The following is a 69,514-nucleotide window of genomic DNA, read 5'->3' as shown; positions in this document are numbered from 1 at the left end:
TTTGAGATGACTCCGTATTGGTCTATATAGTTCTTGCTTATTCTTTTTCCTGTCTGTATATTCCATCGTGTGACTACACTTTAATCATTTTTTGTTGGTAGACATTTAGGTTGTTTCCAGTTCTTACCCATATATGGTACACTAAACATCTTGTACAGGTCTGATGACCTATGTACTGAGTAGAACCACCTCAGATGGAAAACGGGCATTGTTTTTAGCTGCTAAACAGTTCATAGCTGGGCATGAAAAGAAACATTTTCATCCAATTATCACTGACCCCCTCAACTCCAGGATTCAGAGACTCGTGCTTAGTTCCCTGAACTTTTCATGGAAATGTAGTTATTGTCATATGTTCAATGAGAAACTGTCCTCCTTTTTCCTGGAATATAATTGGACTGTGCATTGGGGATGTCATACTTGGGGATGATTCTCATTTAATCAGGTGTGATGAGCCACTTTATAGACAGAATCAATGTCACAAAGCCCATCCCAGCCTCACAGGTGGTGAGGAAGGTCGCTCCCTGCAGTTCAGGAGCATTCCCCAATCGGAGGAGTTTTGAGAAAAGAGGAAATATTTCCAATCATCCAGTGGCAACAGTTCCTTGGGGTCTGTTTCCCAGCAAATAATAGAGGCTTTGAAAAACCCAGCCTGGATCATATTCCAATATGATCCAGCAATATAGCCAGACAAAACTGTAATTCAAAAAGATACATACACCACTATGTTCATAGCAGCACTATTCACAATAGCCAAGACATGGAAGCATCCTAAATGTCCATCGACAGATGAATGGATAAAGAAGATGTGGTCTATATATACAATAGAATATTACTCAGCCATAAAAAAATGCCATAATGCAATTTGTAAGAATATGGATGGACCTAGAGATTATCATACTAAGCGAAGTAAGTCAGACAGAGAAAGACAAATACCATGTGATATCATGTATACGTTGAAACTAAAATATGACACAAATGAACTTATCTACGAAACAGAAAGAGACTCACAAACATAGAGAACAGACTTGTGGTTGCCAAGGTGGAGGGGGGTGGGGGAGGGATGGGGAGTTTGGGATTAGCAGGTGCAAACTATTAGATATAGAATGTAGAATGGATAAACAATAAGGTCCTACTGTATAGCACAGGGAACTATATTTAATATCCTGTGATAAACTATAATGGAAAATAATATAAAAAAGCAAGTATATGTATGTATAACTGAATCACTTTGCTGTACAACAGAAATTAACACAACATTGGAAATCCACTATACTTCAATAAAAAAAAAATCCAGGCTGAGACTCATTATGAAAACTTCCCACAGAGGCTAATTCCAGCGCCTTGGCAGTTACTCAATGGCTCACAGCAAATTTAAGGAGGCCCGTAAATTAATGAACATTCTTACTGCATCTAAGTAAATAATCAGGCCAGACCTAATGAGACCGTAGTTTTGTGACCAAGAGGAATCGGGGGTGAAGATTATGGCCCTAAAAATTGTGAGAAACTTTACTGCGCAGAAAAAAAAAAAATTACTGAGTGTCCCTTCACGGCATTCTGGGTGTCACCCAGGGAGAGGGTTGTCTGATTGTAAGAGGTGTGTGCCTGCAACCAACCTGGGGTTGCCGTTCTGGGGAGACTGAGTTAGTTCACGCAGGACTGACAGAATACATGTGATTCCTGGTCACAGGGCACATGAATTTTGTCCAGGAGAGACCGTGAATCTCTGTGAATCTAGTGCCCATCGAAACTACCTTGTAGCATCTCCCTGGTTCCTCATTAATTGATTACATAAAATGTGTTGCTTTTTTATTTGTATGATATGTATGTATATATGTATGTATGATTTTACTTTTTTAAAAATATTCTTTAATACTTCTTAGCTCATGCAACAACCCAGCGAATTAAGTGTTGTCACCAGTGTTTCGCAGAAAACAATCTGAGGCCCAAGGCAATGTCCCACCATCAAGGCCACATGCTTGGAGCCCAGAGGCAGGCTGCAAACTGGCCCATCACCAGCTTCCGGGGGCCTGAATGCAACCCAAACATCTGCCCTCTCATTGCCCGGGGCCCCTGCCCCTTTGGGAACCACCCTTTCCTTTGCTCCCAAGTGGAATGGCCCTCTGTCCTTTCCTACATATTTTGAACATTTCAGACCCTGCCCCACCGTCTCCTAGGAACTCTTCGGGGCTGAGGGCTGGGGGGAGATGGTGCCTTTCTCCACATTCTGCTCTAGGGACTTCCTGCTCCTTGATTTCCTCAAAGCAGATTTGACGCATAAAAGGTTTAGGATCGAAGGTGGGATTTTTCAGCCCAGCACACAATTAGAAACAACCTGAATATTAGTCTTCAGTGTCCTACAGACTTAAGGGTTCACTGCCAGGGATGTTCTGGCCTCTGGGTCCTTGGGCCTGGCTTCCCCCCATTCTCAGGCCCCTTTCCCTCCAGACTCCTCCTCCCCCTCTCTTTCCACCCTTCCCCCCCTCTCCTCCCCCACAGGCAGAGGGAAGGTATTCAATACTTCCTTCTGCAAAACAATTCACCTCTTTGTATCCTCCCATCCAGGCCATGATTGGGGAAGGAATCATAATTAGAACCAAAAAAACCAAACGTGATCTAAAGACATTATTTTTCCAACAAATGACCTTTTTCCTCATTTAAAGGAATTTTTTGCTTCCTCTCAGTTTAATCCATTCCAACTTCAAACTGTAGACAACATTTCTGATAGAAATTGCTTTCTTCTTATTACACAAAAAAAGGAATTCCCCGACAGAAGAGGATAATCTTCCAGCACAGAAAGCTTCCACACACAGCTGCCCTGGCCTGAAGATGCTCCCAGAGAAATCCTAGAACATGCTGAACAACCGTAGTCTTTTGTTGAAATAAGGACACATACACCAAACACACTATTTTTTATTTTTTTATTCAAACAGAAAGTCACAAAAATTATAATCATTCTCATCAGTTCACTCAGTCCCATGTAATTAATTTTTTTTTCGTCTTGATCTTTTATGAGTTCATCAGTTTTCCATTAGAGTTCTGAAAATGCTTATTCATTCAGTTCAGCAGTATAGTCAGTTACCAGAAACCTGTACTTTTCGGAGTCTTTTCCATCAAACACACTATTTTGAAAGATAAATGTTCATTTGGATAAACTGTTGGCTGAAAACATTATGGACACACATCTTAAAATGCAATTCTTGCCTTAGGATCTCATGGGCTTTCAAGAAATGCTTGTGAACAAAATAGAGAAAGAGTAGCAGCTGGCAGGACGATGGGGGTCGGGAGGGGGTGTCTAACTGGGGAAACCGGTGTTCCAGAGGAGACCATCTGAGGAGAGTGGGGCTCTGCAGGGGGGGCTGGTGGTGTAGGGTTCAGCAATTTTATCACAACCTCCTGACTTAAACATGGGGAAGCTGGGTTCAAGGCCTCTACGCGGACTGGGGGAGGTCCCCTGAGGGCTCTGAACAGATTGGGACTTGCTCCTGTCCTTCGGTCTGTCCACCACCCTCAGAGCCAGGCATTGCCTGCTTTAGGACACAGGCTGACACGGACGGAAGTCAGCATGGCGGGATCGAAGCCCACCGAGGGCCGACACGTCTCAGCCATGGTGACCAATGTTGAAACAGGAGGGAAGGGAACAGGGCACAACCTTTAAAAGCATGGCACAGCCTGTGGACATGACATATAGGCTGATTAGAACCAAATAGGTCCAAGATGGCGGACGAGTCGACTTCCAGTAGCCCTTGAGCCTCATTATACGCTCATTGTCATACATTAGCTAAATGACACACCCACAGGTGCCGTGACAGTTCCAAGGCTGACCATAAAGGTCAAAAAGTGGGAGGTGGCCCAACTTCTGGAAATCCCCACCCCTTCCCCAAAATAGCTGGAATACTCCTCCCACTCATTAGCCTGTAAAATTACTCACCCCTATGAAAACTGACATACCCTGGTGCCTTTCTCACCTTCTGAGATGGCCCACACTCTGTCTGTGGAGCGTGTATCTCTCTAAATAAATCCACTTCTTACCTATCACTTTGTCTCTCACTGAATTCTTTCTGCTATGAGACATCAAGAACCTGAGCTTCATTAAGTCCTGAGACCAGCTGTGTGATCTCAGTTGGAAGACCGTGGGTTTAAGTCCCAATCTGAGTTGCACGGTTACAGCACCACCAGGGGAAATGTGGCCAAGAGAATCGCCAGTCTGCCCTGGAGTGTTAAAAACTGCAGATCAAAACAGGAAAACAGGCAAAAATGAAACAGGTGACCAGGCTGTGGTGATAGGAGTGTGACTCATGTATTCCAGTTTTACTAAACAATGCCCTGTGGCTTCTGCAACAGGCAGAAGTGGGAGTCGCTTTGGCAGGGACCGTGCAGAGTGTGGAGGAGCCCCCCCCACCCCCCACCCCCCCTGGACCTCGAGCGGGAGCCAGGGCGGAGGAGCGGGCAGCTCCGTCCCTACACGCAGCGCAAGCACCAAGCACCCCTGACGGACAGACGGACAGGGCGTGGCGGAGAGGCGGAGAAGGCAGCCAGCACCTAGGGCTGGGCACGCGGGTCCTACAGGGAGCGGGGTCAGCGGAGGGGAGCGCATCCCTGCAGGGCGCTGGGCCACAGCGGGGCACAGGAAAGTCACAGCCGGAGAGGTCAGGCAGCTCGGCTGTGTTCCAGGGACAGTAGATTCAAGGCAGGGAGTGGAAGAAGATGGGGTAGAGAGACGGTCAGGATGGGGGCTTTAAACAAGAGAGCGATTTCATCAGAAATGAGTTTCTGGGGCTTCCCTGGAGGTCCAGTGGTCAGGACTCTGCGCGTCCACTGCAGGGGGCATGGGTTCAAGCCCTGGTCCGGGAAGATCCCACGTGCCGCGGAGCGACTAAGCCCGTGCGCCACAGCTACTGAAGCCCGAGCACCAGAGAGCCCGTGCTCCGCAGTAAGAGAAGCCACAGCAATGAGAAGCCCGCGCACCGCAGCAAAGAGGAGCCCCCACTCGCCGCAACTAGAGAAAGCCCGCGCGCAGCAATGAAGACCAACGCAGCCAAAAAATAATAAAAAAATTAAAAATAAAAATAAATAAATAAATAAAATGGGTCCTTGAAATAATGAGACTTACCACTATAATCAATAAACTGATTTTAAAAAGGAAGGAAGGGAGGGAGGGAGGGAGGGAAGAAAGAAAGGAAAGAAAGAAATGAGTTTCTGAAAAATTGCCCTGGCAGCCCTGGTCCACTCCAGGCATTGACTAGAGGGAGACACCACAGACAGGCCAGGACACTGTCACATTCCTGCGGGAAGCGGTGACAGGCCTGACCTGGGAGGAGGGGGGGAGGGGGAGGAAAAACGATGTAGAGCTCTTTAAGAGGCCGGTCAGAGGACTTGGTGACAAACACCAGAGCACGGAACAACCAGGACCCTTCTGGTAACAGACACCCCACCAACGTGACGGGCTTGTTTCATTCCAGGCAAGGAAGGAGGCAAGGGCCCTGCTCTTTTTTTTTTTTTTCCGGTTGGCCGAGTCGCACGGCCTGCAGGATCCTAATTCCCAACCAGGGATGGAGTCCAGTGAGGGCGCCAAGTCCTAACCACTGGACCACCAGGGAATTCCCAGGGCCCTTGTCTTAAGAAGGCTTTGACTCTGGGGGGAGAGGATGCCCTCCCTCATCTCGTTGGCCAGGATTGTGTGGAAAGGTCACCCATAGCTGCAAGGAAGTCTGAGTGATTTCAGTGGAGTTGATTGGCACCCTGGACAAACTCAGAGTTCAGTTAGGGAGGAGAGGCAGGTGAGTATCGGGGGAGCACGAAGTGGCGTCAGGGGGATGCCCCGCATTTGCCAAGCCCATCTTAGAGGTGCCATGGCCATCGGGGAAGATGGGCACTTAGACACCTCCACCCGAAGCTTGGGTGAGGACACTGGCCTGAAGCCATGGGTTCAGGGTTGCCAGCTCATAATGAAGGATGACCTTCTACAAACTTCCCAGCCCATTCTGTGCCTCTGCCCCATAGACCTCCCAAAGTAAGAATGGGGCGTCGTATCAGGCTTCCAAAGGAGGAATCCCACTGCCTCCACGCTGGGACAGTCCCTATGTGCGAACCTTGGCCCACCACGAGCTCATCGCCTCCCTGGGGGAAGATCTGGGCCTCCTTCCTGGTCACCCCGGCAGTTCACACAAGGCAGGGCACTCTGGGGATGTGAGACGAGCCGCTGCCCACCCTGGGATTCCAAGACGTGGTGTCCATCTCTGCCCACTGTGCGTTGACCTTGGCGGGCTGGGAGGCCAGGGAGGTCTCTTCCCCCCTCCCCCATCAGCAGTCGGGATGCCCATCTGTAATCAGGGGCTGTCAGGAAGGCAGCTTCCTGCCTCATTGTTAGTTATCCTTCTTCATTATACTGAGAAGGGTCTTCCCCAGTGATTTGCTCATCCGCACAACCAGAGCCGGGCCTGGAACGTCATGGGCAGTGGACTGCCCATGTTCTCTGGCCGGCCCACGGCAGCCTCTCCCCGGAGCCCCGGGGACCCAAGAGCAGCCCAGGCAAGGCTATCTTGACTGCCCTTCACGTCCTCTCTGGCCTCATCAGCCACAGTGGCTTCTGGACCAGGGAACTCTTCTTAAAGGAAGGCATTTCGCAACTCCGTAGGGTTCTGTGCCCGCAAAACCTCTTCTTCCTCCCTCCTCTGGATGCTGTGGTCAGGCCGCACCCCCAGGGCCCTCCCCCTCCCAGGTGCCCTCGTTTCTCCCCCGGGCCATCTCCACCTCGCTGCCCCTCAGCCCAGACCTCTCTCCTGAGCTCCAGGCCCCCTGCGAGAGCCCGAGCCCTCACAGGCCCCTCCAACTCCACTGACCTCGCCCCCAGGCTCACCTACGCTTCCGCCTGTTTCTCTCTGCCTGAGATGGGCCTCCCGGACGTCAGCTCCTGGGGACCCCCGTTAACTCTAAAGGCTCAGCGGAGACACCCCCTCCCGTGTGAAGCCAGGTGGTGGCGCCTTTCGGTCTCCAGAACCTTGGACTCACCACCACGACAGCACCTGTTCTGGTCTTAACTGTTCCCGTCTGCTTTTCCCCAGACTGTGAGCACAGCGGGGTAGGAGCTGCACTGAATGATCTCTGTAATCTCCTGTGGGGGATGTGAGGAACGAATCAATGAACGGATGAACAGTGAATGAACGGTCAGGAGACTGGATCTATGCAGACACAGGCGCAACCCCAGCCACGTCTCCAAGCGGCTGGGGAAGGTCACAGTCTACACGGTCTCCAGTGGGGGGACAGGTCCTATCTCCAGCGGGAGAGGGGGAACGGTCGGTGAACATTACTCCTGGAACATGGAGGAACAGCCCTGCATGCGTCCTGTTCACCGGTCACACATGGACCTCGAGGTCGGCCCGAGATAGATCGGATGTGGTGAATAAAGCCAGGGTCTCCCAAGTGTCACACACACACACACTCACACAGATACTTATGGTCTCCATCAGGCACGTTCCCTGGCCTCTCGGCCCTTTCTGGAAGCCACCGTGGTGTGCACAGTCACTGGTTCCAGCTCCTAGAACCCATCCCTCTTCTCCTTGGAAGCTATATCCAAATTTTTGTCCAGGTGTCCTCTCCCCCCAGCCCAACCCTGCCTCCATCTCAAGGCCTTGTAAGTTTGGGGCCAATCCTGAGGTCCCACCCCTGGCCACACGGCTGATTCAGCATTGGGGACCTGACCCAGCTCAGGCCAATGAGACAAAGGAGCTTTGCTGGGGGACTTCTGGGAAGGAAGTTCCCTGCCGCTCTGGGTGGGGTGTGCAGACATCAAACCTGAAACCGTCGAGGACGCAGCCCAAAGATGAAGCTGACACTCAGGGCACAGGGGAGCAGGGGCCTCTCGGAGGGCCTGGGCTGCAGCCCGACTGCCAACCCACCTCAGGCACTGAAGACAACCAGCTGAGGTTTGCTGAGCCAACAAACCCAATGTTCAGTCACAGAGTCCCTGCATAGAGCCTGGTGTTTGGGGTGGTGAGGCTAGAGGTGTGAATACTTGAATTCCCAGAGGCAGAGCCGAGGGTCTGCAGGCCAGTGGAACCAGGAGGAGCAATGCCAGCCTGGTTACCAAATCCAACCGAGGCATAGGAGCGGGAGGCCAGCCGGCAGGCTGGACGATGTCCGAGTCACTGCGGAAGGCCTCCTGGGGAGCTGGCCGGAAGGAGGGGAGGCCAGGGGAGTCCATGAGATGGGCCAGGGGCGGCTGTGGCCTCGAGGATGGGGAGGGCAGGCCGACAAGGTGTGAGCTGCCTGGCTCTGAGCTCTCTTGGACTGACACACACCTGGACGTGTCCCAGCTCCCAGACACTCGCGCAGCTCAGGCCTCGAGCTAGCTACTTATTCACTTGGGCGGAAGCACCACACAGGTCCTACGGCTGGAGCTGTCCCTGCAGGGCCGGCTCCCTCCCCACTCCCACAAGGAGCTCCCTGCAGGCCCCACCCGACACAAAGCAGGGCTCTTCCTGCCAAAGCACCCCAGCTGCAAGGGGCAGGACCCCCTTGAGGCTCAGCCACCAGCTGATACATCTCTGAATCTCACCTTGTGAGAAACCTAACGCAAATACTTTCTCCTGAATAATGTCTTTAAATTTCTCATTGCGAAATAAAAGTGAAGCCTCTCGTGTTGGCACCGTGGCTGCAGACCTCCACACATCCCAGGGCACACACACCCCAGGGCACACACACCCCAGGGCACACACACCCCAGGGCACACACACCCCAGGTTTGGAAGCTCAGTGGAGCTCGCCTGGTCTGGGCTTCAAGCTTGGCTCCACCAACAATGAGCTGAGTGGCCTTGGGAAAGAGAATTAACCTGTCAACCTGGAAGGGAGGGAGGGAGGAAGGGAGGGAGGGAAGGAGAAGGAAAAGGGCGGAAATGCTAAAGCTTTCGAAGCAGGGGCAATAGAAATCAGCTTCCTGTGCCCCACTCTCATAATTTCCTTGCTCATAGAAACTTTGGTTGACAGAGCAGACCCTGTCAGCCACAGGACAAGGCAGAACCACGGCAGTGACAATCCTGCCACCTGAAACAAAGCTCAGGACTTGCATCCAAAAGTAAAGCTAAGACTCCAATGTCCATCCCTTTCACCTGCTTTTTCTGCAGAAGAGATTTAATCCCTGCCACCTGGAAGTCCAGGCTGGTCCCTGCGCCCAAGTGCACAACTCCAGCGGCCCCCAGGAAGGACCCAGGCCACTGCTGCATGTGCCACATGCCACTCAGAGCAGCCCATGTCTACTGATGGAGCTGGAGACCCGAGCTGCGTGTAGTGGGGGCCTTGATGCCGGAAACAGAGGCAGGTGGGGAGCGGGGCGGAGCCGGCCCATCAGGCCTTCCCGCGCCCAGGGGCCAACTGCCCCGGTTCAGCCCCTGCCCCTACTCCCGCCCCTGTCCCAGCACTCACCAGCAAACCCCCCAAATCCCTTGAGCCTGACTCTTCATCTGTGCAATGCAGCCCTGGTACCGCCCCCGAGTTCTCACTCGCACTAAATAAGAGTCACTGAGGGCGGCACCCAGCAGACTCCTGGGCACAGAGCTGGCTCTTCGAGCCCCTTGTCTGCCCTTCCCGTCACCTGGCCCCCATCTCCTGCATCCCCACCAACAGCCAGTAAAAACATCACGGGACAGGGCTGAAGCCCCTGCCGGGTCCGGGCCCAGATGAGCCCCAGAGGACGTGCAGGTCACGCACGGGCAGGGGTGCTGGCCAGGGCAGAGGGCCTGCAGGGTGGGCTGTCTCAGGACAAAAGCACAGATAATCGCGGCTGCACTGCATAGCAGACAGAAATGGAGGGACACACACACACACACTTTGAGTACTTTTGTCATTTTTGTTTGTTTCACTTTGTTTTGAACACTAAGATTTATTTTCAAACAGCACACAGACGTCTGCGGGGCAGGGCCAGGCCAGGCTGGTGTCTGGGCCCGAGGTCTCAGGGGACGCTGGACGCCACCCGCGGCAGCTGCCAGGAAAGGAGGGCCCCGACCCGGGCGGCCGGCCCAAGCTTCAGGCAAGCGTGGTGCGCGGCGGCCCCCAGGCCCCGCCCCGCGGCCGGGCACCCAGGCGGCGGCAGCGGCGCCACCCAGCGGGCGCGGGCGGGGAGGCGGCCGGGAACTCAACTAGGGGATACAGCAGCTTCAGGAACGCTGGCGATTCCGCCGGACTCGCCGAAACCAGGCTCTTTGGAAAACCACCTCATCTTTGGGAAGACACCTCCTGGCTTAGGTCTCTCCCCTCAATTTCCCTTTGCTTTTCAAAAGTTTAAAAACAAAAACGGAAAAAAAAAAAAAAGAAACACACATTTTTCGGGAAAAGGTGCTGCCGTTCACGCGTCCGCAGCACCGCCAGGCGCTCTGCTCTCACTGCACCCTCGCGGTGAAGTTCTCGGGGAAGACGCCCCGGCACTTCTCCAGTTCCTTGTGCAGGATCCAGTCGCTCTCCTTCACGCCCATGAGCCAGCCTTCATCCTGGGGGGAAGCCAGCGCGTTGCATGCGGCTGGGGGAGGACGGCGTCCCTCCCGACAGGGCGAGCCCTCCTTCTGGCCGCTCATTTCCTCTAGACCGGCACACCCGCCTTAAAGGACGCCTCCTCCAGGCAGCATTCCCTGCTCTTCTCTTTGGACACAAACCGGGCCCCGCACCCCAGGAGCCATCCCTCCCTGCAGGAGGTGCATTTAACTCTTTATTGTTTGGTGAGTGCTCCTCACCGCGGGAAGGCAGCCTGACTGCCGCACTGGTCCAAACAAACGCCTCTAAACGACTCCTTCAGTCCCCCACCAGAGAGCTTCCCACCAGCTGGTGCCCACAGAGGCCACATCACCGAGGAGGACATCAACTGTTCTTCCGGCCTTCCACAAACAATGCCAGAAAGTTCTGCTGAGCACTGACCACTTGAAAGCTTCTAGAGGGACCTGAGGCCATCCCACCAAGCCCTCCGGGTCGAACCTGACCTTTGCTTTAATACTGACCCCTCACAGGGATCATCTACCCAAGCTGTGACAAGCCCTGACCCCTGGGCCTGCAGTGACCACACACCCCCTGCCATTGCTGCCCCTGCAGCGGCGCTATGCCTGGGACCCACCTGCAGGATTACCTGCCTTGTCCTAGACCCTGTGTGTGTCCTACCTGAGCCACTTCCACCCACCCCAGATGGCTCCCACTGTGGGCTGGGAGGCCAGGGGTCTGCTCCTGAAAACCCCACCTAGCCCAGCGCTGGCCCACCGGGGAGATCGGCGGGGATCTGGGGCTTTAGGAAAATGGGCTGATTCAGCGCCAGGCCCAGGAAATCCATGTTACTCAAACCTCCCAGCCCACGGTGGCCTCAGTAAGTACCTAGTGTCCTCAAGTCCCAGCCCAGGACGCCCCAGCCAGGTTGGCCTCACCCCAAATCCAGCCCTCCTCCCACCCTCGGCCACTCTGACAATTACACCACAGGGACATGTTGGTGACTGAACGGACTGGAGTCCCACTAGGTCCCCTCTGCACTGTGGCTGCCACCTGGATACCCATGTGGGCAGCCCCACTGGACCACCAGCACCCCACAAACAGGGGCTCCTGCTGAGGGGCCACAGCAACCTGAATAAAGCAGCCCGTCCGGACCTGGGGCGGGGGGAGGAGGCAGTTCTGCCCCACTCTGCGCCCCCGCAGGGCTCAGCAAAGCCCACTCTGAGGACCTTCACAACAAGGAGAGGCCACAGCAGGGGAAGGGTCTGCGAGGCATCAGGGTGAGGGCCAGCTGGGGGCAGGGCTGTGGACTCCGGGGTCCGTCACGTGGGCAGGGAAGCGCGTGCCCTTGTGGACAGGGCGGGGCCAGCCTGGAGGGTGGCACCTGGGGCCAACAGGAGGCTGCAGAGCGGCGGGTGGGGGGGTGTGGTCCGTGGAGGGGCAGCCTGGGATGCGGTCCTGGAGGAGGGGGGCCCGGGTTGGGGGGGGCCTGGAAGGGAGAAGCGGCCGAAGGAACTAGGATGCAGAGAATCGAGAGAAAGGCTGACAGAGGCTGAGGAAAGGAGGAAGCAAGAAGCAGGAAGTGAGAGACTGAGGGGGGCAGACAGGGTGAGAGCAGCAAAGGGGAACTGTGCCGGCTGCAGGGAAGGGAGGCGGAAGCAAGGGCGCGGCCGTGGGGAGAGGCCGCGGGTCGGCTGGCGTGGCTCTGCTGCCCCCTGCTGGCCGCGCCGCCTCCCTGCACCGGGCCTTACCTGCTCCTCCGGGTTCTGGAAGGGGATGACCAGCACCACGTCCCCAGCTTTGAGCTGCAGCTCGTCCGTGTCCGTGGCCGTGTAGTCGTGCTGGGCCTGCACCTGCAGAGGATGGGGAGAGCTGACACCCCTTTCCTCGGCAGCCTTTGTCCCACCTGCAGCCCCGTGGGCGCCGGGAGAAGGTGAAAGCAGCAGGAGCGGGACTCAGACGCCACCTCGCGGATCGGGGAGCAGAGGACGAGTAGTCGGGGAGGGACGGCTTTGGGCCCCCCACGTAGCCTCGGGCCCAGTGTCCTCCCCACCCCATTGAGGCAGCCGGAGGCTGCGGGTCAGCAGGCCAGGCTCACCTTGAACATGAACCCCGGGGGCAGGTCCAGGCGCCCTGCCCCGCTGCCGCCCTCCACCGTGCCGTTCACAGTTGCCGAGAAGGTCTCCACCACCACCGCGGGGAGAGAGCTCTGGGGGGAGGGGGCGCAGGTTAGCGAGGGCGGGGAGTGGGGTCCCGGAGGGCGGGGCCGCGCGGGCAGAGAAGGGGGTGTCTGTGCCCAATGTCAGACCAGCCTGCTTCCAGGTTCCTCACCAAGAACCATGACCTGGACCAGCACAGAACAAGACATGGGGCTAGGGAGCCGCGGGCGGCGGGGAGAAAAGCCAGGGCCTTGGTCCCTGTCATCTTACGGAGGCTGCTTCACTTGCTGCTGTCTCCCCGGGCTCCTGGGCTCCAGCCGCAGGGTGGGTCCCACACGCCACCTCCGAGGCCTCTGCTGGCTGCAACATAAATGCGGGCATGGGGTCAGACACAGGATGGGGCGCTGAGACCAGGACAAGGAGAGGGGCCACGGAGAGCCAGTGCCTCTGCCTGGTACAGGGAGCCCCTCAAAGAAAGGCTCCGGGCACGGAAGCAGCTGGAGAAGGTGCTGGCAGACACACGGACCCCGAGTGACGTACTGCTGAGAAGCCCAGCGCAGGCCCCTGGGTGCCACCCCTGAGCCTCCCTTACAGGCCCTGCCCTCTAAGCCCAAGCCCTAGGCCAAGTCTCGGCTTCCTCCCACCCGCCTGGCCCCGCTGGCCCCTCACAGGTGGCTCCCATGGCCAGGACCCAGGCAGGGCACCTCGGACGCTGCCCGGCCGCAGTCAGGCTGCGCTGGCCCGCGCTGAAACTCAGCCACTTCTGAGCTCTGGGAGCAATCACTCAGCCCACCCGGCCCCCACCTCCTCATCAGTAGGAGGAGGAAATGTCTAGGTCAGGCTGAAGGTTAAAGGAGAATTCTGGAGAGTGCCCACCATGGACCTGGAGGTGCTCGAGACATGCCTCCCTCCCACCGTGGGAGGCCTGAGCTGGGAAGCTGGGGTGGGGGGTTGGCGAGCGGGTGAGGGGCTGACCTGACCTGAGCCACCCCAGCACGAGTGACAGACAAGCCCTGCCCCGGGGCCTCCTGGCTCAGGGCCCTAGCCTCACCCTCAGTCCCACGGTGGCCTTGTCCGTCCTGTGCCCCCTCCTCCGGGCTCTTCCTCCATGCTACACCCCCAGAGGCCGGGGGCGGGTGAGGGGCTGGCGGGGGCACTTACTTGGGCAGGCCCCGGCTCGGCCGTCTGGCTGGGCCAGGCCACGGCAAAGCTGCCCTCGGCAGCGCTGGGCTCCCTGGAAGGCAGGCTGCCAACTGGACTCTCTGTGGGCTAGTGATGGGCCACCAGGGAGAACAGGGTGGGAGGGGCGGGGGACGGGGGTGGGGAGACAAGAGAAGAAGGTCGTGAGCAGCCCAGCGTGGGCCCACAGGAGCAGATGGGCGCCTGCAGCCTGGCCGGAGCCCCACGGGGCACAGACAGAGACTCCCCGGGGGGACACCTCCTCCCACCACTGCCCAGGGGACAGGAAAGTGCGCATGTGCCACACGCAGCTCAGCACGTGGCTGGGGGGAGGCTCTGCCTGCCTGCGCCAGGCTCTCTCTGGCCTCCTCCAGTGAAATACCCTGGAGCTTGCGAGCCCCAGAGCCTGGGCTGCGGGCACTTTCTCGCCAGCCCCTCCTGCTCCTGCGGGAGCCGCGTCACCAGCTGTGGGGTGTCCCGTGTCCTCCCTGAGGACGTGGATGTCTGAGCCACCAGGTGATGACAGCACCTGTCGGGCAGGCGTCTGGCCTCACTCTTTCTGTCCTGTTTCTCGAATCATCTCTCCCCCCTCCTCTGTTCCAGCAGCTCCCTGGTGCCACTGCCCTGCGGGGCCCCTGTTGACAGAACGCTCCTCGGGGGCAAGGACCCTCCACCCCAAGGCCCCCCTACCCAGCAGGCCTTGGCCCAGCACGGGGACACCCCACCCACCCTCGGGGACCAGTTGGTCACTGTCTACGCCACTCACAGGCCCTGACAACTGGGCTGCACCACGGGGGACTCTTCAGAGGCTAAGCTGAGGAGCCCTTTCCCACAGGGCCTGGCTGAAGGCCCAGTGTCTCCATGGGGGAGGGGAGCGGGGGGGGGAACAGAACAGCTGGAGGCGCGGCAGCTCCCTATGCGCTTGGGCACGGCCAAGCGTGCGTGTGCGTGTGCACCTGTGAACCAGCCAGGTGCAGGACGAGGCGGGGTGGGCACAGAGCAAACACAGCTTACCTCCCAGAGGTCCCACGGAATTGACTGAGCACAGCAGAGGGGAGAAGGACAGAGTTAGCACGGAGGTTAGAGACGGCGGCAGGCAAGCAGTCCCCAGGGACCCCCACCCCGCACCCATCACAGGGCCCTCGAGCCCAGCAGGCACAGGGCAGAACAGAGCCGGGCTCTGCGGTCTCCAGAGCACCGAGTCCTGGACACCTTCCGGGCTACTGAGACCCCCAGGCCAGGGAGTGCCCAAACCCGGGGCTGCCGCCAGGAGAGGGGCAGCAGGATGCTGAGATGGACCGTGTAAGTTGCCAGGTGAGTGCTCGGCTGACCTGCTCCTGAGGGTCCTCTTGCTGACCTGTGTCTGCCCTCTTCCCTTCCCCATGGTCAGGACCAGGGAGGGTGACAAGAGCTGGGGGCCAGGGCTCCAGGGAAGGGCAGTGAGTGGGAGGAGAGCCTGGTGACCCCAGGACCCCCAAAGACCTGGGCCTAGATGGGCCCACATGGCCGGTGGGCAGACATGAACCCAGGCACCGGTGCCCAGAGGCCGGTGGGCCCGCGGGCAGTGATGGGCTCACACCAACCTGACCAGAGGGCGTGGGCGCCTTCACAGGGCTTGCCACAGGTGGGAGGGGGTCAAAGTCCAGGTCCAGCAGACTGGCCTGCTCCGAGAAAGGCCCCGGGGCCTCAAACTTGGCAACAGCGGCAGAGAAGGAAGGCAGTTAGTGACAGGCTGCGAGCACTCAGCCAGGGCGGCACAGCAGGCTCCGCTCCCAGACACGCCCACCAACACAGGGGCACCACCCACACCTCACCCCCGGCACAGGCTCCACCCACACAAGGACACACGTGGGGCCGGCTCGGCCACCGGCCCCCAGGCAGCCACGCGCCAGACCAAGGCCGAGCCCCCAGCTGTCTCGCGTCCGCCCCATCCTGCAGGCCGAGGAGGCCTCCCAGTGCCTGCGCCCACCAGCAGCAGCCCAGGCCACGGCCCGGGCTGGACAAGACCGCACTCAGTCCCCCGGCTCGGAGGGCCCCTGGACGGGTACAGGCCTCCCCTTGCTGCCGCAGACTGACAGGCAGTCCCGTGGTGACACCCACCCCCAGCCAGCTCAGGGCCGAGCCAGCACACAGAGCCCAGGAGCCCCGTCATAACGGGGCGGGGGGGTCCCCAACACCTGAGCACCCGTGTTCACACTGCACGTCCCCCCCCCAGCCCCCCCAAGTTTCCCATTCAGCGGGGCTGAGGGCAGCCCAGGGATGTGCATGTAGCAGGAATGGCCCCAGGAGACGGGCCGCAGTGGCCCCGTCCACACTGTGAGAAGCCAGCCCCTCAGTAAGCTGGGCCAGGCGATCATGGAAGAAAAGGGTCTTTCCCAGAGCCACCCTGGAGGACAAGCCGCCTGGCACCAGTGCCCAGCGGACACGCTGCCTTCCCAGGAGGAGGGCTTGCTCACCTGTGGCCCCGTCTCACACAAGGGGCTTCCCCGGGGACAGGGACGGCTATGCCTGCCCTGGCTCGACCCAGGGTCCTCCCCTCAGGCAGGGCTGGGAGGGCCGCAGCCCCGCAAGCCTGGGCCAGCCAGCTCTCCTCCCCGCCCCCTGATGGGGCCCAGAACTGACGGGACACGCCCTCCAGCCCGAGGCACCTGAGGTCCTCCATTTAGAAGGACCCGAGACCTGGAAGCGTGGGCAGGGGTCCCCCGGGGGGGGCCTTCCCAGCTGAGCTGCGGCCTGTGCGGGGAGACCCAAGACCCGCAGTCCTGAGAAGGGCTGGTGCCGCCAGCGCACAGCTCAGGGGATAAGGCGCAGAGCGCAGAGGGCCCAGGCCCAAGCTGAGGGGACTCCCTCCAGCCCCACGCTCATCCCCAGCCACGGACTCTCCTTCAGGTCAAGCCCTGTCCAACGAGCCTGGGAGGAAGGTCACTGCCACCTCTAGAGGAGCGAGTGTCCGGGAGGCCGCGCGGGCTGGCTCCTGGGTGCCCTCACCGGCTGCGGGCAGCATTTCTCTGCCCCTCGTGGCCCCACCACCCACCCCTCTAAGAAGCCAGCCAGGCCCAGGCAGCCGCCGCCCCACCAGACTCCAAGGGGACAGGGTCACCAGGCCAAGGGCAGACCGCGCACTCTCTGCTCACCTCCCAGCAGGCCAGCCTCCCCCCGCGCAGGCCCGGAACCGGCCTCGGGGGCGGCACGCAGGCTACTCACCACAGCCCAGCAGAGCAGCGCTGGCGGCACAGCATCCTGGGGGGGCCGGCCCACCCCAGCCCACCCCAGCCCCGTGCAAAGCACCCCCGGCCAGCGCTCTCCAACCCCGCTGGGCGGGGCCCCGGCTCCGGGGAGTGGGCGGAAGGACGGAGGGGAGGCATGCGGGGAGCACGGCGAGGGCCACGCTCAGCGGGCGGCCTGGCTGCAGGTGAGGCCCTCAATTCCTCACCTGTGAAGTGGGGACAACCCCTCCCGGAGGGGGCTGAAAACCGAACCAGGCCCGGTAGGTCAGCGGCTGGCCCCACTCCCTGCGCGGTGTCTGCTAGCCCTCGCGTGCACCCCGCGGCGGAGGCAGGCTCCAGGCGGCAAGCAAGCGTCCCAGCCACAAGCCGCCCTGAGGCCGCGGTTCCCCGGGGCCCCGGGAGTGCCCGGGGCCAGCCTCAGCCGGCTCTCCACAAAGGCTCCCTCCCGGGTCCCCGGAAGCAGGGCAACCCCTGCCCTCCCCCAGCCGCCCTGCACTGGAAGTCCCTAGTTCCGACCCAAAGTCCTCCCATGGGGGCTTGAAGCCCACTCACCCCACGGTCCCTCATCGCGGAGAGCACGGTCCGCTCCTAACTGCCTCTCCCCCGACGTGCCACCCCCAGCCCTGCCCCTCCCTCCAGGCCTCTGAGCTTGTGCGAAGGAGCCTGCACAAGGCAGAACCCAGAGGCCCGGGCAGGACAAGCCCACAGCAGCGCGGCAACGTGGGCCCAGCACAGCCTGGGACGAATGGCGAGGCCCGGCGGGGACAGGGCAGCCCGGCTGTGAGGCCCGGAGGCCAGGCTTGGAGTGGTCGGCGCACTGCGGCCTCTGTGAGCCGACCCGACCATGTGCGGCCCACCCCCCGCCACCACAGTGACCTCCCCTGCTCCGCCCTCCCTCCGTCCCCCTGGGGATGGGCATTACGTGCCTCCTAGGGCATGGACAGCAGGAGCCGGGCTCTGCGGCCCAGCCACAGCCCCGGCTCCAAGTGGGGTCAGCAGCTCTGGGAGCTAAAGTCTCAGCGCCTTGCAGGTGTTCCCAACCCTGCGAGTCACCTCCTCGCCGCCGCCCAAGCAGCGCTCTCCTGACGCGCACGGAACTCCCGGCAGTTCCTGAGCCTGTCCCATACCCGTCCTGACCTACACGCACGCTGCCACCTCTGGCTAATGCACTGTGTCTGCTGGTAGGCAAACGTCACCTGCTCCAGGAAGCCTTCCCTGATTGGCCCAGGTCCTCCGTGCTCCCTGCCCCTTTTGGCCACAGCATCAATGGAACGGAGAGGCCACTGTGGAGCCGACAGTCTCTACTAGGACTGTTTGCCCGTGTCCCTACGTCTGGCCACGTGCTCAGAGATGAGGGATGACGGGTGGAGGGAGGGAGGGAGGGATGTGCGAGAAAGAGGCCCAGAGCCGACCCCTGCAGCCAGACTCCTGCTCCTGAGGCAGAGGCACCGGGGGGTGGGAGAGGGGGGAAGGCCATGCACACCCTGAAAGAGCGAGAGAAGGGAGAGAGAGCTGGGCCGCGGCGGCCGCGGCTGACCTGGGAGGGGGTGGTCACGCTGATCTCAGGGACAAACGTGTCCTCAAACAGGCTGAGGATCTGCTCCTGCTTGACCTCCTTGGACGGGGTGTGTTTGGGAGGCGGAGGGACTGGTGGGCCTTTCCGGAGCTGGGGGTCAGCAGCAGGCGGGGGGCCGCACAGCAGAGCACGGGGGTCGGGGAGACAGACAGAGACAAAGCCACGTTAGTCACACCCCCAGCCACGGTCCCACCCAGCCACTGAGGAGGACGCAACAAGGAGAGCCACTGCTCCCCAAGATACGGACACCGAGACCACAGGGGCCCCCGGGAGGGGCCGAAGCAGGCGGTCGGAAACCCTGTACAGAGAGAGGGAAGGGCGGAGGGCGAGGGAGCGAAAGAAGAGAGAAGAGGAGAGAACAGGACAGAAAAGAAGGAAAGAAGGGCCTGCGGGGCCGCCAGGGGCTGCCATCGGAGGGTCTGGCTCTCACCGCCCTGGGGGGAGAGAAACAGGAGCTGAGAGAGAGCCGGGCGTCCAGCCCCCTGCCTCCGCTCCTGCACGCCCAGGCCCTCTGCCCACCCCAACCCCTGGAGGAGCTGCAGCCCAGCCTCTGGCCATCACCCAGCCAGGGCCCCGCAGAGGGCCACACACCTGCCCACTCGGGGACCTCAGCAAGTCACCCCCCCCGGCCCAAGCCTGGGTTTCATCGCTTGTCGAGTTGGGGTGATAACAGCATCTGCCTTACAGGCTGGTTGTGAGGACGATGAATGAAAATACAGAAAGGCTGGTGCAGGGTCCGGCCCAGAGCAAGCGCTCGAGTCAAGTGCAGACTCTCAACACCCTCTTAGCGTCGCTCTCCTAATCAGCTGTCGAGCGGGCCCACAACCGGGAGAGCTTCGGCCAGGAGCCGAAGGGCCCAGGGGACAGCCTAGCAGGGCTCAGATGGTCCTGCCTGGTGGACCCCACCCCTCCTTTCTCCCTTTGCAGCCCCCGGGGACGCTGCAGAAACCTGGAGAGAACTGGCGGGGGGAGCGGGCTTCCCCCTCCGTCTCCCCTCACTGAGCCCCTCCCAGGGTCCCGCATGGCCCCCCGCAAGCAAGAGGGGGAGGCCGCCACCTGCGCAGATCTGGATGCTCCGGGGGCTGAGGGCCCTGGAGACTGTGTCTCGGGAGGAAAGGGAGACGGAGAAGGTCAAGCAGCCCAAAGGCCAGGGGAGAGGAGAGACGGGGACGCTACAGCAGGTGGGGGTGGGGGGGACACTTAAGGAGGAGACAGACGGTCACAGATGCCCCTGTGACCCTGGCAGGGGCCGGGGCCACGGAGGGGAGCCAGGGCCGGCAGGGACAGGGGACGGGGAAGGAGGGCAACGGCGGCAGAGCAAGAGGCAGAGGAAGGAAGGGAGGGGACAGGCCGCCAAGACATGTGCCTACCTGAGACGGGGATTTGGGGAGGGCGGCCCCGGGGGTGGCCGCACCAGCCGGCTCGGGCTCGTGGTTGACTCTGATCTCGGGGGTGGCGGCAGGGGAGCCATCAGGCGGAGAGGGGCTCTTGTTCCCTTTCGCAGGGGCGTTGTCACTGCAGAGGCGAGACAAGAGAGGGGCCCGGATGGAGGGAGGCCGCGGCGTCCAGGAAGGAGTGTGCGTGTGACAGGGTGTGTGCACGTGCCAATGCCCTGGGGACCCGTGTGTGAAAATGTGCTTGCACGTTGTGTGTCCACGTAGATCCTGGGAAACTGAGGGTGCATGTGTGTGTCCAGACTCACTGGAAAAACATGACGCCCACATGTGCACAAGTGTGTGTCCCCGCGCACCCACGTGTGAAACTGCACGTTCGTGTGCCGGAGGACGGGTGGAAACGGGGCGACACAGACATGAGCACTGGGAACGGGCAGGTGTCCGCAGCAGGGCCTGCCCTGGACACAGTGACAACCACACCCGGAGCTGAGGTCTGCGGGCCCCGACGGGGAGCAGGGCGGGACCCGGGAGCTGCCACCAGGGGCCGGCCAGCCTCCCTCAGGCCTCCACCACGTGCAGGGGCGCCGAGCCCCACAGCAGGAGAAAGCCACTCGTCCTAGAGGCAAAGTGAGTCTCACCCCACGTGTCAGGCAGCAGCCTCTGCGCTCAGGGCGGCCCCGCTCCTCAGCCTGAGCCCACGGGCCTCCGGGCCGGCTTGCCTGCCGTCCACCCCTCACGCCAGCACACGGCCAGCCCCGCTCCCTGGGCCCCGAGCCTTTGCTCCCACGGGTCCTCCCGGGGAACCTGGGCAACTGGCAGAGGCAATGGGCAGAGGGGGTAAATAAAGGGGGGGGGGTCTTCACAGCGGGGACGAGAGGGTGAGGCCCCCAAGTCGAGTCTCAGTACCAACAAGGACAAACGGTGTGCACGGCCCGCTACTGGGTGCAAAATAAAAATCTATGTTGTACTTGCCTAAAGAAACTCTAGAACAGTGCTGACCGAGACCAGCCACCAGCTACAGGTGGCTGTTTAGATTAAACAAATTAAAAATTCAGCTCCTCAGTCACACTGGCTACATTTCCAGTGTCCACCAGCCACATGAGGCAGGAGGCCGCTGTGCTGGACCGGGCAGGTCTAGAAGGACAGACAGAAACTAGTGACCCCATCACCTGCCCGAGCATGGCGAGGGGCCAGACAATGGCACAGAGGCGTGGGAGACTCGCTGGTTCCTTCTCACCTTTACTGAATGTGTTTTATGGGAACGTCTTTGCCTCCTTAAAGAATGCACATACCTCCAGTATATGTACACACGCACACACACACAGAACTCCTACAAGCCGCGGAGCTACAGCAGCCCTCTCCCTGAGCCTCCCGGGCCTCCCTTCTGGCTGCAGCCTCCACTCCTGGTCGGGCCGCAGCCCAGGAGGAACGTGCGAAGGCGGTCTGCCCGCCCCCCGTTCCCACCGACACCCCTCTGCCCTCTGCCCCCCAATACGCACACCGCACACAGGAAGGCGAGTTAGGGGTTAGTGGCGCCCTCGGCAGGGCCAGGCGCATGCACAGGGGCCGGGGTGCTGGCCTCCGAGGGCCCCCCCCACACAGCACTCACTGCCGGTACCTGTTCTTCTTTCTGCGCAGCCGGGAGAACAGTTTAGTTTTCTTTCTGTGGGGACGGGCGGGACGCGGAGGCCTTCATTTGGGGGAAATGCAGATGTGGGCCCGGCCTGTTCTCTTCCCTCATCGGCCGCCCCTCTGCTCAGAGGAGGGCTAAGGGCAGAAGCCCTCCTAACTCCCGGAGGCCGGGAAGAGGGCCCAGTCCTGCCCACGGCCCCCGCTGGCCTCCGCGTCCTGCCGGGCACCCTGAGGTGGTGCCCACAGAGCAAGCAGAAGAGGACGCTGCCCTGAAGCAGGACCCGGCGAGCAGCAAGAGGCTCAGGTCGGGACAGCGCTGGCCACCCGCCCGCCCGCCCTGCCCGGGGTCCAGCCACAGGGGCTCTGCCACCCACCCGCCCTGCCCTGCCCGGGGTCCAGCCACAGGAGCTCTGCCACCCGCCCGCCCTGCCCGGGGTCCAGCCACAGGAGCTCTGCCACCTGCCCTGCCCTGCCCAGGGTCCAGCCACAGGAGCTCTGCCCCCCGCCCGCCCTGCCCGGGGTCCAGCCACAGGAGCTCTGCCACCTGCCCTGCCCTGCCCGGGGTCCAGCCACAGGAGCTCTGCCACCCCGCCCGCCCTGCCCTGCCCGGGGTCCAGCCACAGGAGCTCTGCCACCCGCCCGCCCTGCCCTGCCCAGGGTCCAGCCACAGGAGCTCTGCCACCCGCCCGCCCTGCCCGGGGTCCAGCCACAGGAGCTCTGCCACCTGCCCTGCCCTGCCCGGGGTCCAGCCACAGGAGCTCTGCCACCCGCCCGCCCTGCCCTGCCCGGGGTCCAGCCACAGGAGCTCTGCCACCCGCCCGCCCGCCCTGCCCGGGGGCCAGCCACAGGAGCTCTGCCCCCCGCCCGCCCTGCCCTGCCCGGGGTCCAGCCACAGGAGCTCTGCCACCCGCCCGCCCGCCCTGCCCGGGGTCCAGCCACAGGAGCTCTGCCACCCGCCCGCCCTGCCCTGCCCGGGGTCCAGCCACAGGAGCTCTGCCACCCGCCCGCCCGCCCTGCCCGGGGTCCAGCCACAGGAGCTCTGCCACCCGCCCGCCCGCCCTGCCCGGGGTCCAGCCACAGGAGCTCTGCCACCCGCCCGCCCTGCCCGGGGTCCAGCCACAGGAGCTCTGCCACCCGCCCGCCCTGCCCTGCCCGGGGTCCAGCCACAGGAGCTCTGCCACCCGCCCGCCCTGCCCTGCCCAGGGTCCAGCCACAGGAGCTCTGCCACCCGCCCGCCCTGCCCGAGGTCCAGCCACAGGAGCTCTGCCACCCGCCCGCCCTGCCCGGGGTCCAGCCACAGGAGCTCGGCCACCCGCCCGCCCTGCCCTGCCCGGGGTCCAGCCACAGGAGCTCTGCCACCCGCCTGCCCGCCCTGCCCGGGGTCCAGCCACAGGAGCTCTGCCACCCGCCCGCCCTGCCCTGCCCGGGGTCCAGCCACAGGAGTTCTGCCACCCGCCCGCCCGCCCTGCCCGGGGTCCAGCCACAGGAGCTCTGGGGCCCAAGGACCGGGATCAGCGGGGGGACCCTGGGAGAGGTGGCGTCCTGGCTGCCCACTCTGCTGCAAAGGAGGCTCACAAGCCCCCACGGCCCTTCCTCTCCCCTCAGACCAGCCCCTTCCCAAGGCGGCCTGGCCCCCGCTGCCTGCACCGCCCGGGGGGGCGGCGCCCTCCACCCTCCTCACCCACCCTGGACGCGCCACCATGACCTCCAGGCCAGGCGGTGACCTGGGAAACACGTTTTGGCCTTTATTGCCCCCAGGGCACCCTGTGGGCCGCTCCCTCCCTCACACGTACTGTGCTTTCAGGGGAGAAGAGGGACAGTGACATTTCACTGAATGTTGACTGCCCTCCTCCTCCTAGGGGACACCCCAATTACCCCAAGAACCAGACGCAATCACCCCGCCTTGTAGATGAGGAGGGCGAGGTGCCCCGCTGCTCTCCACGCTGTGCTGCGATGCACAGCAGCTCACGGACAGAAAGGAAGGGAGATCTCGGACTTGCTGTGGTTTCCCACGGGCCACGGCCGAGGGCCGGGTGTTTCCCCTCCTCCCTGGAGCTCTCCCCTCAGGAAGCAGGGCTCCCCTCCGGGCAGAGGGCAGGAACAAGCACCCCCCCCCCCCCCCGGCCAATCGGGGCCTTGGATAAGGTTGGGGCCACGCCCCCGCTCTACGAGGAGGCTCCCTTCCCGTTGGGCTGAATCATTTAGTCCCCGGGCCCAGCTGCAAAGCTGCACAGGCACCCTGACTGCTGCCCGGGATAGCTCCTTCCCAGGTGGGACACGGCGTGGAGGAGCAGGGGCGCCCTCACCTGCTCCCCTGAGCACAGCGAGGCCAAGCCAGAAAGGACCTCGGCAAAGAGCCCGGCCCCGGACCACACCCCCCTCAGCCCCCAGCAGCCCTCTGCGGGGGACGGGGGCGCGTCACTCACCTGGGCTGGGCCTTGATGGTGAAGGTGTTGCTCCCGTGCTGCTTCTCCAGGCTGACCAGCACGTCGCTGAGGTTCTGGTTGAGCTGCAGGAGGGACGGCAAGCCGGCTGGGTGGGGGCCACGGAGCAGCCCCCTCTCTCCCTAGTGACATCCCCGCTTCTCCTCCTCCCGGCCAGCCCCGCCCCTGTGCCCCTGCCCCAGCCAGGAGCAAGCTCTTCTCTCCCCATCACTGGGGGCAGGGAACCAGCACACCTGTCCCAGAAAACCCACAGGAAAAAAGGAGGAGGCAGTGGGCTGCCCTGCGAACAGCTACTGTTTCTGGGACCACCTTTTTCTTCTTCCTACTTACAGGCGTTTCCCAAAAATGCCCCATAGAGCTTGTACTGTTTTTATTTTTTTTCAATTGTTTTTGCAAATTAACTGTTGATCCTAATTGTTGACGTCACTTGCCAAGATGCTTTCAGGCCACGTTACAACTGCCAGAGGTCTCACCAAAAGCCCAGGCAAGACGAGGGGCTTACCCCATGCACCTCGTGATTCTCTTTACTGAGTATACTTCCCTCTGCTTTAGCCACTAGGAAGCCCAGAGCTGAATTTTCCTCCCACTTTACATAAATGTTTTCTTCCCAAAACACCTCTCTCTGTTTTTTAAAATTTTTTTACAAGTTGTCTCAAATCTTTGAAGGGAAGAAGAAAAAGTAGGAAGGAAAGGGAAGGCCTACCAGGCAGGAAACCATACTGAGGGTGGCCACTCAGGACAGGCCCCAAGCTGGCAAAAGCCCTCCTCCTGCCCTGGGCCTGGAATGCCCCACAGTCACTTCATTCCTCTGGGCCCAGGAGACAAAGTCAGGTCCACCCACGGCACAGGGAGGGAGGGAGCTGCCAACGCCAGGTTTCTCCACCTCAGCTTTGCAGCTTAACTGCCAGTTTAATCAAAATGAAGACAACACAACATAGGAATTTTAGCTAATCCGACCCCTTCTTACGCCAGATTCTATAGATAGAGCAGACTTGTTTCAGTGTCTTAAGAAACATGAAAACACATTTTTTTAATTGGGAAAATTTTAGTAATTTATTTATTATCTGTCTACAAATTGGAAAACTGCCACCATTTTCTGACACTGAGCTCCCTGGGCCAAGGCTGCCTGAGAGCACGTTTCCAGCTTGAGGGTGGCGGGCTCCGCCCAGGCAAGGAGAATAGAACTGGGAGCAGGGAGGGGGCCGGGGCTGGACCCCTGGGGCCCACTCGCAGCCTCCCCAGAGCACCCACTGGGCCCTGACACTCTGTTCCTTGAGGACTGGGCCCTGACACTGTTTCTCAGGGGCCCAGAGGGTCCCTCTGTGGTCACCAGCATGTGTCCAACCCCAGCAGGGATGAGGAAGCTCGGCCCACCCATGCCTCTGACCCTGGCCCTTGGCAGGTGGAGCACAGCCCAGGGGCACTACCTTACTCATCTCCTTGTGGAAGTTCTCCTCCAGGCCTGCGATGCTCTGAAACGTGTTGACATAGAAACCCACACGGCTGCAGCGGGGAGGGAAGAAGGGCCAGGTGAACTGCAGGTCAGGGTGGGCAGCCCAGGAGAGCCACACGGGCTGCTTCGCCTCCACCCTCACCGGACCCAGCCCTGGGAGGGCATGGAGCAGGGCAGGCAGAATGGCCATGCCGCCTCAGGAGGCTCAGCCCGCCACCTCCTGCCCCTCACCTGTTCCACAGGGACGGCAGCTCCTCCTGCAGATCCACATTCATCTCCTCAAACACCTTCTGGGCTTTGATGAGCTCCTCCTCGGCCTGGGGGGCGGGACGGGTCATCCCCCTCTGCCGGGCCTCTGTCCCAGCCCACCCAGGCTAGGCCAGGCCCACCCCAAGACCCTGTCCCCCTCCCCCCCCAGTGCACGGGGCCAGGGCTCGGGCAAGACGGAGGTTGAAGTGGATGTGGACGCCCGGGCAGACCTCCCCATGCAGCCCCTCGGGCCCCTGCAGCCAGGCCCGTCGGGGGCATTCCGGGCAGGGGCGGGCAGAGCAGCCATGGCCAAAGGGAGAACCCCCTCCCCGCCCCCCGCATCTGGCCCAGGCGCGCCAAGAAGGAGGTGAGGGGGCAGCACAGCCAAGAAGGCATGAGACAAGGGACAAAGGGGGCTGGGGCACAGGAAGGGGCAGAGGCCCCGGACCCAGCCAGCTGGGACCCTGCTCACTTCCAGGGGAACCTCTCTCAGGCGAGGAGTCCGCATGCCTCCCAGCTCTCTGGCCCCAGCCCGCGCCGGCCCCTCTGACTGTTCCTTCCCTCCTCTCCCAGGTCTGTCCCTACTCAGCCTCAACCACCAGCCTGACCTGGCCTCCCTGGGAGAGTCCTTCCTACCCTCTCCCGACCCCTCTCTCCCCTGTGACCCTGCCCCACCAGACTGAGGCCAGAGGCAGCAGATCGGACGCGTCCACGAGAGGCAGGGGAGAGGCAAGGGAGGAGGGGGCCGGGCTGCTGGGCAGGGGGCCTGCACCGGCTCCCAAGGCCTGGGGACCGGGCGCCGGCCGGGCGCCCTCCAGGCCTGCCCACGCCCACCAGGCGGTGGCGCTAAGACCCCATCACAGAGCCCAAGAAAGCAGCTTGGCGAGGGCTGAGCCCGGGGTAGGGGTGAGTCACAGACCCCGGCCCCAGAAAGGGCTCCGCTAGCACATTCCGGAGGGCGCCGCAGGAAACAGTGACTCAGGGGGGTTGACTTGGACTCAGGCTCTGAGTCACAGCCCGGGAACGAACGTGGAGGCCCCGCCCAGGAGAAAACTCCCCTCCAGCAGCCTCACGTTTGCAGGCCAACTGGCCGGAACCGCCAGACTGCCACAGAGCACACCCGAGCTGCCCCATCCAACTTGAGCACCCCCAGCTGTCCCATCCAGCTTCAGGCACCAGCATCAGCCGGAGTCAGGGCCTACCCCCCGCTGAGCCGTGATGAATTTGGGGGTGGGATTTGGAGGGAAGAAGGGCCACCGTGCTCCTGACTACATGACCTTCGGGTTGCTGGAACTTGCTAGAGTGAGCAAGAGCGCCTCGCCTCACTTTTTAAAATCTCATTTAAAAATTAAAGGGAGTCCACAGAAGACTAATAAAAACAAATATTATCAAAAAAAAAATTAAAGGGAGAATAGGAAATAAAAGAAATGTCTCTAAGCATGCATGCCTCAGGCCCCTCCTGGAATGGGCCAGATCTGCAGTGCCCTCCAGGCCATGGGCCACATCATCCCTGCCTCAGTCCTCTGAGAATCCCAGTGCCTGATGGGGGGCTACTACCCACACTTCCAGTCTCCAGCACCTCGCACTGTCACGTGGGCCTCCCACCCAAGTACCCACAGGCCAGCTCAAGTCCCACATCCTCCAGGACCACCTTGACCGCCCCGGCTCCTGCAGCCACAGAGACCACCGCTCTGGTCCCCACGATGCTGGTCCTAACTCCCCAAATGGACAAGCGTAGCCAAGACGGTGGCGAACAGCACAGCAGCTCGTAGCTGTGCAGCAAGCGCTGTTCACACACCCAGCAATGCGGCAAAGGGCAGGGTGGCTCCGTTTAAGAGTTCCTAGAAGTCAGGGCCTGTGTCTTTTATTCCCTTTGAGTCACATTCCTCATATCCTGGCTCTTTCAGAAACACCAGGGGTGGCAGGAGGTGGGGGGAGAGCTGTCCATTGCTGGGGAGGCCCTGCAGCCCTGGTGGCTCCACTACACGCCGGCGGACATGGAGAGCGGTGGGAAAGCTCGCCATGCAGCAGGGCCCCGGGGCCCTACAGGCAGGTTTGGGGAGGCCCCAGCACACATGGAGAGCAGCTCGGAACCAGCCCAGGGGACGTCCGGAGCTGGCCGGCTCAGGAGAGCACAGACTCAGGAGGTGGCACTGTCTCCCCAAAGTCAAGTCAGCCAGCAGGGCAGCCCCAGGACCCCAAGTGCCCCAGCTCACTGCCAGCCAAAGGCCTGAAGGCTCCCCAGCCTCCAGCCAGGCGTGAGGCAGGGTGGGGCAGAAGGAGGAGAGGCTCAAAAGAAAACTGGATCCAAATGGGAATGTCAATTTGGCCGAAAGGCGAAACATCTGCAGTCCAGCGTGCAAAGATGAGATCCCGTGCCTTGGCCTCCCCCAGCGATCCTCCGGGGCCGATCCTCCAGGGCGGGGGCCTGGGGGCCCTCCAGCAGGATCCCCAGCCACACCCATCCCGGGAGCCCCAAAGCGGCCACGGCCACCACCCCAAGCCCCACAGTCTCCCAGGGGCTTCTCCCCCAGGACAAAAATGTTCACCTGGCAACCGTGCCAAACCCGTCTCAGGGAAAATTATGCAGAAATCCTGGCTCTGGGTGAGTGGCCCCATTCCCCCCTCCAGCCAGAAGTCCTGAACTCTACAGGCAGGACAGGTCACTCCAGCCCCTCGGCCCTCCTCCACCTCCTGCAGCAGGGGAGGACACGGGCCTGTCCAAGACTCCCCCGGCCATTTCCCGCAGACCCTGGAGAGGTGAGGCTGTGAACAGCTCAGTGCCTCCAAAGTCGGCCCACAGCTTTGGCCTAAAACACGTCAGGCAGCAGTAGCCACAAGCCCACGCGGAGCCCAGAGTTCTCCATATCACAGGCAGTCAATACGTGTGGGTTGAAGGTGAGGACATCAGAGCGTGGCCCAGATAAAAGGGGGCAGCTGCCCAGAGCGAAACCCCACCTCCTGGGTGGGGCCTCTGTCGCCTGCCCCCACCCCAGGACCACGAAGGGGTGCTACAGCCTGGTCAGTTTCACCGGACTGAGAACCACGAGGCCACCTCTCCCAGGGCACTGCATCGTGGTCCTCGGCCACACTGTGCTCACCCAGGACCCGGCCCATTCCGAGGTATTGCCAAGATAGTAGTTATCACTCACGACGACTTTCGTACAAAGAGCCTCCTCCAGGAAGCCCTCAGGGACCACTGTGATGTGGACTGTTTGCCCTCCATGAAATTCCCAAAGAGCCAATCCTCTCGGCCCCAGGCCTCAGCATCCCAGCCAGACCGAAGAGCCTTCCCAGCGTCCCCTCCAGGGGCACCATGGGGCCTACAGGTCCACTTACAAGGGTCACCATGACTCTGGCCAGCTGTGGCAGGACCACCCACATGGAGCCCCGGGCCAGGGAGCCAGGATAATGACCCAGGGCTTGAGTCGGGTGAGCCCCAACTCAGGCACTAAGTGGCTCTGAGACCTTGGGCAGGAGATTCTGCCTCTCTGGGCAGGTTTGTCTCCTCTGTAAATTCAGGGCAACCTCACAGTTCTTATGAAGCTTGAAGGACAATGCATTAAAGACACCACATCCCTCCCCGCAAGAGCCCTCACAGAGGACAAAGGTTCTTCAGAGTCCGTCCCAGGACGACCAGAGCCCCGGGCACCACGCAACAGAGGTGGGCCCATCCCAGGTCACCCAGAGCCCCCAGCCTCTGTCCACTTCCTGCATTGGACCTCAGATCTCAGAAGCAGGAGCTCTCGCAGCAGAGACATATGAAAACAGCCCTGCCTCCCAACCCTGGAGGAGCCCTCCCCCGCCCCCCCCCCACCCAGGGCGTCTGGGCAGATGGGCACCCAGCACCACCCAGCACCAAGGACAGGACGACAAACCAGAAAGTGCCAGCACGTGCAAGGTTAGAAGCCAGTGTCACCTGATTTCGGAGCAGGTTAGTTTGAGCTACGAGATGAGCCTGCAGTTTGCCTTGGCACCACTGGGGGGCGGCTTTCTCAAGCAGCGAGACAGGCTGGGGGTGGGGAGGGGAGGTCAAGGTCAAGGCCAAGGAGCATAGAGAAACAGGAGGAAGGTGGGGAGAAAGAAACAGAGACACAGACATTAAACACCACGTCCAAACAGTCTCCAGTGCAGTGACAGACACCTGCCACCCTCCAGAGGGCCGGCCCCCCAGAGCAGGTAAAGGCCCCGAGGCTGAGAATTAAGGGGTGCCCCGAGCGGGGCGGAGAAGGGGGTGAACTCCAACTGCAAAGCAAAATGTGAGAATCGTTAGCAGGGGCAGAGGGGCTCAGCAAGCGCAGTCCTGCCCCGGGCTGGGCGGGGGGCTCCGCCCTCAGACCCTCACCTGGAGAGTGTGTGTGCAACCTTCCCCCCACCCCCGCCCGGCTTGTTCCAGCTGTGTCAGGGTCGCCTGGGATCCGGTGAAGGAATTCCAGCCAGAGCACACCAGGCCGGGAGGGGCCGGGCCAGTGAGACCCAAGCCAGGCCTGTTCTCATCCTGGAAAGCAGCCTCAGAGCAGGCGGAGGGGCCAGGGGCCAGGGCGGCACTACGGGATGGGCCAGGAGGGGGGCCTCACCCAGGGGCCCACAAGAGCCTCTCACTCAGGCCCTGGGCCCAGCGCCGTCCCCACCCCAGCCCTTCGGCCAGAACGACTAGTCCCCATCCGTGAAGCCATCTGGCAAGGGCGTTGAGGATGCCCGCAGGCCAGGGCTCAGTGACAAACAAGACTGCAAAGGGTGCGGTGAACGCAGCACAGGAAGAAGGCTCCCCGGGGTGGGGGTGGGGGGACCTGGGACCCCTGCGGCCCTGCTGCCCCTCCCTGGAGACTTCCCGGCAGCACCCAACACCCCCAGCCTTACCTTAGCAATTTTGGCTTCATCCTTCTTTTTGGCCGTTTGGAGGGACTCGTAATGGTGCCGGGCACTGTCGAAGTCCACCAGCTTCCGCCCGCGCTTGGCGATGCGTGACTGGGGGACAGAGGAGGAGGGGGCTGAACAGGGCCTGGCGCCCACGCTGACATGCTGACCCGGGGGAACTGGGTCACGGGCACGGTGACCCAGATGCACCCGGAGGGCTCAGGGCAGCCGACTCCAGGCTCAAGTCCGTCTAACACGTGCCTGAGACTGTCTCTCGGACGCTTCTGGTGGCCAAGAGCTCACCCTTCGAGGCAGTCCGTGCCCTCTGCGGTCCTTTCTCACATGGAGGTCCTCGCAACAGTGAACCGTTTTTGTCAGTTCCTGCCAGCCGTGTCCGATAAGCCTCTCCTCCCTTGGCCCTCAGCTCCTTAAAGAGGCCTCCTGGGCCTCGGGCTTCTCTCCCCCTGGGCCACCACCACCTGCCTCCCTCCTACTCTCCCCGTAAGGCACCTTTGGGAGCCTGAGGCATCTGCACTGGGTGGCCGAGGGGGCCAGCGTGGAGTGGGACCCCTGCACCCAACCACCCAGGGGATCGGGTCCAGCACTACGGTCACCACCTGAGCTCCACACAACTCTGCTTGCATGTCCGGAGTACCTGGGGTCCCAGTCACCTCGGTGGAGATCCTGGCCCACTGACGGGTCCTAACTCACCCGGGCCCAGCAAAGGCAGCTGGCTTTTTGAACACGCGAAGTCACACAAATACACCCAGGTAAGAGGCGACACGCACAGCTATACACACCTTCCCTTCCAAGCACACAGAGCCTCGCACAGGGCACACATACCCAGGCCTTCCAGCCCCTTAGTACACCTCATCAACCCTACAGGCACTCCACAGGGACACGGCCACACACTTACATGCCCCATGAGGTCTCCTTCCATAGTCTGGAGACCCAAAGGTACAGGGCTTCCAGCTCAGAAAGGCCCAGCTCTGGGGGCTGGCAGGCTGGTCTCAGAGGGCGCAGCCCTGGAGGATGAATTGCCAGGCGAGGGGGGAGGCCTGCCTTCAGCCCTGGGCTGCCCTCTCCCCCGCCCCGGCACCCCCGTCCCTCTCTCCCTCCCCAGCTCCCCAACACAGGCTGCCAGGCCAGGCCGAAGCAGGGTGGACAGACCAAGCGCCTCTCACCTTGATGTCAGGGAACTGGCCCAGGTACGTGTCCATGGTCAGCAGCGCCTGGTCCACCAGCTTCTGGTGGTAATCCACCCAGAGCAGGTCATTGTTCTGCAGGAGGCAAGAGCACAGCAGTGTGCACCGGGGGAGCTGGCCCACAGCCGGCCCGGCTCTCACCTCCCAGGGGCCCGGGGGCCAGCTCGGCCCGTCTTCCCGGCTGGGCGGCTCCTCAGAGCCTCAGTCTCCTCGTCTGTAAAATGGGGTCACACCTCCTGCCTTTTCACAAGGTGACCACGAGGATCAGATAAGCCCGGGGCTGGTGGGGCCGGGGAGGGAGGCTTCCTGAGCCAGGAGACACAACACAGAGAGGAGAGGTGCCTCAGGATCTCATCAGGAAACCCGTCTCAGCACGAGGGCTGTCAGAGGAGAAAATGGACCCTCAGAGAGGGAGGTGGACTTGCCCAAGAGCACACAGCACGTGGGGACCAGTAGGGTGCGACGGGCGGCCAGCTGAGGTCAGAAGGGCCCTTGGGGAAGGGCCGAGGCCACCGGTCCCACACTCACCTCAGCAATCTTGTTCGCCTCATCCCTGCCAGGCCAGTCAGGCTCGTACACCTCCTGCAGGCACTCGTTCAGCTTCTTGGAGGCCTCATGCATGGCTGTGGGGCAGAAGGGCCATGCTGCAGCCAGGGCCATGGGGAGCCCTGATTGGGGGGGTGGGGGGGGTTACCCTTGCCCCACCCCTGAAGTCCCAGGAGGTAGGTGGACATCCCTGACTGCTGCCCCCTCCCAGCTCTGCGCCCATCAGCTCCACATGGGGAGCGCCCCCTCTCTGCGTCCCAGGAGGCCCGCCCATCCAGGCCAGGTCTGCCCCTTACCTTTGACCGAGGCCAGGTAGGTCCGGAGATCCTTCTGCAGCCGGGTGCCCTCCGTCTGCAAAGAGGCAGACGAGAAGAAGGTGAGGGCCTGGGGCACAGCCCACACCTGCCCTCTGCCTCCTGCACCTCATGGACACCCGCCACGGATGGGCTGTCCACGGCAAGGCACTGGGGGCCTACAGGATACCAGATAGGAAAACGCCCCACGCCAGGGCATGGCAGCTATCACCTCTCTGGCCACTGACACACTGAGCTCCCTCTCAGGAGCCCTGTGCCCGAAGGAACAGTCACCCAAGGGTGTCCGCACCTTCTCTCTCAGACACTATTCTCAGCCCTGTGAGGAAGGCAAGAAGACAGAGACCCCTCAACCCTGGACGAGACACTGGAGCACGGCCGAAGGCCACACACACGCACAGCCCAGGTGTAGGATGGGACCAGCGTGTGGCAGGCCTGCCCTCGGGTAACCATGAACCAGGCGACCAACAAGCCGAGGAACACGACTGGGGGTACAGGAACCACCCAGCACCTTGTCCTGAAAGCTTAGGTGGTTGGTGCCTGAGGCCAGAGGACCCCCACTGCATCCCGCCAGGGTCAGGAGGGTTCTGATGGGGAGAGGAGAGGTCCGGAAGGGGAGGCCTTTGGAAGGAGTGCAGAGAAGTGTGGGGGTCATGTCCAGGCCTCTCGGGACACTGGCCCAGCTGAGAGGGAAGATGTAGGAGGAAAGGGTGATGAGGGAGAATGCGCCAGGGAGTGAAGCACCCTGAGCTGGGAGGGCAGCTCCCGGGGCTTCCTGGCACAGCAGGCAGGGCCAGCAGAGAGGGTGGAACCACGGGCACAGCGTCAACTCCCTCTGGCCATCAGCACCACAGAGGGCAGGAGCAGGAAAGCTGAGCTCCAGGTGCGAGGAGGGGTGAGTAGGCTGAGGCCAGCAGGGAAGGTCTGAGACCACCGCCAGGGAGATGCTGAAGTTTTCAGAAGCCGTGTGGAAAGGGGGAGAAAGCACACATAGGCTTTGGGGCCGTGAAGACCCAGCTCTGTCCCTTACTAGACACGCAGCCTCTCTCAGCCTCGGTCTCCTTGCCTGTCAGCTGGGTCGAATGACCCCAGCCTGGGAGACCACAAGCAAATGTGCGTGGCGTGCCTGCAGGGGCGCCTGGCATATCACAGGCCTTCAGGGAAATGGCTTAAGCGAGCTGGGCCGGGCCCGAGGTCGTGAAGGCCAGCCAGTCTCAGGAAGTGGGCTGTACACTGAGGACGATGACGGGGGCCCTAGGGGGACACAGGAGACCGGGGCCTCTGGAGGGCCGTGAACGGCAGAGCGCGAGGCTGACCTCCTGGGCTCTCCCTACCCTGACACCAGCCTCCGCCTCAGTGACACCTTGTTTTGAAGTCCCTCCCCCTGGTGGAGGGTTAGATAGATGAGAGCATCGAGCCACAGTCCCAGGAGACCTGCGCCCCTCCAGAGCTCCACCCGGCCAGCCTGGAGCTCCCGCAGGAGACGGAAGGTGGTGGTCCACCCCTGCAGGTCAAGGCTCCAGCCGACGGCAGGCAAGGACCCAGCCCCCCTGCACAGGCTCACCCCCAGCACCCTCAAACCTCTCCTGTCCCCCTGCAAACAGGCACCCCTCTTTACAGCCAGAGCCCTTTCCTCCTGCCCTGGTGTCCTCAGAGCTCCAGGCAGCAGCTGCTCACTGGGGCCGGCACTTTCCACACACCAGCTCTCAACACCACTGTTTCCACCTAATGAAGAGGAAACTGAGAGGTTGCATGACTTGCCCAGGGTCACACAGGCACTGGGAGAGCCGGCGAGAACCTCCAAGACCTGGCCACTCAGGCCCCGGTTTGCTGAATGGGTCACGAAGGGGCCGGAACAGGCAGCTGTCTACTCGTTATGACGAATGCCTCCATGGGACAGCAGAGACACCGTGCAAGGAGGGTTTCAGCACATCACATTTAAAAACAGGAAACCCTCTCCAAAACTCCTTCAGTGGAGTTTTGGAGTATAAAACCCTGGCCACATATAATTCTTAGGAACATCCAAGTTTGAGGTGTGCTGATTAAAGATTAAAGTACGAAACAAAAGGCCAATCCACAAGCATTCAGACCTCTCTGGAATTCCCTCAGGGATCGCATGTGGACCCCACGGGACTGGGGGACGAGGAAGGGTCCACCCCATTCCTGATGCAGCCTTCCCAGTCTTCACAATTCAGTGCTTTGGTGGTAGAGATGAAGATTTAAGTATGTTTGTGATGTGATGTCATTGTGTTCATCTGATGTCACACAATCTTCCAGACCCAGCTTAGCCTCCATCATCTCGCTCCCCTCCCCACCGTCCCCCAGCGTCTGTCTCCAATGCCCCCTGAGAAAGGGGTCGCCCGTGGGGTGGGTTGCCACACTTGCCCAGGCTTCAGGCCCAGGCTTCAGGCCGTACCAGGGCCCCTTGTGCTTCCCAAACAAGGCCACGCTGTGAGCAGGCACGCTGGGTACAGATGTGCAAGGCCCGCCCTGTGCCAACTGCAGCTGGTCCCAGGGTCGACGCCCCCAACCCCGGGGCCCCCAGCCAGCTGCCTCCTCAGGCGGGCGCCCAAGCCAGCTCCCCTCCACACTGGCTCTGAGAAACAACTCTCCGGAGGCTCCTGGGCTCTGACAAACGCCTTGCAGAGCAGCTGGGGGAAGGATAACGTTCTGGAGCCACAGCCCCTCAGCCTGCTCTCCTGGCTCCGGACTTGGCAGTGTAGGAAGGGCACCACAGCCTGGGACCAACGGCAGGTGCGGCTCCATGGGGCGGCCAGCAGGCAGCCCATGTTCCCCCGAACCTCCCTCCGAAGGCTATCCCTGCCTCCCTGACATCAGCCCCCATCTTCCCAGGGAATCCAGGGGGCAGGGAAGTCCCACCCTGCATGGACCTCTCTGGCTCCAGCTGACTCTTGCCCCTCTGCAATCAATGCCAGAGGATCTTCAAACGACAGATAGCCAGCGATGCCCCCTTGGAGCAGAGCCCTGGGTGCATCCTGGGGGATGAGAAGGAATCAGACCTGCCCCGCCTCAGTGACAGATAAACAGCAACGATGAGCCCTGGGGTGCAAGGTCCAGGTGGCTCCTAGGAGGAAGAGCTTGGGCCACCTGGAGGACCCAGGATGGCTTCCGGGAGGGCCTGAGCTGGGTCTGAAGCACTCAGGTGGGCGGGAGTGTGAGCGGGCCCTCCAGGGTTCCACAGTACAGGGACGCCGCAACTAACACTGAGCAGGCCCAGAGGAGCTGTGTCAACTGGGTCCCTGTGAGAGCAGGTGACAGCAAGGCGACCGGCACCCTCTCCTAGGACCCACCCCCATAGGAAGGGGTGGGAGAGTCACTTCCTTGAAGCCCAAACTCCCTGCCATCCTGAACTCAACTAGGGCTGGCCCACTAGGCCTGGTGTTCCCAGGTGAAGAGCAGGGCTCCCTGTGCTCAAGCTACACCTGGCCTTTCCCAAGCCCCCCCGCCCCGGGCCAAGCCCTGCAGCTCCCTGAATTCACTCCCCTGAGAATAGTGACCCTCACACCTTTGTAAATCCTGAACCCCACCCCCACGTCCTAGTCATCTCCACACACCAATCAAATCCAGAACTGCCCAGCTGCCCTAACTCCTAAGGGAGGGTTACCCCAAGCCTCAAACGAGACCTCAAATTTGCCCACCCTGCTTCCACCCTTGGCCCCTGAGAAGCCGACCACCCCACCCAGCCTGAGGGCAGAGCACCAGCTCAAATGACCGCCCATGTCCACAGCCAGGGAGCCACCAGCACTGGCTATCTTTAGCCCTGGCCTCACTCCCCAGCCCCTCTGGGCAAAGATCAGTGAGTGACTCCTTGCCCAGAGCCAGGGACCCAGAGGGGACTTCAGAGTTCTTGTTCAAACCTCTATTTTGCAAGTGAGAAATCTGAGGCCCAAGGGGCAAGGGCTCACACAGAGCCACACAGCCAGTAGATGTCTCTGTTCTGGGCCTTGAAACATTACTGGCCTGGGGGACAAGCAGCCATGGGGGCTCCCAACCCTGCTCTGGGAAACCCCTCAGTTCAGCTTCTCTGGCAGGTGAGGGTAGACTTGGTCCTGGGCCCTTTCCCAGCTGGCACCCCGGCCCTCCCCCAGCAGGCTCCCCGGCCCACTATTTGCTCTGCAGCCCTCTCTCCCAGCATGCTCCCAGCCCCCTCCCAGCTGTTCCTTTCCTTCTCCCAGCCTGCTCCCGGCTCTTTCCCAGCATGCACCCCTACCCTCTTTCAGCTGCTCCCCTGCCCTCTCCCAGCTGCTCCCCTGCCCTCTCCCAGCATGCACCCCAGCCCTCCCCCAGCAGGCTCCCCGGCCCACTATTTGCTCTGCAGCCCTCTCTCCCAGCATGCTCCCAGCCCCCTCCCAGCTGTTCCCTTCCTTCTCCCAGCATGCACCCGGCTCTTTCCCAGCGTGCACCCCTACCCTCTTTCAGCTGCTCCCCTGCCCTCTCCCAGCTGCTCCCCTGCCCTCTCCCAGCATGCACCCTTGCCCTCTCCCAGCATGCTCCCTGGCCCTCTCCCAGCAGGCTCCCCGGCAATATCCCAGCTGCACCCCTGCCCTCTCCCAGCATGTACCCCTGCCCTCTCCCAGCATGCTCTTTGGCCCTCTCGCAGCTGCTCCCCTGCCCTCTCCCAGCATGCACCCCTGCCCTCTCCCAGCATGTTCTTTGGCCCTCTCCCAGCTGCACCCCTGCCCTCTCCCAGCAGGCTCCCCAGCCCTCTCCCAGCTGCACCCCTGCCCTCTCCCAGCATGCACCCCTGCCCTCTCCCAGCTGCTCCCCTGCCCTCTCCCAGCATGCTCCCGGCCCTCTCCCAGCATGCTCTTTGGCCCTCTCCCAGCTGCTCCCTTGCTCTCTCCCAGCTGCTCTCCTGCCCTCTCCCAGCATGCTCCCGGCCCTCTCCCAGCATGCACCCCTGCCCTCTCCCAGCATGCTCTTCGACCCTCTCCCAGCATGCACCTTTGCCCTCTCCCAGCTGCTCCCTTGCCCTCTCCCAGCATGCTCCCGGCCCTCTCCCAGCATGCACCCCTGCCCTCTCCCAGCATGCTCTTCAGCCCTCTCCCAGCTGCTCCCAGCCCCTGGCCAGTGGGCTGTCAGAGTTTTCCAAAGGAGGCCCCTTCCCCCAGAGGTTCCATTCCAGCCGCAGAGGCTTTGGGGGGTACCTTCCGTGCTTTCTGAGGCATCAGATGTGGACAAGGAGTAGGAAGAGGCCTGGGCCCTCCCAACCCCCAGTCTAGGCCCAGCTGGCCCCTTTCCCAGCAGAGCTTAGACCCTGACCTCACTCCCCACAGCCATGCCCATTCCTGTAGCCTCCTCTGGCCCCCATCCCCATCTGTCACTCACTGGGGCTGGTCTGCAGAAGCCACGGAGCCGTGGCCCAGCTCTCTCCCCCTGCTTCCTTGGCCCTGCCCAGTGAGGGGAGACTTGCCAGGGTCATTTCATTCCCCTCTTCTACTACGCTCAGACACAGCCACCAAAGTAGCTTATTCTAGACTTAGCAGACCTGAGCGGGGAAGGTCTCAGGTACAACCCATCAGGGTATTCAGAGACCTCTGGTCAGGAAGTCCTCCCTTGGATCTAACCACTGCCCCCAGGCTGCCAACATAATTAAGGCCCTCCTGTCACCGGCCCCTGGCCTGTAAAAGGAATTGCTAAGGATGCCCTTCAAGTCCCTTGCAGTTTTTGGAATCAGACAAGTATGGGTCTGAATCCACTCCCAAAGCTGGATGGCCTTGGGCAAATCACCCAATTTCTCTGAGCCTCAACTGCTTCATCTGTGAAAGGGGCACAGTGACACCAGCTGCCTTACAGGGTTGCTACAGGCACCCACAAGCCATCTACAAATGGCCGGGCCTGGAGCTTGCCACTCAACCAGGCACGGTCGACACTCAGCCGGTGCCCAAATCAAAGCCAGTCTGCTCTGCTACCACATTAAACCCTGCAGATACCACTCTCCTCACAAGAAGCTTCTAGAGATCCCACTTGCCTTGACATTCAAGGTCTCCCAGAGCCTGGGCACAATCTAATGCCAGCTCCCACCCCAACCTTAAGTGTTACCAAGGACCTAAGGTATACCCCTGCCCCTCCTTCCTCTCCCCCGCCACGGTCCACACCCAGTGCCGGTGCTTCCTCTTCCAAGAAGTCTTCCATGACCTCGCCAGCCCACACTGATCCTCTTCTCAAGTTCCCCTAGCCCACAAATTCAACTCTTGACATTTTCCACCTGGCAGCCACAGTCCCATTTTCACAGGCTCCCTAAGGCCAAGGGCCACCCACACTCACCAGCTGCTTGTTGAAATTCTGGACACACTGTTCAAACTGCTCATCCTTGGTCTCATCCGCCTTCCCCAGCTTCTGGAGGACCTGCCAAGGCAGAGGGAGAAAGAAAGTGTGTTACTCTGAGAAGGGAAGTAGCCAAACCAAGAAGGCCCCGTCACCAATACCGCAGACCCCTCCCCACCCCAGCCAGGGTCTGGGAGGCCCATGGCCAGTATCCACCCAGCCCAGGGCACCGGGACCATCAGAGGTCTTGTGGCTGCTGTGACCCCCAAGCGCAGGACTGAGACCCTCTTCATCCTCTACACAGGGCTCACCCATCAGTCAAGAGGAGGAACTTAGGACAGACTTGCTGTAGTAACCGAAACAGCAGTATGAGGGGTCGGGCGCCCCTCCTAGCTGACCTTACACTGCACCCCTGGGTGCTCCATCCCCACCCTGGCAGCTGAACATGAGGGGGCCAGTAGGGGCAGCCCCACCTCCCCACATGACTCCTTTTCCTGGGCCCAAGGCTCATAAATACCAGAGGGAGGGGCAGGGAAGTGACCACCCCAGGACCAGGAGGGCAGGGAGGGCTGGCTGGGCGTCAGGCTCTTGCCATCCCTAGGAGTCAGCTCCCAATCTGACTAGAGTTTCAGTTGTGACCCATTCTAGCCCATATCTAGACTCCCTCCCACCCCTGGCACTGACACCGGCACACGTGCATTCACACACACAGGCACACAAGGGCACACACACGTGGGCTCACAGCCACACACTCTACTCCCCAAATCCCAGAGGCAGACTCGCCCCTCTGCGAGTCACAGCTGTCCCTTCTCAGCTGTGTCAGCAGAGAGGACATTGAGGACACAGATGGGGAGATGGGTGGGTAAAGGCAGAGAGAGAGAAAGAGAGAGACCCAAGGCCAGGAGAGGGGGAAAGATCTAGAAAAAGAGGGAGCTGGACCAGGAGCCTGAGAGGAAGCCCTGGCCAGAAAGGCTGGCCCACCAGGTTCTCCCGGACTCCCCTCTCCCAGCCCCTGCTCCCTCCAATCCCAGAGTTCTCTGTGGGCAGAGAGAGAGAGAGAAAATAGAGGAGCAAGGAAGGGTGAGGGCAATGGGAAGACAGCAGAGAAAAACATGAGATGGGGGTACAGAAAGGGGATACTGAGGCAGACAGGAGGTGGGGTGTGCAGGGGGAGAGGGAGGCAAAGACTCCCCTCCACAGGCCTGGGCAGGCAAGCAAAAAGGACAACACTGAGATGGTCGGCAGAGACGGCGGCCAAAACCCAACAAGAATAACAAGTAAGCAGGTGGTAGTGGGTGAGGGTGGCAGGTGGAGGAGACAAACAGGTGGGCCCCTGGCAGGGATGAGTACCAGATGGGGCTGGAATGCCAGGCCAGGGTCCTGGACTGAGGGATGCCCAGTCCCAGAACAGAGCCTGGACCCTTCCCATCCCTGACTGACCCTAGGATGGCCTGTGCTGCCCCACTCCCCCCTCCGCCAGCTGCCCAGGAGCCAGGACGAGGCCAGTCAGCTCTCAGACCCTCTCTCTCATCATGTAATGCATTTGGCCATCTCTTGCCAAACGCCCGCTCTGTGCCCAGCCCTGTTCATCTCTGCTGGGGCAGCAAATCAATCAGACGTGTGTCCAGTCCCAAGAGAGAGGGAGGTACACGAGCCTGCGGGAGCCCAGGATGGAGATCCTGCCCAGGATGGAGATCCTACCCAGGCTGGGCAATCAAGGAAGACTTCCCGGGGGAAGTGGCAGCTCAGACGGAGGGGAGAGCTTGCAGCAAAGGCGAGGAGGACCAGAAAGATGAGGTCCATTACCAGGGAATTTCAAGTCGCTCAAGATGACTAGAGGTCGCAAAGGATGGAGAGGAAAGGTGAGAGTGGCGGGTGCGGGGGCAGCGGCGCACTGGGGAGCAGCCGCCAACAGCTTTGTGCTACAACAGTCAGGACACTCCATGGGCGGAGTGCAGCTGGATGCCAAGGGCTGACACCGACCTGAGAGGAGAAAAGCAAAACCACGAGCAGGAAAACGGGCACTTTGGGACTTCCCTGGCAGTCCCGTGGTTAAGACTCCACACTTCCAATGCATGGGCGGGGGGGGGGGGTGCAGGTTCGATCCCCGGTCAGGGAACTAAGATCCCACATGCCGCACAACGTGGCCAAGAAAAGATTTTAAAAAAGAAGAAGAAAGTAAAGAAAAGAAAACGGGCACTTCCCTCAATCCACAGGCTCCCCATTCCCCTGGCAGCCACCTCCACAGAGAGGAATGGACCACCAGGTGGGAAAGAGCCTGCAGGAGTCAGCAGGGCCCACTGGAGCGAACCGTCGGGCAGGAGGACTGGGAAGTGAGCCTGTGCACCCCCTGCCTCTCCTTCTCCCTGAGGAGATGCCCTCCATCAGTGCTGTCCCCAGTGCCCGCCCGGCTATCAGGGCTCCTGAGAACGCCAAGGCCCCGAAGTACGCAAAGACATGCACACCTGGCCCCAGGCATCAAACACAGCTGTGTGGTTCCCCCAGCCAACGGAAGCCACCAGAGAGAGCTTCAGGCCTCGAGAAGAGGGCAGCCACGGTGAGACTACGCCAGGTGGTGAGAAGAACCCTGAGAAAAGGGACTCTGACCGTCTCTCTCAACCTCAAGTGCCTTGTCGGAAAATACAAAGGACGTTAGCGGGCTTCCCTGGTGGCGCGGTGGTTAAGAATCCACCTGACAATGCAGGGGACACGGGTTCGAGCCCTGGTCCGGGAAGATCCCACATGCCGCTGAGCCACTAAGCCCGCGTGCCACTACTACTGAAGCCCACGTGCCTAGAGCCCGTGCTCCGCAACAAGAGAAGCCACCGCAACGAGAGGCCCGCGCACCACAACGAAGAGTAGTCCCCGCTCGCTGCAGCTAGAGAAAGCCCATGCGCAGCAATGAAGACCCAACGCAACCAAGTAATTAATTAATTAATTAATTTAATTTAAAAAAAAAAAAAAAAAAGACATTAGTGCCCACCTTAAGGCTCATGTCTGTAAAACATCTCTGTACCTGGCCCATAGTAGGTACCCAAGTACAGGGGATCCCCTAAAAGACTTTCAGAACAGCCTTCACACAGTTGATGGCTGGACCTGACACAAACCCACCCTCCCAGCCCAGACAGATGGCATCCCAAGATGCCAGACAGAAGTCACGTGCACACACTCTGTACTTGAATGCACGGGCATGCATGTTCACACAGCAGACTCCTATTCATCCTCCAAAACCTTGCTCAGGCGACACCTCCTCTGTGAAGCTGCCCCTGCCCTTTCCCTCCTCCACCCAACTCTGTACCACTTAGGGCCTGTACCAACTCTCCTCATTGCCTGAGTGTCTGCCTCTGGCCTTGCCCAAGCCTGCACAGCCTGAGATCGAGGACAGTGTCCAGCCCTCTCTGTGTCCCCAGCTCCATTACAGGGCTGGGCACAGGGTCGACACACAGCACGTTCTCATCTGAGCTGTGAACTTTGAGGTCAGAGTCTTGACCTTGAACAAAAGAGCCCATCTCTCAGTTTCCTGTTATGCAAAATGAGAGGGTCGTGTATGGAAAGTCCTCAGCCTGACACGCAGAGAGCTCGCCATGAAGGTGGCTGTTAGGATCAGGGTTAGATCTGGCATTCACACGAATTTGAGGCCTGGTCTTGGGTAACGTGTGTTGGCTCCAGTGGGTCCCAGCCCTGCAAAGTCAGTGTGGAAGGCGGTGACCAGCACAGCTCCATGTGACCTCAGGCGAACGGCTTAACTCGCTACACCTCAGTGCCTGCCTCTGACACGGGAGTCACTGTACCCACGGCACCGTCGAGGCTCAGGGCATCGCCCAGCGAGTGTGTGCTGGCCTCGGCCTTGTTTATTGCTCACTGTACCCATCCCACTTTACAGACAAGGGGAGGAGGGCACACAGCCTGGGTCCTCGTCCTCAGGGGGAGCTCCCAGTGCGGCTACTGGGGGAAAAGCAAGCTGGGCACCACCTGCCCCAGGACAGGGACCAGGACAAAATTTGGTGCAGCAAAGTTCCACAGCACCGATGGCTACCTGTGTGCCACCCTCCATAGCTAGGGCTCCTGCCACGCCCCAGACACTGGGGAAGAGGCCTTTCTGACCAGCTTCTGGGGTGCCCAGACCGCACCCGATCACCCTGCCACCTCAAAGCCGCTGGGCCATGCCCGATCTGTCCCCACCCCCACAGAGGCCCCAGGGTGGCTCTGTCCAGCCCTCACCTGGGACACACACAAGCTCAGAGCCCTCTCCTCGCCGAGAGGGGAGCCCCAGCCATGGGCCCTGGGGACAGAGATGCTCCACCCGTTCAACGCCCGGGTAGCAGGCCACGCTACGCTCAGACAACCACTGCGGGCAGCAGGGGGGCTCTGGGTGTCAGGAGGTGCAGGGCCACAGGGGCTCAGGGGATACAGGACCACTGGGCCGGGTCTGGAGAATGAGCTAGGTGAGCAGGGGGCTGGCGGCTGCCCCCTGTCCAGGGCTACGGAGTGGCTCGGGGAGCCCCAGACTCGCCTGTGTCACACCCATCGCACACTCGTCACGCATGTCTCCCTTGTAATAAACAAGGTCGCAGTTGCTCAGCCCAAGCCCAGTGGTCCAGGAAGCCATATCGGTGCCACCCCATCTGCTCTCACCACATCCTCAGTGCAGCTAGATAGCAGAGGGCGTGGAGAGCTTCGGAAGGCCCAACCCCGGGCAGGGCAGAAAGAGGGGAGCTGGTGGCAGAACGAACCTCCCCGACAGCGTCCATGGGTCAGCCTGTCCGGGCTGGGCTGTGACCCAGGGCCAGTGGTCCCTCCCTGGGTGGGGCAAGAGGCTCACAGGACACAGCTGAGTGCCTCTAAGTACCAGGGCTCAGCGACAGCTTCCTGTGGCCGGGGTGCTGCATGGGAGGGGGGTGCCCCTTCCCCAGCCTCTCTCACGGCCCAGAGGTCTCGTCCGGGCCATCTTGCCAGGCCCCCTCCTCTCCTCCTGGATGGCCAGTGGCCCCAGGGGACAGGCCAGCTGCGCCACACACCCGGCCACCAAACCCAGAAGAACGAAAGGGCCCCCGGGGCCAGTCTCGTTCGAACTAGGGACCAATTATCGCTCCCTGCCCACCGAGCACAGCACTTTACAGACACCACGCGCCCCCTCCTCACAGGTAAGCGTCCTTGGCCCCACGTGACAGATGGCAGGCAAAGCAGGACGCACAGCCTAGGGCCTCACAGTCAGGAGTGAGCCCAGGGCTGCTCCCAAGCTCCAGACCGGAGGAGGGGCACCCAGCAGACCTGGCCCCGGCAAGCCACCCCAGCCCAGCCAACACAGGGCGGGGAACAAGCGTGCAGGCACTCACCCCTCGGCTGACCCCAGGGGCCCCGCTTGGACCCCTCTCTCCTCCCAGAGCCTGGCCCGCCCTCTGCATGTGTGGGACATACACCCACATCTGAACATGTAGCATAGGGCTGGCGAGAAAAGCCCAGCCCAGGGGCCCAGGACGGAAGCCCTGGTCCCCAGGCTCTGGACCAGGCTAGAAAAGCCCTTCTAGAGACCAGCAGAGATGGAGACCTCCTCCCGCCTCCCCCAGCACCCGGAGCCCTCAGGCTCACACACACAGAGAGGCGTTCAGCTCCCCCGGGCACCCACCACCCAGCCGCTGAGACTCCAGCGGGCCTTCACCTTCCTCATCATCTCCTCCGGCGCCTCCACGGCCACGGCCTCGATTGAGGTTGGTCACGGAATGAGCTGCGCCCGGGGGGCTGGGCATCACCACTGCACTTCCTCCTCCGGGCAGGGCCTGCAGTCAGGGGACCGCAGCGACAGGATGTACGTCCTTGCAACCTCACAGAGGCTCCCGGGCAGGCAGGGGCACACAGACAGACAGGCAGAGGGGCAGGTGGAAGGCCAGGCTTTCCCAGGGGTCACACAGCAGGGACCCATTCGGATGGAGACAAGCCAAGAGGCAAAAACGAAGAGGTGGCCACCAGAATTGGGCCAAAGGCCACCTGGTGGCTGGAGCTGCCCCCTCCCAGGATATTCTGCCCCAGCTTCCCACGGCCTCAGGGTCTCTGGCTCATTCCCCGACACCCTGGGGTGACCCCGACTCCTGCCGGCCTGCTCCATCCTCTGTCCCAAACAGCGGGATGGGCCGGCTTCATGGTCCCCGAGCCCGGATGCTGCCCGGGCCCCCCTGGCCCCCTGTGATGGGCGCCTGTCCCCACACTCCTCCCAACCCTCTAGTAACCTAGGAGCCAGGTGGGCAGGGCCTCAGCAGAGCAAGGAGGGAGTGGGGAGAGGTAAGGCCCAGCCCACCAGGCACGGGCACATTGCATAGGCCCCCTCCTGACTTCTAGTTTGAAATATAAACCACTTAAACGGCAAAACAAGTTGAAAGAAGAGTACAACAGACTGCCATCTGCCCTTCCCCCAACTCACCAATTGTTACCACAGGCCACAATTTTTCTCTCTCTCTATTGAAACAGTTTAGTTCGTTTGTTTGTATGTTAGCCCAACCACTGGAAAGTAGGCTGCAAACATCATGACCCTGTACCCTCAGTCCTTCACCCCTAAGGACGTCGGCACATTTCCAAGAATAAGATTGTTCTCCTAAATCCCCATGGTACCATGGCACCCCCGATGTTAACTCTTTACTTATTACTATTACCCAATATACGTCCATATACAAACATGCCTAGTTGTCCCCCAAATCTCCCTTAGGTCTGGGTTATTTGTTTTTTGATCTGGGATCCAAACACAGTTCATAGTTCACACATTGCTTTTTTTTTTAATTGAAGTATAGTTGATTTACAGTGTTGTGTTAATTTCTGCCCTACAGCAAAGTGATTCAGTTATACATATGTATATTTTTTCATATTCTTTTCCACTATGGTTTATCGCAGACGATTGAATATAGTTCCCTGTGCTATACAGTAGGACCTTGTTTATCCCTCCTTTATATAACAGTTTGCATCTGCTAATCCCAAACTCCCAATCCATCCCTCCCCCTCTCCACCCTGGCAACCACAAGTCTGTTCTCTGTGTCTGTGAGTCTGTTTCTGTTTCGTAGATATGCTCATTTGTGTCATATTTAGATTCCACATATAAGTGATATCTCTTTCTGACTTCCTTCACTTAGTACACACTTTGCTTTTTATTGTCATGTCTCCTGTCTCCTTTAGTCTAAAATATTCCCCCACATACCTATTCACTGTACATATTTGTTTCTCTTTCATGATATTGACATTTTTTTTATTGGCGTACAGTTGATTTACAATGTTGTGTTAGTTTCAGGTGTACAGCAAAGTGATTCAGTTATATATATATATATATATATATCTATTCTTCTTCAGATCATTTTCCCTTATAGGTTATTACAAAATACTGAGTATGGTTCCCTGTGCCACGCATTTTTTAAGAGTACAAACCAGTCCCATGGAGCATACCCTGCACCCCAGACTCATTTCCTCATGATTAAGTCCAGGTTAAACATTGTTTTGGCAAGCATACTACAGAGGTAATGTGTCCTTCAACAGCATCACCTCAGGATGCCCCCCGCTTCCGGTGCTGAGCTTGACCACTTGGTCGGGCAGTGTTTGCCAGACCTCTGCTGTAGAGATGACTTGTCTCTAGATAATTAACTAGTCATGACTTGTCTCTAGATAATTAACTAGTCATCTGAAAGGCGATACATCGCCACTGTGTGACGGTCCACGGCCAATAACTTTTTACCCGATGCCTTTATATCCATTTAATACTTTACTACTCAAAGTGGGGTCCACGGACCAGCAGCATCACAGCGCTTTGGGAGCCTGGCAGAAATACAGAATTTCAGGCTCCACCCCAGACCTGCTGGATTTGACGATGCATTTTAACAAGTCCCCTAGTGCTCTGTGTGCACATTAAAGTCTGAGAAGCTCTGTGCCTCTCATCTTTGCCTGAACCAACAACTGTTACCACGGGCTTCTATCACCTCCTCTATATTACCTGGCGTGCTATAAAGAAGTCCTTCCCCTGGTCGTGCCTTTATGGGGATATTGTTATGGACTCTTGCCTCCGTTTTGCATTCAGTGTGCTATAGTCTATTACCATCATTATTCTTTTTGATGCTCAAACTGTCCTAAATTCGGCCAGTGGGAGCCTGTGGACACGCCTCCACTAGCCTTTGAGCACTTCCTTGCTTCCTGACCCTAGAGATGCTCCAGGCTTAGCGGGTCCCTGCCCCGGCCCTAGAATCAGCCATTCCTCCAAGAAGCCCAGGTTCCCTTTAGGGAGGAGGTGTGCTCACTGCTCCTGGATGTCCTGTTCCTAGGTCTTTCTTTTCATCTTTATGCCAGGCTTAGAGCTATATTATTCTCACCGCCACTTTAGAGATGAGAAAAGGAAGGAATTTGGCCGCAGGGCAGAGAAGGAGCAGAGCCAGGACTCCGTGGCTGAGCAAGTGTGGCCCAGATCTCGTCTGCTGTGGAAAGTGAGCTAGACTCAAGGCCCTGCAGCTGCCCACTGGGTCCGTGCCTGCCGAGGCCGAGGCCACACCACCCGGTGACTGAGCCCTGGGGATGCAGAGGCGATGGGCTCCTCCGACAGTCGACCCTAGCCCAGGGATGCCCTGCTGGCCTGGCCGAACCCTTCTTGGCACTGTGCGGCCATCTGGGCCCCTTGGGCCTCTTCCTCCAGTGGGCCTTGGCACCCCCATTTCATGAATGACAATGAGACAGCCTGGGGCCTGGGACCCTTTGCTGCAATGCTTGCACCTGGACACACCTCTCCACGAGCAACAAAATATAAAGAAACTATATGGGACTAAAAATAACTGCGTGCATGCACAGTTGGGGCAAAATTATGGACAAAAGATACAAAGAGACCAAAAAACCCAGCTGCCACTTTTGAAGAGCCCGGAGCAAAAGCAGGGGGTCGGGAGCAAAAGCAGGTCCTGCGCATGCCCCCTGCACTCAGCACCACCAGACGGGTGGGCAGACCACCTCAGCCACCCCTCCCGCCGACCCCTGGACACACCCCTACCCTCACCCCATATAAGGAACAAGCTCGCCCCTCACTCGGGGAGCAAGCGAGCAAGGGAACCTGTTGTGTGTTCTCGCTCCCACCAGCTGCAGCAGGGGGGCCCGTAAAGCCTTGCCTGAATTTCTTGTCTGGCCCCTAGTCAGTTTCTATTGCTTGCGGAAGGCCAAGAACCCCGGCCGGTATCAAGGAGACTGTGGGCCGGCCAGGACTGGACCCAGGGCTCCTGATTCCTGGGTCCTTTTCCCCGCTGCCGCTCCTGGGCTGCGGCCCCCGCCCCCCGGCTGGCTGGTGACTACACCGGGGCCGCCTCTCCCGCCGAGGGCCCGTGAACTCACTCACGCAGACGCATCAGGCACCTCTGCCTCCAGAACCACAGCGCTCACGCCCAAGGCTGGCGATCTGCTGGCCAGTGTGACACGGCTACAGCCCCAGAGCGGCCGCTGCACCCTGGCGTCGGGTGGGCACCAGGCAGAGAGCGGCTAGAATGAGGGGTCTGGCCTCCCTGGCCCGGCTGTGGCCGGCCGTGGTGGGGAGCAGCTCAGGCTCCTGCCTGGGAGCAGAGCCCAGGGCCCGGAAAGCCAGTCCAGAACGCAGGGCTTCCAGAACGCATGGCAAGGGGCCCTCCAACAGCACTCCTCAGCCCTCCTGCGGTGCCGGGCTGGCCACATATCAGGCTCAGCCTGACGACTTCCCCAAAGGGAGATGACTTTTTAAGAAAGATAAATGTTAAAACGCCGGCCTTGGGCAAGAGCCAGGAACAGCATTCCAACCCCAGCAGGCAAGAATGCCCCCCAACGCAGGCCCCTGTGCACACTTGCGTGTCTGCGTGCTGGTGCTCGCCCACGTGTCTGCACACAGCCCCACACACGCTCCCTGACACGGCTCCTGCCCCGGCCCTTCAGTCTCCTCCAGACACAGCAGGAAGGTGGCAGGAACCACACGGAGGCCACAGAGCCATGCAAGAAGCAGAGCGGAGGCCAGGAGACAGTGTGAAAGAAGAATCCGGAATGCAGAAGGGAGCTGGGGAGAAAACCAGAGAAAGGGAAAGCAACAGTCTCCCAGGGGGGGCAAGCCAGGCTCCAGGCCCGGGAAGGGCCATCTCTGGGCCGGCGGGTCTCAGGCAGCTCGAGAGGGGGTCCCAACTCCAGCTCCCTCTCCCCAGCCCAGCACACACGCAGGGCTGCCCCCAAGAGACAGCCCCCTTCCCTGGTTCCTCTGTGCCCCCATCCTTGCTCGGCACCTCCGTTTCCTCAGGCTGGCTGGAGGAGGTGACAGGAGAGGCTGCCACCCGCCTTCCTTTCAGGGGAAGTCTGTGAGCTCAGCTCACACTCCGGGGGGGTACCCCTCACCATCGGATGTCATCTCTCAGCCATGCACCCGCCCAGCCAAGCTCCCCATGGACTGCATCTGCCCCTCCTTTGAAGCTCCACAGACATCATAGTGCAAGGCATGACCCCAGGGAGCCCGGGCCAAGGACCCACCTTCGGGGGGGCCCCCCACCCCTGACACTGCCTTACAGGTGGGCTCATACCACCAGGACATCCCAAGGTGTGACTGTTGGTCCCATGTTACAGATGAAGAAACAGGCTCAGAGAGGTCACTCAGCTAATGAGTGGCAGAGCCAGGACCCCGAACCGGATGGATTTCAAAACCCAAACCCAACTTGTGATTCTTTTTTTTTTTTTTTCTTTCGGCCGCACCGCTGGGCTGGCAGGATCTTAGTTCCCCAACCAGTGATTGAACCCCGGGCCGTCAGGGCAGTGAAAGCTCAGAGTCCTAACCACTGAACCGCCAGGGAAATCCCTCAACTTGTGATCCTTAAACAGGGATACAGAGCCTCCTGGGGGTAACAGGAAGCGTATCTGTTTACTGCAAAAGATTCCTGCTCCACCTTGCTGCGTTCCAAAGATTTAACTGGTAAAGAAACCACTTTTGTGACATAAGCGGCACAGATTGTGTATTAGAATGCAAAGTTTGCAAACATTTTTGCAATGAAATACAAAACTAAAAAACATTTCCAGGTTCCCCTCCCAACCCTCCCTGAAGCTCCAGGGCCTCACCCCACTTGGTGATCTATTTCTTTTCACAAGCCCTCATGTTCTGGAAGTCGCTATCCCCTGACACCAGTCCACAGAGACTCAACATCCTTTCCTGTGGGCCCTGGTAAGAACGGCTGACCGACTAAGGAAGCCAACGGGCCTTTCTTGGGAAACTGTCACTCTAAAATTATCTCCTTCCTCTTTTAGTGATTCTTCCTTTCCTTTAGAAATACTGGCGAGAGTGAAAAGTGATGTTTGGTTTTCTTTTTTTACGTCCTTAACTGGTACACAAACACTTGGCCGCCATGTATGTCAGACCCACAACAGCGCCTTGAAATACGACAGTCTGATCGAAACCAGCTTACTTACTTACTTACTCCCAGGTAAGGAGTTTCCAGATGATTCCAGCCAAGAAACCCTGCCCTCCTCTCCTTTCTCCCCTCCCCTCCCAGGAAGCCTGAAATTCCAGCCTGTTCAGCAGATAAGCCAGTGGCCAGAAGCCAGAGCAGGGCCACCCAGACCCCCGAGGAAGCTAGGGTGGGCTGCGGTGGGTGGAGGAGGCTGGAACAGCCCAGAACAGAGCACCGGGGAGCAGAGGCAGCTGGGGCCGAAGCTGGGATGGGGAAGGGGTTGGGGGGTGCTGGGAGGGGCTGGGCTGGACCGGTGCGGGGGAGGCAGCCACAGATCAGACGCAGCCGCTAATCCAAAGGCGTCCCGAGAGCCTTACAAGCGTTCGCTAAATCCCATGAGAGGGAGGTATTCAGATGAGGAAACTTGAGGCCTGGGACTTCCCTGACGGTCCAGTGGTTAGGGCTCCAATGCAGGGGGCCCGGGTTCCATCCCTGGTCAGGGAACTAAGATCCCTCATGCCATGCGGCGTGGCCAAAAAAAAAAAAAAAAAAAAAGTTATTATACATAACTATCAGGCAGTAATATAAAAATATGTTGTAGAAAGAAAAAAAAAAAAAAAAAACACAAAAACTTGAGGCCTAATGCCTCTGGTCTCAGGGCTAAGTAAACAGGAGCTAGAATCTGAACCTGGCCATTGGTTCCCAAACAAAATGGCTCTAAAGGAGCCCCTTTCCATATGGGAGGAATTGGGAGGGGGTCAGCCCACATGGGGTGCCCTGGAGCCCCAAGGGGGCACAGGAGGGGGCCTAGGCTTGGTCGTGACTGGCTCCCCTCCCCTCAGGAACCACCCGCCAGTCTGAGCCCATTCCTGGGTGTCCACAGAACCAGAACCAGAAGCAGGCCTCCATGTGGGTAGGAGGGCTTCTGGAAGGGCCAGGACCACCCAGAGGGGAAGGCCACTCCCTTCCACAATCAAGCATCACCCAACTGTCCAGATCTCCCCCTCTAGCCCTCACCCCACCCAGCCCCCGCTCCAGTGGAAGAAAGGGACTTTTCACCAGCTTCTCGGGGTGGGTCCAAGTTGCTCCCTCCTCAGGGACCCCCACGTGTTTTTGGCCCTCACAGCTCGGATGCAATGGAGGAGTCACCGCCCCTGGACTCGGGGATTTGGCCCCTGGGTTGTATGGGCTGGGACTGGAGCTGAGGCTTGGCTCATCTGGGATGCCCTCCCCCAGCCTGGAAGGCTGTGTTCTACAGGGAGCAGAGCAAGGCCCCCCGCCCTGGAAGGGCCGGTGCTCCAAGGGGGAGGCATGTCCGATGGCGATGGAAGTCTCTGAACACACACACAGCAGGGCACGGAGAGGGCGGGGCTCAGGGACGTGACCTCTGTGACCTGATGACGGAGCAAGACCACACCAGGCAGAGGGCACAGCAAGTGCAAAGGCCCTGGGGTGGGAAGAGCAGGCCAGAGTGTGAAAGAGGGCAAGAGGGCAGGTGTAGGAGGAAGATGCCCTGCAACACAGGTGCCGAGCCCTTCACATGGAAGGAAGTACTATTATTATCCCCACTTTGCAGACGTGGAAACTGAGGCACTGCCTTAAAATCTCCCCAGGGTCACACAGCCAGCCAGCAGGGTGGTTAGGATCCAAACCCCGAGCCTGGCTCCAGAGGCTAGACACTCCAATCACTGCACAAACTGCCTTGGCAGCCAGGGCCAGGCCACAGGGCTTTGAAACTCCAGCGGGGAGCGGGAGGCTCTGGAGAGCTGTGATCTGACCCACAGTTTTAAAAGCCCCAGGCTGCTGTGTGGGAACAGACTGCAGAGCAGGTTGGAGCAGGGAGCCCACTTGCGTGACTACAGTGACCCAGGTGAGAGGCCATGATGGTTTAGGGCCAAGACAGGAAATGGCGAGAAGTGGTCAAGGATGGGGCGACAGGGAGAAACCTGAGGGGGACGCCAGGTTTGAGCAACAAGAGGGAAGGAGCCTGAATCACCCGAGGTTGGGACACCTGGGGGTCACAGTGAGTCTGAGGTCCCCAGCGGTGTCGGGAAGGCAGGTAGGGACAGCCAGGACCCCTGGTGCAGCCAGGACAGGCCCCATCCTTGGGTTCCCGTTGCTCCCCCTACCCACCCACCTGCCCCCTCAGTGGCTCCCACCCCTGGCCAACAGCTCAGGGTGGTGACTAGCTCCGTGTCTGGTCTGGACAGCAGCTGAGAGAAGGGAAGGGAAGGAGGAGCGCTTCCGGCTCTGGACGCCTTCTGATGGGGGGAAGCCAGGGGGCCAGGGCTCACCTTCCTGAGCCCTGAGCCCCATCAGCAAACCCAGCCAAGACCTCAAGGGGGTATAAGGATGAAGTGGGGCTGTGTAGCTGAGAGGGCCCAGCACAGAGCAGTGGCTGGCTTCCCCCTGTCCCTTTACCCCTGTGTTGACCTGGGATTCCTCCCACCCAAGCCAGAAAGCTCTAGCAGCCGCTCCCACCTCGTTCCCTCACCTCCACCCCACCCCGGCCCACACATCCCTTTCCTGAACCTGGTGCCTGGCGCCCCAAGCACCTGCTCCCCGTGACTCACTCGGGCTTACACACAGCATTGCACAGCAGCCAGCCCACCTCCCGCTCTGGTCCCACCTCCCTCAGCAGCCTCCTCCCCCTGGCTCTGCAGGGACCCAGCCAGCCCCACCACCATTACCCTGACCCCTGGTAAAAGGGTAGACTGGTAAAGGCCCCCTGGAGCCCAAACAGCGGCTCAAAGTACTGGTCTCTGACGACCCACAAGCAGCCCCGATGGGCCTTGCTATCTGACATCCCAGCGCTGAGCCCAGGATGCCGCCCACTCTACAGAGGGGTCAGGGAGGGCTCCCAGCCACAAGGTCACCCGCCGGCCACTTGCGTCCGTGCTGGGTGGGGCCAGCGGAGGCCGCGCACAGCCCCGCCCTGCGCTCTGCGTCCAGCCCTCCACACCACCTGTTCAGAGACGTCAGCACCACCCGCCCCCAGCCGCCGCCGGCCCACCTGTCCCCTCCATGCAAGTGTGGGTGCTATTCTCAGCCCCAGGCGCCACAACGCCGGCCATCAGCAGAGGGGTGGAATCTGCCCCTCCAGCCCAGCCCCCTCCCACCAGCCCCTCATCAGCTGCTTGCTGGGCTCCCTGGGGGAACAGCCTGTGTGGAGAAGCAGCAAAGCGTGAGCCCAGCCCCCAACTCAGCAGAGCACAGAGCCAGAGCCAGGCCAGGGGAGGTGAAGGTCTCGCCTCCACCCACCTGCCTGGGCCAAGCAAAGGTCTGACCGGGGCAGGACCATGGCCATCTCCACGATATTCATCAGGAAACCACTTCCCTACTGACGCCAGGCCAAGCCGGCCTTTCACATCACCTCCTCCAGGCAGCCTTCCCTGACCCCCACCCCAGGCACAAGGCCTCACTTATTCCCCTGAATGCCCTCGGCCCTTTGCCTATGCCTGTTTGGCCTAAATGTGCAACCAGGCTATTCATTCATTTTACCACTCGGAATCCTCCATGGCCACATCTGTGAACCTGGAACTATTAAAAGAGTACCTAAAGGACATAAGACATGTGGTATTTTTTCCCAACATGTTAGTGCTTTTATTTTGATTATTGTTGTTATTTTTGTCACTCAAAGGAGTTGATGCCCAGAGTCAGCTTTAAATAGCTCCACCCAGGCCTGCCAAGTGCAGACACACGCCCTGCCCTCGACACAGCACGGGGGAGGGCCGGCCCCCTCCCCCCTCCCCCCACCTCTCCCCACCCTGGCCCTGTGGTCCCTCCCAGGCCCTCGGCTGCCCGGGAGCTGTCCTAAGGGCTCCCCTAACTCAGCCCTGGCCTGATTCCAAGTTGCCACTACCTGTGAGGACACCCCACTTTGCAGATGCAGAATCAAAGGCTGGGGACTCACTGGTACAGGGCCCCAGAGCAGAACAGGGCCCAGGGCCAGGGCCACTGCTTTCCACTAGAGCAGGGGCTGGGGGAAGGCTGTGAGGGGGCTGGGAGGGGCTGGAAGGGAGCATAGTCAGAGCAAGGGCGAAGACCAGGGTGCGGGAAACAAGAGGGGCCCAGAGTGGGAGTCCGGTGGTGGCCCCGCCCCTGGCAGAGGCGCTGACCGTCAGGGGACAAGAGGGGCTTTCCCAGGCTCCCTCCTGCTAACCGTGCACCACCGGTCTTGGGCTGGGGCGGGGTAGAGAAGTACGGTGGGCAGGGAGGGGCCTGAGGGGGAGGCACTGGTCCTCCCAGCCCAGCAGATGCAGGAAATGAGCACACGGTGGACAGGAGGTGGGGCCTCCCCCTCCCAGCCCGGAGACCACAGGGGACGATGCAGGGGCCGCCAGAGCTCTGGGCAGGTCACCCCCCAGGGTCCCACCTCTACCCTCAAAGGTAAGGACCAGGTGAGCGCAAAAGGCCCCTCCATCTCTGGCTTCCCAGGGTTGGGGCAGAGCATCAGCCCTGGAGTCTACCTTGCTAAGGAGGTCTTCAGGGTCTGACCCACATCCCTCCCCGAGAAGAGCTGAGGCAGTGTGGACACGGAGGGGTAGCAGAGACTCCCCACACCCACCCACAGCAGAGGGCCCTGGCCCCCAGGAATCATAGCCAGTGCCAGCTCACCATCTGGGCCCACTGCGGAGCTTGCTCACACCCACCTGTCCCTTTCCTGCCCCAGGACCCGCTTTCCCAGGAGAAACACAGTCCAACAGCAAGGGACAGCTGAGCTGCCAGCTCACCCCATTTCTTTTTTAAAAAAACACAAAATCACAGCAATGTGCCAAAGGAGGAGAGCAGAAAAAAGCAGTGCAGGGCCTGGCCTGGGGTGGACACCCAGCCCCAGACCCCGGGAGGTCGGCTCGTGGCCAGCCCACGCTACAGCTCTGGACACTTCTGGAGCACCTAAAAGCTGGAAGGGACTCCTGCTGCTGACAGGGAGAGGGAGTAGGGGTGGGGGGAGGCCTAAAAGTGGTGGGAAGGGGGTCCGCGGTGTCACGTGGCTCCTGCCGGGCCCTCGCTGGGCAACACCTTCCCCTTCCTTCCTCCCCCGAGGCCTCACCATCTAGATCCCAAGCTGAGCCTGAATGGCTCCACCACTGCTGGGCCAAGGCTGGCCCGGACTTGGGCAGGATGGCCCAACTGGACGCACACGGAGGGCATGGGCACAGCTGAACACCCCACGCCCACCAAGGCGCCTCAGTACCCCCACCCCACCCGAGAGCTGGAACCCCAACCTTCAGTGTCCTCGGGTGTGAAATGGAGACACCTCTTCCCCCATTAAATCCTCACACACGGGGAAACCGAGGTTCAGAGGGGACAGGTAACTTGTCCAAGGTCAAGGGCTTGAGAGGAGCAGGGCTGGGATTTGAACATGGGCCTTCCACCTGCCACGCTGTATAAGACGCTCCGAGAAGCCTTTTCCATCCCTCGTGCACGGGAGCCTCACACCCCAACTCAGCGTTAAGTGCCTACTATGTGCGGGTGTCAGGATCACACATTCACAGCGGGACCAGCCTCCACCACTGAAGACTTGGGTCTAGCAGGGAGGACGGTCACCCCATTGTGTGGCGGAGCAAATCGAAATAAGAAGGGTTGAGTAACTGGCCCAAGTCCCCAGTGGAGGGGAGGGGAGCAGGAGCGCGGATCCTGGGTCTCCGGTGCGCTGACAGCCCTTGGCTCCCCCATCCCCACCACGTGGCTCCGGAGAGCACTAGCTGGTTGCAGGATGTGGGTGTGGCCTCTCCTGGTCTCTCACCTCCGCCCACAGCGCACACAGTGGGACAGGGTCACGGACTCAGAGCTGGGACGCAGGCATCAGGTTCTGTCCTGCTGCTGACCATGGGTTTCCCACGGTGCTGACTCAGCTCTCCCAGGCGGCCCTGCAGCCCTGCACCCACGCCTCGGGGCAGCTTCCTCAGTGCAGTTCCAGGATGGCCCCTACCTGGTCCACCAGACCCAGGACAGCACCGCCCCCGAGGCCCGCAGGAAGGGCCCAGGACCCCCCCTTGGCTGTGGCCCCTGCCAGGCCCATGGTCCCCTCCACCAGGAGGCCTGGGCTGGTCAACTTGGGGAAGGTGGTGACATTCCAGCCCAGGCAGACCCACTTCCAGAACAGACTGCTCCGCTGAGTCTTTGGCGGGGACACACACACACACACACACACACACACACACTAAGCTTATAAACTAGCTCCTGGCTTAGTTTATATTTCAAACAACAGTATTTTCATCCTGTGCCAGGTTCAGCAAATGCACCCAATTTAATTGTGGATTCTATTTCTCCGTTTAGATCAAGACTCCACTTGTATTCCTGGCCATTAACTCCTCCTCAAGTCTCCCCTCCCCTCCCCCGATATGGGATTCCCCCTCCCTCCCCAACTCTGTTTTCAATCTGCACCCAGGTCTGTCTCTCCCTGAGGCTCCCCCTGGGAGTCAGGCCAGGACAGTTCCTTCCACATCCGACCCTGACCCTCTGGGGTCCCGTGATTCCTGCATGAAGCCAGGTTCCCCCACCTGCCTGGTGGAGTCATGGCGGATCCCAGGGGCCATGTGGAAAGTCCCAAGGTGGCTCTGCAGGGTCACCTTCTCCTCTAGCAGGCCAGCCCCCCTCCCCCATACATACCACACACACACCCCTCCCCAGGTGTTCGCCCCACAGAGGCAGCCCCCACCCACTGATTTTTAATGGAAAACATTTCAGCATTCACATTTGCACTACAATAATCTCTTCCAAGCACCCTCCAACCACCCTCTCCCCGCTCAGGGATGGGGGTGGCAGCTCCCAGGAAAGGCCAACCTGGGGCCAAGTCCAAGACTGGGAGGGAGGAAATCCCAGGGCTTCCCTGAGCTCCAGTGTTCTCATCTGCCAAGTGGAACCATAATCCAGTCCCGCCAACCTCATAGGTCACTGAGAGGAACAAATGAAAAACAGCAGGTGGGAGGGTTCTCAGTAAACCACAAAATGCCACGGAGATGCCAACCCTGACCTCCCCTCCAGAATCATCCAGACCCAGCTGGACCCAGCAGAACTCAGCTCCACCATTATCACTTACAGGAGTCCTGGAGTTCACCTTCCCTCACTGGGAGGGGCATCTCATGGTGGGCAACTGAGGCTCGGCGGCCGAGCCAGGGTTCAACCCACATCTCTCAAGCCCCAGCTCTTTCTGCTATGCACTGGGTTCCTCGAATGAATGAATGAATGAATGATGAGAGACCCCTCACCTATGTCCCCAGGGCCCTCCCCTCATTAGGCCCCTCAACCCAGCCCACCTGGAACCGTATGCCCTCCCCCCACCCATTCAATCAAGCTCCGGCTCAGGGGGGCTCTGGCTTCCCTCCTGGGGGAGGCGACACCACCCCCCCCCCCCGATTTAGTGTTTTCAGCCTATACAGGAAAAAAAGGAAACAAAAATGCACTGCAGTTCAATTTCAAGAATCTGGTCATCAGAACACAAAAGCCAGAATGGTTCCTACCTGTGGGTTCCCAGGGGTTCCCCAAGACGCTCCCTGGAACAGAAGCTGTGTGTCCTCCCTCCCCAGGCACTGATCGCATCACTTCCTCCAGCACCACCAGGCACTGGGCACTGGTCATCTTCACTTCCTCCTGGACCTTCTCCACAAGCCCATTCCCGTTTACAGAGGAGGAAATAGGGGCTCAGAGAGGGCATGACTTGCCCAGGACCCCAGAGCGGGTGGGTGGTCACTGGGGTCATGCTCCCTTCTCTCTGTCCAGGTCTGTCTTTCTCCCACACTCACCCCAACCTCCTTCTTCCCCTTCCCTTGTTCAATCTCTCTTTGACTCTTGCCCACCTGCCAGGGGTCCGGGGCCCAGCTCAGCACCCTCGTCCGCTCCATCACCCACATCTGGCCCCGAGATAGGTGTTGACAGGCTGGAGGACACGTCTTGAGAGAGGTGATGCCGTCTCAGAGCAGAGAAGTAGGGGCGGCCACAGGGGGCCGGGGTGGGAGCAGCAGGGAGACCCCTCGGCCCAGCTTTCCCCAGGCCAGGTCTGTCCTCAGGGCCCAGCGACGGGACCCGGCTCGCCAGGGCTCCAGCATGGTGGTCGCAGTGCTGGGGAGAGGCCGAGGTGACCAAAAGGTCCAAAGAAAGTAGCAGCAGCTGTCGGAAAAAGGGCTGGCAAGGAGCTCCCGTCACCCCAGCCGCCTTCCGGCCCCACGGCCTCTGCAAAGCTCCTCAAGCACAGGCCTGGGTGGAGACCTGGACCCCTCACCAGCCAGCCGCTGGCCCTGAGCCTCATCCACAAAACGTTACCTTACCGTCGTCCACTCCTCACCCTGTAGTCTGCACTCCGAGCCAGCGTCCCCACCAGCTGGCATGACCCCTCGTCCTCTGAGGACCTTCCCCGGCTCTGATCCAAGACCTAGGGGACCCCCACTTGACCATCTGGTCTGGCCTCAAAGGGCGGAGCATGCTGGGGTGCCTTGAACAGGGGGGAGGTGACCCACTGACCCCCTCCCAGCTGTCCAGCTCGACAGGCTTAGCAGTGTCATCCCCTCCGCAGTGTCACCTTGTGGCCTCAAAACAGAGAGAAGCAGGTTTGCACGCACCGGGAGGAGGTACGGGATGTACAGCAGCCTTTCCAGGAAGGCTGTGACCCCAGCCCTGACGGAGAGGACTCCAGGATGGCAGCCCTGCCCCCAGACCCCCCCGTACCTTCCTGGGCACAGCTGGATTCTAACCTGACCCAGGTCACTCCCTCAAGAGGGGATGCCACTTCCTCCAAGCAGTCTTCCCTGACTGCTCAGGCCTGATGGGAGGCTCCTCAGGACCCCAGTGTCCTTCCCCTCACCTCCCCCCAGTGCTGTGATGGGCACTGGGTGTGGGGCTGGGAGCTCCTGGAGGGCAGGGGCCAGTTCTTCTCCTCCCAGTGCCCTCACACCTCAGCCCTCTGGCCCACAATGGGCAGGCCATGAAGGAGAGAATGACAAGGGGAAGAGGAGCTAACTCAGCGCCAGAAATCCAGGCATCTAAAGCGAGGAGCCAGCTCGAATGTCCCTACAAAGGTGCCCCGGGGGCTCCAGGATGGGGGGGCTTGCAGGGGCTCTGAGGGCCTGAGAGCCCCAGCTCCACCAGCAGTGACAACAGTGACAATTCCCTCCCCCCAGCACTGCAGTGGCTGCTGCCAGCTGCCGCCCACTCACTCCCAGCCCCTGGGGCTCAGCCCCCGCCTTACTGCGGCCCTTGCACTGCAGAGGCAGAGATGTCTGCAAGCTCGCCCCCTGTCCACAGAGCAGGGACAGCAGCAGAGACCCAGCCGGTCACCCCAGGCACAGCATGGGGGGGACGGGGCACAAATGCCCACTCCCAGGGGCACCATGGACAGGTCTCAGCACCGATGCCCACCCCGAGGCCCCAAACCCACCCTCCACCAGTGCTGTGGCCCCAATCCCACCCCATCTGCCGTGGCACTGGGACCTGGGGTCAGGGACTGGGGCTGAAGGTGAGGTCCAGGAGGCAGAGGGAAGCGGCCCAGCCGAGAGCAAGCTCAAGTGGGTCTGAGGGCAGCAGTGAGTCTCAGGCCTAGCAAATCACACAGACCCACAGGTCAGGGATCCCCGGCACCCCGGTCACCTCAAAGCTTTCTCAGGTCGGAAGAGGACCCCTGCAGACGGCCCAGGCCAACCCGTCTTTGGCATTTGGCCTGAAGCCAAGGAGGGCTCCCCAGCAGGGCCCCAGCCCACTCCTGAGAACTCGAGTGTCTGGGCCCAAGCACTGCAGCCCCAGGCTCAGGGTAGCACCATCACAGCCCTGAGACATTTTACTGCCAGAGAAGGTTCTAAGCAGCGATGCCCAGGGGTCCCTCGGGATGGCCTGTGCCAGGGCCGGATGCGCCTCCTGCACCTGACCCCAAGACCTGGGCTCTGATGCCTCCTGTGCTCTCCGGGGGCCTGAAATCCTGCAGCCACATCGCCCTTGCCCCTCCCACCCTACACCCTGAACCCAGGGCCTCCCGGGCTGGCTCTGCCAGCCGTCAGCCTGCCTCTACCTGCCTGAAGAATCCAAGCATCCAGTCAGCAAGGAAGCACTGAGCACCTACTGTGTGCAGAGCTGGGGGCACCACAGCGACTGCAGCAGGCAGGACCCACCCTTGTGGAGCAGATATTCTAGGGGGCTTGCCCCAGGCCACCACGGGCCTGCTTCAAGCCTGGGCCCAGGAGAGTAGCCAACAACACCCCAGCTCCAGGCAGCCAGTCCACAGGGTGGGCAGCGAACTGCCCCAGGGCACTGGGCCCCAGACTTTTAGATCCCACACCAGGAAAATCTTCCCAGTGTGTGTGTGTGTGTGTGTGTTTTGCGGGGCAGGGGGGTGCGGTCAGCATGATGACTATTTCCTCCCCAAAAACATTAAGAAACTACCAGAATTACCATCATTTCATAAAAGAAACACTGTTGCAACAATCTGAACAAAAGTAGATACAATCTCAGGATAAAGGGTGTTCCTTTATATTGAGTAAAGCGGATGCAGCTTTCATATTTGGGAAAACACACACACATCACCTCATTTGTCCTCACTTGCAGGTAGGAACTCCTGTCCCTAGACTTGCCTCAGGAAACCCCAGGCTGTCCCCTCACCCCAGGGCCCACCAAGCACCCCCAAAACAGAAAGGCCACATCCCAAAGTATAAGCTTAGACCCCATGTGGGGACCCAGGGGCAGACAAGCAGCCCCAGATCTAATTTAATGGTGGGGAAGGTCTTGGGACCAAAATCTGTCAAATGACACCCCGCTCCCTCAGACAGGCCTTCCCTCCTGGATAGAGATCCGCATCTTATTTGCATGATCTGGGCCTTCCCCCTGGCCTGAGGGCCTAGTCACCAAGGGAGAGATAGCACCCCAGACAGTGGACCAGGACAGCCCATGGCAAGTCACAGCACTGCTCTGAGCCTCTGTTTCTTCATCTGCTGAATGGGTATCATAATGACCTTCCCTGCTTGCAGTGAGGATGAGAATTTTCACCAAGCACCTGGCACTCAGCAGGTGTGCAACAAACCAGGTTATTTTTAAGTTAATATTTGACAAAGGCTTCCCTTGGGACAGGAAGAGCCTGCCTTTCTCTTCTCAATTCCCCAGCCCTGACCCCTGCCAGCCCTTGGCACTAAGCCAGCTTCGCTGCCCGGTCCAGAACCATGTGGCCTCTTTGGGAGGTGGCAGCCTCTTTGGGGAGGCCCCAGGAGCCCCAGATGCCAGCCAGGTCCCACGAGGTATGCCCCATCCCCGGCACAAGAACCACCAGCCCTGCCCTTCACTTGTGTCCATTTAATCCACACAGCATTCTCTGTGGCTCTCACCACTGACTTCAGGTGAGGAAATTGAGGCTCAGAGAGGTCAGTGTGACCTGCCCAAGGGTAGTAACGTGTGGGAAGGGATTCAAATCCAGCTCCCTAGAGAGTGGTTGCCACTACCCTGAGTTGCTGCTTGATGCGAAAATCTTGTAAGTGGTCCTCCCCGGGCTGGGCCATCTTTGGTGTCTCCCTCCTCCTCTTTTATTGGCCCCTCTCACCTCCCCTTACATCCTGGGTGAGAACCCCCACCCACAAAGCAGCCCTGGCCTGCACTGTCAGTGCCCTTCAGCTCTGGTGTCCTTTTCTTTGCATTTTTAATCCCAAAAGGAGACTTGCCAAAAAAGGAGTTTTAGTGACTTCCCTGGCGGTCCAGTGGTTAAGACTCCATGCTTCCAATGCAGGGGGCGCGGGTTCGATCCCTGGTCAGGGAGCTAAGATCCCGCATGCCACGCAAAAAAAAAAAAAAGGAGCTTTAGAAAACCACATAGCAGGGTGACATCAAACAGGAAGGCATCATCCCCCAGACGCCCTCTCACCTGGAGCCAGAAGCTTCGGCTCAGCCTCTCCCCAAACCAATCCCTTGCACCATGTGAGCGCCCGGCCCTGGAATGCTCAGGAAAGGCTGATCTGAACCATCACATTCCACTGAGGAAAAGCTGCCCTGCTCTTGTATCTACCTGCCACCAGACTTTTCATTTCTTGAGTGTCTCCCCCAAGAGACGTCAGTTCCAGGCAGGCGGGGGCTTGGTTTTGCTCAGCCCTACAGAACCAAGATGGTGCCCAGCACACAGTGGGTTTTTCAAGTAAATGAAGAAGCAAACCCCGTGATCACTTTACGGATGGCCAGAGTGAAGCCCAGAGAGGGGAGAACACTTACCCAGGGCCACCGGATTTACGTGCAGATGAGTCCAGTTCCCGCCCCAACCCCGGAACCGTGCAATTCCCTCCCCCCGCCACACGCCGCTCCTCTGCACACACACACACAGACACGGACACACACACACATGCACACATACCACCCTGGGCTGGGACAACATTACAAACCCTGATCGGTCAAGGGCTCAGCAGGGATTAGCTGTCTGCAGAGGCCTGTAATGGACACTCCAGGGAGAAAGGCTGGGACAAGGGCCTGGCGGGGAGGGAGATCTCTGGGTCATCATGCAGCTCTGCCCACTAAGCACTTGCTGTGTGACGGGCAACTGTCTGAGACCCTACTCTCCACAACGGGCGTGTGAAGGGGAACGAGTATTACCCCCACTTCACAAATGAAGAAACTGGGCTCAGGAGGGTCCTGCCATCTGCCCAAGGTCCTGGCTGGTCAGGGGAACCCAGGATCCCCACCTGTTGCCTGCCGAGCCCATGCCCGGGCTCTGTCTCTGACACGCCCCTGGGTAGGACCCAGGGATTCTAGAACCTCATGGAAAAAGCCCAGGCAAGGCCGGGCTAAGGCAGAAGGGGGGACAGAAGCACAACTTGGAGAGGGGCGAGCTGGGCGGAGATCGCCTCATCCAGGGGCAAGGGCCTGGGCAATGCCAGAGAGCGAAGGTGAGAAGGGGACACGGCGAGGTCATCTGCGAAGAAGGAGGGTGAAGAGTTGAGGCCTCAGCCGCTCTGAGCGTCCACAGGATCCACAGATCCCACTGGCGTTCAAGACTTGATCACATCCAACCCAAATCTACGGCCCAGCCAGCCCTCTCCGCTCCCGACACACCCCACCCTTTCCCTGGGTGACCAGCGGCTCACTCCCCCACTCCACGCGCACCCTGACCCACAGCTGTCCCCCCCACACCCCGGGAACACCTCCTCCAGGCCCCAGACAGCCCAGTGAGCCAACCTGGGCAAAACAGCCCCTGCCTGGGCCCTGCCACGAGCCAGCAGACTCGATGGAGTGGGGCCTCAGCTCACGCCTGGGGCCCAGCCCCCTCCCGGCCCGCCGGGGCCCAGAAGTCTGGAGGTCACGCTTGCAACTTCCCCACACCCACAGGCCTCAGCCAAACGTCCACGGAGCCCCCAGAAGCACCCCACCCAGAGATGACGCCTAGCTCTGGAGCCTTCTCTCCAGCGCTGGCAAGATGAACCATCTACATAAATAACTCGGGTTCAGGGAGAAGCTGATCCGAGCCTGGAGAGGTGCAGAAACGCTTGTGTAAGATCAGAGGAAAGAGACACAGCGCAGGGAGGTACAGAGTGACGGAGGCAAAGCCAACATGGGAGGGGACGAGAGAGAGGACACTCAGGGGCGAGAGAGACACCCCGATGGGGAGGACAGTGGAAAGTCGGGGCGGAGGAGAGCCACTGCTGACCGGGGCCCGGGGCCTCAGAGGCCATCCAGCAGACCCGGGGGGCTCCCTGCCCCCTGCCCTCTGTGTGGCGCGGCTACTCTCAAGGCCGCTGTGAGCATAAGAACTGGTTGCAAAGGCCTGGCTTCCACTGAGGAGGCCTCCGTGGCTACGGCATGGGAGACCCTGACCACCCAGATGAGCATGGCCCCATCACGGCCATGTGTCAGGGTCCCATAAATAACTGCCACCGCACCTTCCCTCTAGGGAGCATCTGCTGTGACACGCCAGCGCTATTCCGTCCACGGACAGCCCCAGGCCCTGCCCCTCGGAGCCAGGCCTCCCCACTCCCAGCAGCGCCGGGCCAGTGCGGGGGGCGGGGGGGGGGGCAGACAGGGGGCAGAGCCTCCTCCCCTGCGCCCTCCGTGGGCCCGGCTCCACCAGCACAGGCCGGCCTCTCTCACGCACGCCCCACGAGGACTTCTGGGCAGTGGACCTCGGGGCAAGCAGGCCAGAGCATACCCCCACCTCACCTGTCCCTTCTCCCCAACCGTCCCATCACCCCAGGGGCCCAGCCCACCAAGCCCTAATCTTCTCTGTCATCTGACCCAGGCTCCACCCCAACTTGGCTCTGCCCAGCCACCTACTGAGGCCCAAAAATGGACAGAGTCATTTATAGAGGATCCGACAAGCCAAACGCGACGGGAAGATGACCTCATGGTACCCGGGTCCGAACTCCAGGCACATGCTCTGCACCCGAGCACCCTGGGGGCAGCTGGGGGCTGGGAGGTGAGCGGTGACAGTGCCATGCTGGGCTAACGGACCCCGGGGAGCCCTCTGCTGTGGTCTCACGCCCTCCTCACACCAGGGCCAGAGGCCTCAGGACCTTACGACAGTAAGCTCCACGCCGGCCAGAGCCACGTGCACCCTGCTCCCCGCAGCACCCCGCTCCCCGCAGCACCCCGGGCTCAGCCCAGGCCCAGGCACACAGCACAGGTCCAGGCGGGATTCGCTGAATGAGGGAAGGCCAAGGAGCACACACGGGACAAATCAGCCCACCCAGAGCCTGCGTCAGGGCTTCCACGCCAAGCCCCCAAACGCCCTTGTTTTTTCATAACAGTCACTCTGCACCTGCTGGGGCCAGGTGAATGCTGGGTGCCCACACGGATCTGCCCAACCCCCAGGGAGCACCCAGACCAGTGGTGGATGCTGCCGGGTCAATGGGCAATGCCAGGGCCCGGGGGGAGTCACTGAGCTGGGGGACAGGAGAGCTGGCTCCACAGGGACCAGCGGGCAAGCTTTCCCACACCTCACCGTCCCCCTCTGAATCCTGGTGGACATCTGGTGGCAGAGAGGACATGGGGGGAAATCGAGGGTGAGGAAAAGAAGAGGAGAGATGAGGGCCCTTCTTCCTATGCAGATACAACCTAGGCCCTCCACCCAAGCTCCTGCTTGTCCCTGCTCAGGAAATACCCTGCCGTGGCAACAGGGCCACTGGAATTGCCCCTTTACTCATAGATTTGACCAAGGCGAGGTGGGGCCAGGGGCTGGGTACCTATGAGACCACTGCGAGTTAGACATGGTCCTGAGGGCCACCTGAAGATGCCGAGGAGATAGCCAGGTCAGCGGCACCCAGGCTGCAACGCAGACTCTGAGCCTCCGGAGGGCAGAGGGGAGAGACTGGTGTGGGTCAAGTCATCACGCTTCCTGGGAGGGGGCTGCAGCGGGGCTAACAGGGGAGGCTGCTTTCCCAGACTCGGCCAGGATGCCCGAGGTGCTGCTCTGGCTTCCGCTGGGGAGGACCTCCCAACCAGAGCCCACGGGGCAGAGAGCAGCAACAGCACTAAGCAACTCCAGTCCCACGAGGCCCAGGCTCGGGCAGGGCCAGCCCTTGGCCAAGGCCAGCATCCACAGCTGACCAGCTGTCAACCAACTGCCCATGGCCACAGAACAGAGGCTAAGGAGGGAGGGGGGGGCAGCTCAGTGGGGTCAATGATGACCTCTCGCCACGTACACGGAGGGGATACAGCCCATGCCTACTGCCCCTGAAATTACTGAAAGATGCTGCTGCAGAAACAAGGCAAGTAGGGCAAAGGGGACACAGCCAGAGCAAAGGGGAGCAGGGGAGAACTAGGGACGTCACTGGATTGGGGGCAGGGCAACTGCGTCAGCCTTTCCTAGGCTTCCCATTCATCTTCCTCAGCCCCTCAGGGGCAGGAAGCAGGCTTAGACCCAGAGCTGCCTGTTCCAGGCACCTAAATGGATTACCCAGCCGTGGGAGGGGAGGTGCGGGGAGCAAGGGCAGCGGCATCTGCCCCTCCCCTCCCCCCAACCTGGGCGACTGAAGCCTTCCCAGCCCCCAGCCAGCTATCTGTGGTACTCTAATCCCTCGTCCCGCCCAGGGGAGGGGAGCAGAACAGCTGGGACAGGCCAGATCTGGAGCCTGGCTGAGGGCCCTTCCCTCTACGCAACCCACCCACCTCCTGAGCCCGGGACCACGAGGATGAGCGGCAGGACTCGGAGGGAAGCGCGGGGGAAGCTCCAGAGGCCGCCGCCGCTCTCACCCCGACCCCCACCCCCTCCCCCACTGTCACGTGGCTGCATCCTTAGGGAGCCCGCAGGTCTCAGCTGCACAAGTCATTGTTTATAAACAGCCACAAGCCTGGCGGGGGAAGGCCGGCCGGTCTCCGGGATCCGGCGGCAGAGGGGACAGACCCGGCCAGGGGAGCACTGGGGGTCCACCCTGGCAGCAGCACTGATTCTGCAATCTCAGATTTCAGAGTTGGAGTCGGCAGGGGAAGTGGCGTCAGCAGCTGGCGTGATCCAATTCAATAAACCAGAGGCGGCTAGGGATAGCAAGCCGGGCGGGCGCGGACCCCTGCCCCCCAATCCTGCGTTTCCTGCACAGTCCGAGGGCCACGGGAAGCCCCGGCTGCAAACAGTGGCTCTCCGCGCCGAGGGGTCGGGTTTCCTGCGGGGCCCTCCACACCCCCGGCGGCTTGCCGTCCCTCCTCCGGGCCGGCTCCCCACCCCGGCCGCGGGCTCCCAAAGCCAGAGCCGCCACCCTCTCCCCCCCGCGGCCGGAAACACGAAGCCCCTGCTCCGGCGAGGGCACCTCCGGAGGGGTGCGCAGCTCTCTGCTCCCCGGGAGCCGGGCCGGAGCTTCCAGGCCGCAGGCACCTCTCGGGAAAGGAAACCTGACCCCTCCCTCGGCCCACGGGGACAGAAGGTGGAGCGGCGGGTGGAGAGGAGGGAACGGCGGGCGCAGGAAGCGCTCAGAGGCCTGGAGTCGGCGCGCAGGCACCCGCGAGCGGTGGGGCAGCCTCGGGATTCCCGGAACTAAGCGACCCTGGGGACAAGGGGCAGACCCCCCTCGCCCCAGCGCCGGCCCCGCCCGCAAGGCCCAAGTGGTCCCGGAGGGCTAGGGGCGCCACCTCGCCTCCCAGCCTCCCGGCCTCGGCCTCCAGGGCGGGGTTAGCCTGGACCTCGCGCCCGGAGAAGAGCGGGGCCGCCGCTCCTCTGCAGAGGTGCCGCGAAGATACAAAGCGGCGGGGGTGGGGGTGGGGGGTGAAGGGACAGCTGCGCCCTCTCCTGCCCCACGCCGGGGGTGAGAGGAGACGGAGGACGCGGACGGCAGAGGGCACCCAGAGCGCCGGGGAGCGCAGCCTGTGGACCCCCGAAGGCCCTCGGCAGCGCTCGTCTGGAGGTGACAGCGCCCGGCCCGGGGTCAGGACCAGCCCCCGGCGCGGGGGTGGGGGCAGGTGTCCGGACGGCGCGGCTGCAGGGGCTCCGGCTCGCTCACCTTCTCCTGCGCGCGAGTGAGCTTCTTCTGCACGTTGCTGGCGATCTTTCCCGCCGTCACCCCCTTGCTGCCCATCTCAGCCATTGCGGCTCAGGCTTGCCCGGTGGCTGGCGCCGATCTACCCAGCCCCCAGCCCCGGCCCCCGGCCGCGCGTCCGGCCCGGGCTCCCGCTCCACGCCGCGCACTAGATCGCCGAGCCGACTGGCGGAGGCGGAGCGTGCGCCCGGCAAGCGAGCTAGCGAGCGACGCGGGGACCGTGGGAGGGACGGACGGGCCGAGGGAGGGGGAGGGAGGGGGAGGGAGGAGGGGCCGGGCCTCTGGCGGCGGTCAGCGCCCCCCGCCCGCCCCCTCCGGACAAGACACAGCCTTTTAAAGGGCCACCCGGGCTCCGGAACCGCTCGGCCGGCGAGGAGGGAGCGGCGCCCACCATCGCCGCGGCTGAGGTGGCGAGCGGGACTCCCGGGACCCTCCGATGACACCGCTCCGGGGCTGGGACGAACACGACAGGCCTGGGTCCGGCGCCGCCGCGGGCCGTCTTTCCTTTCCGCAGCCCCGGAAAGGAGGCCAGATGGAGGAGAAGGGTGCTTTCAAAAATCAAAGATAAAGTGTGTGGCGATCGGGGAGCCCGGGCTGGAGCGCACAGCCCAGCCGGAGCCGCCTCTCCTTCCCGGGGGCTCACCTCTGGCCCCCTCTCCTGACGCTCGGCCTCCTCCTGGCCTCTAGGTTCACCCTTCTCGACCTGGGTTCTCAGGGCGCCACCTGTGAACTGTCCCCCTTGCCTAGTCCCTTGCCAGCCAGGCTCTCGGTTTTCTAATTTGCGGATGATTATTATAATAACAGCAGCCTAACAGTACTGAGCCTTCCTGTGTGCCTGGAACTCTGCTAAGTGCCTCATCGACAGGCATTATCTCGGTCAGTGTCCAGGACAGCCCGAGAAGGTAGGTGCTAGTATCTCTCCCGTTTTGCAAACGAGGCACAGAGAGGCCTGGAGCCAGACCTCTGACTCCACCTCCCAGGCTCTCCAACCACTATACACTGGGTGGTCTCCTATGCCCTGCTGGAAGAAAAATGGGTAATTGTCATTATTCAAAGAGAAGATAAGGTTATTGCTAACCGACCGGTGACAACTTTGCCAACAGACCAATGACACTTGTTCAAAATTAATAAATATGCATTGGGTTTACTGATCCCACCCACACCCCTCCCCAAAATCATGTCAGGGGCTTGGAAGGATGCCACAGTACTTCGCTGCCCTGGAAGGCAGGGCGGGTCCCGGGGATGTGGGCTGAGTTGAGGGCTGAGCGGAGTCCTGGAGGCCCTGTTGAGGAGGCCTGGACGTGTCCAGCACCCAAGCAGGAGCCAGGGCAGGGGTCCCCTGGACGCTTCTGGGAGGAGCAGGAAAGGCTCTTGCAGACCATACACCAAGCCTGCCGTACTCATGGAGAAACCGAGGCCCAGGAAAAAAAGGTTTGGCCTGCGTTCCCCGGGAAGCCTCCTCTGCAACCTCTCTGGCTACTTCTCTGGTATTTCCCCAAGAGCGCTCAGGACTTCAGTCCTCCGGGCCTATTATTATTCCTTTTTGCAGAAAGACAGACTGAGGCTTTGCAGCTGCTGGAGGTCAAAGAGATAAGCAGAGATTCAGACCCAGGCCCTCCAGCACTAAGGCCCTCAGCTGATACACGGAACTGCATACCAGGAAAAGCACCAAGCGCTGCACGAGGGGAAAGCATTTTGTCAAAATCATTATTAATTATAAACTCATGCCCGATTCCTGA

At 60.8% G+C, this 69,514-nt stretch overlaps 1 protein-coding gene across 19 annotated transcripts; it reads right to left on the bottom strand.

The window, feature by feature from the left end:
* Positions 1–10,236: 10,236 nt before the first annotated feature.
* BIN1 (bridging integrator 1) lies at positions 10,237–67,955 on the bottom strand. Of its 19 annotated transcripts, none has more exons than XM_036857758.1 (20): positions 67,740–67,955; positions 38,975–39,055; positions 32,672–32,726; positions 32,358–32,452; positions 31,809–31,904; positions 30,628–30,735; positions 29,687–29,779; positions 25,750–25,835; positions 25,493–25,568; positions 24,048–24,130; positions 21,608–21,679; positions 19,966–20,110; positions 18,557–18,685; positions 15,376–15,483; positions 14,807–14,830; positions 13,775–13,882; positions 12,884–12,973; positions 12,553–12,663; positions 12,206–12,307; positions 10,237–10,477 (listed from the first exon to the last, which is right to left on the bottom strand). In XM_036857758.1, exons 1-20 carry the CDS (start codon positions 67,821–67,823, stop codon positions 10,370–10,372), a joined length of 1,854 nt encoding a protein of 617 aa, XP_036713653.1. In that variant the 5' UTR covers positions 67,824–67,955; the 3' UTR covers positions 10,237–10,369. The 19 variants fall into 19 exon arrangements, with proteins under 19 accessions (XP_036713653.1, XP_036713654.1, XP_036713655.1 ...); XM_036857759.1 differs by having other exon boundaries at positions 21,608–21,652; positions 67,740–67,954; XM_036857760.1 differs by lacking the exon at positions 21,608–21,679.
* Positions 67,956–69,514: the final 1,559 nt, after the last annotated feature.

The sequence above is a fragment of the Balaenoptera musculus genome, chromosome 7, assembly GCF_009873245.2.
Source record: "Balaenoptera musculus isolate JJ_BM4_2016_0621 chromosome 7, mBalMus1.pri.v3, whole genome shotgun sequence".
In the NCBI taxonomy this organism is placed as follows: domain Eukaryota; kingdom Metazoa; phylum Chordata; class Mammalia; order Artiodactyla; family Balaenopteridae; genus Balaenoptera; species Balaenoptera musculus.
This window is presented reverse-complemented; position numbering and strand designations above follow the sequence as displayed.

Excerpts from the sequence above, each read along its gene's own strand:
- BIN1 (XM_036857758.1), bottom strand. The coding sequence starts at position 67,823 with ATGGCTGAGATGGGCAGCAAGGGGGTGACGGCGGGAAAGATCGCCAGC. Across the intron at positions 30,736-31,808 it reads GCCAGTTCCCTGACATCAAG|TCACGCATCGCCAAGCGCGG; the intron begins GTGAGAGGCGCT and ends TCTGTCCCCCAG. Across the intron at positions 10,478-12,205 it reads TCCAGAACCCGGAGGAGCAG|GATGAAGGCTGGCTCATGGG; the intron begins GTAAGGCCCGGT and ends GCTTCCCCCCAG.